Genomic DNA, 72,089 nt, shown 5'->3' with positions numbered 1-72,089 from the left:
CTCAGAAGTCGCCTCAACATCTGCAACATCAGCAACTAAGACAGAGTCTGGTGGGTGTTTAACACCGCCCCAGAACGTGGGAGTGAGTGATCAACTCAGTGGAACAATAAAGCACAGGTTAACATGTTATCAGTTCAATCAAGCAGTAATGATAAAGCAGAACAATTAAACATGTCCTAAGTACTCTTGTTAATGCAAGGATGTATGCAGAATGACGTGTGCCCTCACGCCTACACCCTCAGCGTCTTCATCTTACGTTACGCATGACACCACCTCAAAGTGCGCCACGTCTACAAAGCACATGCAAATGCGGTACATGAACATGATTACCAAGTTGTTATTAGCCCTTTTCATATAGCAGGATTGGGAAGCTAAGATACCTTCCTCATATCACCATCCAAACAGTGATCCATTCTAGGGTCGTCAGTCCTAGACATCTCATACGATCATATGGTTGTAGGTCGTTGCAAAGGGCTCGTCACCAATCAATGCACGCCTATCACACCTTCGTTACTACACTAAGGCTCGTCACCTCAATGCGGTATCCAGGTATGCTCGAGGTCACTACAAAGGGCTCGTCACTAATCAATGTAGGCTGACAGCATGAATATAGTGTCCCATACCACCATAATCGGCTCACGAGTTTGGTTGCTCACTGGTCACTACGGGGAGGCTTGTCACCCCAGCGTAGGCCGACAGCTCGACCACGGTGTCCCATACCACCATGTCCGGCTCATGAGTCTTAGCGGATCAAGGTACCATGGTTATTAGGATTTCTTGGTAACTTCGGTACCCTAGATTCAAGCAGTGGCGTCCATACATGGTGAACATACATCGGACAATCGGATTACTTGACGAACTCGACTAGCACGAGCGCACGTTGGGTTGAGCGACATAGAATGTACAAACACTCCGCGTGGCCAAACCACTGCCTACAACTCTAATATGACTCGAGTTCGTCTAATCACGTCCTACGTGGCGAAAGCAACCTCAGCCACGAACTTAAGGTCGATTACCGATTTCCTGGACTATTCATAGTCCCAAACACATTCCACTACAACAGATACTCAGATCTACAATTTAGAATAGTAAAGGAACAACAACTCAAATCATGTGGTACATAAGCATTTGAAGAATATCAACTTAATATGAATGTAAGCATAAGTAATACTTGAATTTAAACAACAAGGAATATAACTTAAATGAAGGAAATCATACACACTAATAGGAGAGTTGAGAATCACTTCTCAACGCCCATACTAGATCGATATATCACACTTCAGATCATTCAGGCATTTCTACAAACACTTAGAATACATAATGCAACATACATGACGTATGTTGAAATACACACATTTGGACAATTCCTTTTACCAAGGAGTTGCCGCACATACAATAAGCATAAGTACACGACAAATAATCATGGCAAACACAGGTTCATATTTTATACACATACGGTACTTTATACATACACATAGAATACACAAATCTCAATATAACATATGCATATCAGGAACGCAGAATAAACATAACATTTGGCATGTGAAATCTCATCCATAGCAAGAATAAACCATTCACTAACATTGAAAGCCTTGAAAACCATAACCTATACAATTAAAGTCCGCACCTTAATCCAGAAAAGAACACCGAACTGATTTCAGACGATATGTCTTCGTCAACAGCGACAAGACAACCTAAAGCAAGAATAGAAATGAGCTACAACAACACCAAGACTATTCTAAGCTCTAAAATAGATTAGGGTTAGGTTAACTTACCCAAAGATGAACTCAGAATCGCCGGAATAACGATTCAAAAGTGAAGGTTCAAGGAAGAAGAAGAACAGGAAAGAATCTAAGATGATTCACCAACTTCTCTCTCACTTTCTCTATCTTTTCCCTCTCTCTTCTAAGCTAGGGTTAGGAAATTCGTATGGAAAAGAGAACTAGGGTTTTAAGGAATATAAATAGGCTTAATATTGATGAAAATAACCCCAGGGCCAAGGTATACTTAGGGTATAACCAAAACTGGCCTCTCACAATCCAACGAAGCACTTCCGGTGGGCCTATTACCACGAAAGGTCGGACTTAAGCTCACTGACCATGGATCTAGGTCAAGCTGAGTTTTCGTACCGACCGGATCTTCAGATCAGCAATGGTGGACCACACTCAAATTAACGGTCACCGAATCTCGATCAGGTCCACAAGCACAAAGACATGCCTGGGCCACCTTCCCTGATCAAAGAGTGAAATTGGGTCAGAATCCAACGGTCAGATTGCTTAAAATCGTCGCGCAAGCAACACGACTCAGATTTCATAAAATCTTATTTAATTACCAACCGTTCTCACACTCTTCACTCCGAACTCAAACAAATCGACCCAGAACATCACATGGACTTGATTTTCGAGGTGATGGTCAAGCCCAACATGGTGACCGCAACAACCTAAGATCATCGCTATCGGACTTTCGACGCGCGGTCTAGGTCCGATCCAAAACTTCCAAAAAATCTCAAGAGCAATTGGCTTTAGCGATGAATCCCAGATTTCAGAGTAACATAGCGCTAACTAATCTATAGGTTTTGAGTCATGCAGATACAATTTAAAGTGATTGATGCAAATTTCACAAGCAATCAAGTTAAGCGCTAATTACCCCAAAAAGCTACTAAGGAAAGATTAGCACAAAATTTTCAGGGTCATTACAATTTCACAAGCAATCGAGGTTTGCGCTAATTAACACACAAATAACTTCTCAAGCATTTGAGGTAGTACTCGGGTCTTGGCACAAAATTTTTCGAGTCATTACATTACTCCACCTAGGATACACATTGTACGTGTGTATGTGGTGGAGTAGGCGAAAGTTTGTCGTCATCTTAGTCGATGCGAGGCTATTGTCACGCCTCCAATGAGCCAGTCGGCCACAAAGGAAATGTGTGGGGCTATCTTTCTCTTATCTACTAGTGAGATGAGTTGCACTTGCATGTACCACACCATGCTCAAATCCCATAATACAGGCCATCACATCCACATTGACTATGGCTTCCTGCCTCCCCAAAGGGATAGTAAACTAAAGAGGCTCCAGTAGTGGGTTTTGTATGTGGCCATAGAAGGCTCGTACGGTGCCTTCACTTGCATGAGCCTTCCCTTTAAACATGGGATCCCACCCGGTTTCTAACAAAAGGTCAATAATCGGATACAATCCAAACAGTTTCTCATCAATATGAGCTTCAAATACAACTTTGCGGTCATGAAACTTACTAAGTCCGGTGCCCACCGGTAGAGATCTTTCAAGCGGGATTTGAGAATCGAGATCCCATTTCGATCTTCATTCTCACTCGGCACTTGTACTAGCCTCGGCGCTCACCTTTTTCCTCGAGCAGGTTGGACAGCTTGGCCCAGTCTCATTTGGGGCTGCTCTTCTCTTTCCCATAAGGGAAAGGAGTGTTGAGATTGAGAAAATGGCAATGATAAGCTTGAAGAGAGCCATGGAGATGAAAAGTTTGAGAGTGAAGTGAATTTGAGGATATGGGAAGTATGAGGCACAAAAAGAGGAGTTTTGTCCTCAAATATATGGAAATAAGGAAGATGGAAAGGTGAAAATGGTAGTTTTGAGAGAATAGTGGAACATGGGTGTGAAATGTAGAAGAAAAGGGAGCTTTGAATGTATGGAATGGGGATTTGAGAGAGAAGATGGGGATTTAGAGGGTTTAGAGGGTTTAAAATAGGATGGAATGAATAAAGGGGGTAAGAGAGGGTTTATTTAGGTGGTCCCACACGTGGGTGTACCCCACACAAATAGTCGACGGTGGTGCCACCACAGCCCACTATGGAGCCAGGCGGTGCCCCGCCACCCGGGCATTGCCGCAGCGCCCCCCTGGGGTGTCCGGTGGTGGCTCCACCCTGGGGTAGTGGCCACCCCCTCCCAGGGTGCTGAAAATGTGTGGGGGAGCCCATGGGTCCCACGGTATTTCGCGGTTTGGGCCCCTATACCCGTAAGGTCCACTTTCAAAATTCAATACACACGTATTCGTTCCTTTTGGTTTGTTTCACATTTGGGATTCACCGACTTATAGTCCAAAATGTCGATTAACGGCCAAAAAGGGTCTGAGATCATTTCACATGATCTAGGATGCGTACGGGCTACACTACAATGGTCAATCAAGCCTGTTAGTGAAACTTTGGGATCCTACGATCATTTCTACATTTCATCACCCCCTTCCTAAGTCAGAGTGCATTTAGAGTACGTCAGGTTACCTATAACCCAGGTCCAGTTTAATTCAAATCATGCTCTAATACCAACTTGTAACGCCCCAAATTTCGAGGGTCGAGTAAAGCACTACTCCCGAGATCTAACGCACCACTTATACAATATGGATAATGATGTTTAGATGTTGTCCATATCAATGAGTTAAACATCAGTGGGATTAGACTAAAACAGCATATTATACTCTAGATATAATTAAATTGAGCAAGCAAAAGTCTGAAGTATATGTATTGGAATAAGTAAGCGATTCACAGCTTCTAGAGTATGATGATGTAACAGGGTTAAATATATACAAGGTTGGTTTCAAAATATACAAAATATCAAAAAGTAAGTGTCCAACTAATCCATGTGTCCCTGTAATCCCGTGGAATCAGAACAAGGTCTATGTAGACCCGCCTAATAGCTAAACATAGGAGAATTCCTCCTCCTCATCTACAAAGTCTAACTCAGTCGCATAGATTTCGTCATCACTTACATCTACAACAGAGTCTGGTTTGTGTTGTAAAACACCGTCCCAGGGTGGCAGTGAGTGATCAACTTAGTGGTACTATAAGGCAAAGGTTAACATATTATCAAGTCAATAAGTAGTAATGATAAAGCAGTACAACAAGCATTCCCTAACTACTCTTATTAATGCAGGGATGGAATGTAGTAATGATGCATGCCCTCGCATGAAGCCTCCTTACAAGCGCTCCGACAACCAAGTTCACATGTGACAACCTCCCTAAACTGCAACTTCCTCGCCAAAGCACATGCAATGCGGTGCATGGTCATATTAGCCGAGTACTTAATTAAGGTTATTCATATAGTAGGTTTAGGAAGCTAAGATACCTCCCTTTATATCATTGACCCAACCAAAGGATCCATATAGGGTTGTCAATCCTAGTTATTCACATACAATAGGCAAGTTGTAGGGCATCACCCCTAATGAAAAGCAGTGCATAGGCAAATTCAAGAATTTATACTCGCGATCAATATGGGGAGGCTCGTCACCTCAGCATAGGCCGATAGCTCGACACGGTGTCCCATACCACTATACCTGGCTCATGAGTTTGGGTTTCTCACTGGTCACTACGGGGAGGCTCGTTACCCCAGTGTAGGCCGACAGCTCGACTACAGTGTCCCATACCCCCATGGCCGGCTCATGAGTCTTAGCGGATCGTGGTACCATTGTTAAAATGGGTCTTTACATTGGTAAGTGGTACCTTAGATTCAAGCAGTGATGTCCATACATGGTAAATACATAATAAGCCAATCGGTTTGTTTGGTAAGTTTGATTGGTACTTACACACGTAGACTTGATCAACATGGAGCGCATGAGCACCCCTTGTGGCCTAACCACTGTCAACGATCGTCGTGTGACTTGAATTCGTAGAGTTACCCAATGTGGCGAGACTAATTTAGCCACCTAGACAGGAATCGTTACCAATTGCCTGGGATGGGTTGTAGCCCCAATCTTACTTAGATGCAACAGATAGATACATGTAATAATCATATCAGCATTTAACAAATAGTCCAAATAAATCTCTTGTTTATGCATTTCATCAAACAAATTGAACATGTCACCAAACACTTGCATTTTATACATAAATTGTGTAGCGGCAAATATGGTGACATGAAAGAAACTATGCATATGAACAATGTAATTAAGAATCCTATCTTAATATTATTAATAAATACAAATCATCAACATTTTCTCATTCAGATAATTTATCAAACACTTATGTTACACTTCACCAAATACATAGACTAGGTTAGTTACACCATATGTTTTAGCAAATCCTTATACAAAGAGGTCAACATACATATAATAACGATGAATCCTAGATCAATAGACATGGCAAACACAAATCATATTTTCATGTTCATTCAAACATTTCATCCAACACATGAGATGCATATTTTGTTCAACATAGTTCATACATGTATGTTGCTTCGAAAACAGCGTAACTAAGATTGTATGAAAGCAATCAAGTTAGACATAAATTATTGCTAACATTGAAAGCATTGAAATCCATAACCTAAACGTTTATAGTATGTACCTTTCGTCGGAATACTCATTTCAAACACTACGTTCCCGAGTCAATCCGAATTTCTAAATCAAGATAAGGTTTATGATTTCTTACCTAAATTGTAACCGAAACAGATCGGTTAGCTAGATAGAAAGGTGATTCAGTGCATGTAGTTGTGGGAGAGAAACACTACAACAATCTCCCAACCTTTCACTTCTCTCCTCACTCTTTTCTCTTCTTTTCTCTCTTCTCTCTCCTAGGGTTTGGAGAAAATTCGTATGCAATAGAAATGGGGTGGCTTTATATAGGCCCAAAACTGGTGCAAATGGCCCCAGGGCCATGGTATACTTAATTTATAACCTAAGGGTGCCTGTTTTTGACAAACTGGGCTCGTAGGAAGGCCATGGTATACTTAATTTATAACCAGTGTCAGATCAATGGTCGAACTTGCTCGATCGGGGCTATAAGTATATGGATATGAGCAGGGAAATTTCCTTTTCCCCTGGGTAAAGTTTGGTTAGAACTGACGGTCTGAAATCCTCAATTTCACGCGTAAGTGAATGGCCCAATTTACTTAAGTTTCAATACATTTTCTAAAGATATTTGTGCTTCTCACACACTTCGCTCAGTGCTCAAGTTGTGCGCTTCTGGATACTATTTGGGCTCGATTCCCGCGAAGGTCATTAAGCCCAGTAGGACGGTCATAACCCTATAATTTTGTGGTCATCGGACTTTCGACGTGTGGTCCAAGTCCAATACGGAGTTTCAATGTGCTCCTAAGAACAACAGGCTTTTGAGATTTTTCTTAGGTTTTAAAGCAGTGTTAAGTTAACGATTTTGATAGTTTTGGGTCTTGCCGTTTGTATAAATAGTGGTTTAAGTTAAATCCATCAATTAATTCAGTGAGTACATAATTAATTTTTGCCTAAATTTCTACAAAATACGGTCCTTACGGATTTATGCCCGAGGTGGTACTCGGGTCTTTGTATGGATTTTTCCGAGATGTTATAGTGATTGAGGGTTGCGAGTGTTACATGCCCAAGTGGGTCCGTGATAACACTCGACGTCTCTTGACTGAAGGATTGGTTGAGGGGTTGACTATCCATCGCAAGACTAGACACCGGTCGAGATCCCCTGAGTTAATTGAAGTTATGGCCGCAAATCAACCTGAAGTATTACCTCCACCTAGGGTTGGGGAAGTCCAGAATGAGAATGAGGTGCATCAAGCACCCCCGCCTCGCACTTTACGAGATTATTTACAACCGGCATGGGTGAGTATGCCCTCATGTATAGTTTTTCTAGAGAATACAGGACACATGGATATTAAGCCAGGGGTGATCCAACTCCTTCCTGAATTTCATGGGCTTGAGTTAGAAAATCTATATTTACACCTGAAGGAGTTTGATGAGATCATAGCCACTTTATATTTTCCAAAAGTGTCTGAGGACACGGTCAGGCTGAAACTCTTTCCCTTTTCTTTGAAAGAGAAATCTAAGACCTGGTTGCATTCACTACGTCCTAGATCTATTGGCACATGGAATGATATGCAAAGGGAGTTCATAAAGAAATTTGTTCCACATCATAAAACGAACACCCTTAGAAAATCAATCATGAACTTCGCCCAAAAGGAGGATGAAACATTCTTCCGATATTGGGAAAGGTTCAAGGATCTTGTCAGTTCATACCCATAACACGGTTTTGAAACATGGTGCATTACACACTTTTTCTATTATGGACTGACATCTTCCATGCGCCAATTGGTTGAGATAATGTGCAATGGGGAATTCATGAATAAAAATGTCGATGATATGTGGGACTATTTGGATAGACTTGTTGAAAACGCACAATCATGAGACACATACCCAAAATCAAGAACCATGTCTACGCCAACTCAATCTAAGAAAAGGGGTGGAATTTATCTCCTGAAAGAGGATGATGATATCAATTCTAAAGTGACTAATATCATAAGGAAATTCGAGGCCGTGGAATTAAAGAAGGATAAGGTTGATGAAACTGTTTGTAGTATCTGTGATTGCAACATTCACACAACTGAAAATTATCCAACAATATCTGCCTTTCAAGGGGTGTTAAATGAGCAATCCAATGCTGTGAACAATTATTAAAGACCTTTCAATGGACCTACCTCCAATACATATAATCCTGGTTGGAGAAATCATCCAAACTTCAGTTGGAGGAATGGACAAACTTCTACCCCTCAAGGTGTCTTCAATCAAAATCCAAATCAAGGGAAACCTCAAGAAGAACCGATTCAAAATTCCACACAAGAGCGTACTCAGCCAATACGAGAACTTACAAACTTTATGCAAAGGATGGATTCACATATGACGGTTATAAAAAAAAAAAAGGATGCTTCCTTCACAACCTCTCCCCAATCCTAAACCGCAATATGAGATAAGTGATCCAAGCTCTTCAAATCAGATGAAACAAGCTAAATCTATTACCACTCTTAGGAGCGGGAAGATGATAAATCTAGCATGCTCCATAAGAATTAGAACCGAAATTTCAGGGCAAGCCGATTGCTCCATTCCCCCAACGGTTGGTTGCACCAAAACCTCTCTCTAACTCTCAGGACATTCAAGAGGTGTTGAAATAAGTGAAGGATAATATTCCTCTACTTGATGCCGTAAAATAAATTCCTTCATATGTCAAATTCTTGAAAGACTTGTGCACGACCAAAAGATGGTAAAATATTCAAAAGAAAATCTTCTTGACTGAGAAAGTAAGTATCATCCTAAAGCAAGATGTGCCGCAAAAATTCAAAGATCCTGGTAGCCCAACCATATCATGTGTAATCGAGAACTATTGAATTGAGCACACACTTCTTGACTTAGGAGCGAACATAAATCTGATTCCCTACTCGGTGTACAAATAGTTAGGTTTAAATGAATTAAAACCTACCTTAACCACATTACAACTTGCTGACCGTTCTATTCATGTACCGAGAAGGATAATTGAGGATGTGTTGGTCCCGGTTGATAGATTCTACTACCCTGTAGATTTTAGTCCTGAATACCGAACCTATCAGTAACATGAGCACTCAAATTCCCATCATTCTTGGTCGCTCATTCCTTGTCACTTCAAACGTAATTATCAATTGCAGGAATGGTGCCATGTGTATGTCTTTCGAGAATATGACATTAGAGTCAAACATATTTTTCAATACAGGTAGACGGTTAGAGGATAATGACGATTTTCATGACATTAACATGATTGACTCTTTCGTGGAAGATAGGACACCTCTGACCTTATCCTCTGACCCTCTAAAGACGTGTCTGGCTCACTCCCATGATTTTGATGATTACATGATTAAGGAGACATGTGTCATGTTTAATGTTGGGCCAGTACTTGAAGTTAACTGGTGGAGGCCACAATTTGAAGAGTTACCCCAAACTGATGAAGTGCCTCTGCTATTTAACCTCAAGCCACCCAAGCTTGACCAAAAACTGTTACCCTCTAATTTAAAATATGTCTATTTAGGTTAAGATGAGACATATCCAGTGGTGATTTCTGCCCACCTAGAGAAAGAACAGGAGAGTATGCTCATATTCACTCTCATTGAGCATAAGGGAACCCTTAGATGGATGATTACGGACCTCAAAGGAATTGACCCTTCAGTTTGTACTCACCGCATTTATCTTAAGGATAATGCGAAGCCCTCTCGGAAATCACAACTTAGACTAAATCCAAACATGAAGGAAGTGGTTAAAGTTGAGGTTCTTAAACTATTGGATGTAGGTAACGTATACCCTATATCCGATACTTAATGGGTGAGTCCAACCTAAGTGGTTCCTAAGAAGTCCGGAATCACCATCGTAGCCAATGCCAATAATGAACTCATGCCAACTAGAGTTACTACTAGTTGGAGAATGCACATTGACTTCAGAAAGTTGAATACCGTCACAAGGAAGGACCACTTTTCTTTGCTCTTCATTGATCAGATCTTGGAAAGGTTAACTCTTCATTCCTATTATTGTTTCCTTGATGGGTATTTAGGCTCTAATCAAATAGAGATAGCCAATGAAGATCAGGAAAAGACTACATTTACATATCCATATAGCACCTTTGCTGACCAAAGGTGCCATTCGGATTATGTAATGCCCCTGGCACTTTTCAGCGATGTATTATAAGTATCTTTTCTGATATGGTGGGGCAATATCTAGTGGTCCTCATAGATGATTTCTCTGTCTTCAGTCCATCTTTCAGTGAGTACCTAGAGAGTCTTAAATGTGTGCTAAAAAGATGTGAATAAAAGAATTTGGTGTTTAATTAGGAGAAGTGTCATTTCATGGTTCATAAGGGAATTATCCTTGAACATATCATCTCGTCCAAAGGAATCGAGATTGATAAGGCTAAAATCGATCTTATCTCTAACCTACCTCCACTCAAGAACATAAGGGACGTGCGATCCTTCTTAGGATACACCGAGTTTTACAGACAATTCAAAAAGGACTTTAATCTCATCTCTCGTCCTCTATATAATCTACTTCAAAAGGATGCACCATATGAGTGGACTAAGTCATGCCAGGAAGCTTTCACTAATCTTAAGGGCATATTAACTACAGCACCTATCATACAACCACCCGACTAGAGTCTTCCTTTTGAACTTATGTGCGACATGTCTGATTATGCACTTCGGGCAATATTAGGCCAGAGAAAAGATAAGAAGCCCTACATTATTTATTACATAAGTAAGACTCTAAATCCTACCCAAGTGAACTACTCGACTACGAAAAAGAAACTCTTAGCCGTAGTGTTCGCTTTAGACAAATTTAGGTCCTACTTGATCGGATCCAAGATCATCATTTACACAGATCATGCGGCGTTCAAGTATCTTCTTACTAAGAATGATGTTAAGCCCCACCTAATAAGATGGATCCTTCTACTCCAAGAATTTGATTTAGAAATTAAGGATAAAAAGGGAGTAGAGAATGTAGTGGCTGACCATCTTTCCCGCCTTAATCCCTCTGATTCCCTTGAGATGGCATGTATGAATGACATGTTCCCTGACAAATAATTGTTCAGAGTCTCCCATTCACCTTGGCTCACTGATATTGCAATTTATCATGCCACAGGTGTCATACTGACATATTGGACTACGCAAGAAAAGAAGAAATATTTTACCCAGGTATGCAACTTTTTCTGAGATGATCCATAATTGTTTAAATATTGTCTAGACCAAATCTTAAGGAGAAGTGTGCTAGAAAATGAGCATTAGAGTGTCATCTTCTTCTGTCACTCATAGGCCTGTGGTGGTAACTTTTCTGCTAAAAAAATTACGGCCAAGATTCTACAGCGTGGTTTTTACTGGCCCACTATGTTCAGGGACACTCTTGAGTTTTGCAAGTTTTGTGAGCGTTGTCAGAAATTGGGAGCGTTGTCCCGTCGAAGTATGATGCCCTTGAATCTCATCCTTATCATTGAAGCATTTAATTGTTGGGCATCGATTTCATGGGACCATTCCCCCAATCCTTTAGAAATCTATACACTTTGCTTGTCGTAAACTATGTCACTAAATAGGTTGAAGCAATTTCGGGCTGAAACAATGACCATCGCACAGTCATTAAATTCTTAAAAGAGAACATCCTTTCCCGGTTCGGAATGTCTCGAGCCATCAATAGTGGGCTCATATTTTTGTAATAAACCATTCAACAGTTTAATGAAGAAATATGGTATCTCTCATAAGGTGAGCACCCCATACCACCCACAAATAAGTGGGCAAGCTGAGATTTTCAATAGGGAGATCAAACACATCTTGGAGAAAACAGTTAACCCTGACCATAAGGATTGGTCAATCTGATTGATCGATGCTTTATGGGCTTACCATATTGCATTTAAGACCCCTATTGGAATGTCTCCCTTTAAACTTGTCTATGTGAAGGCTTGTTACATGCCTGTGGAGTTGGAACAAAGAGCCTACTGGGGGATCAAAAATCTGAATTTCAATTTGGACAACGTTGGCTCGCTGTGCAAACTTCAATTGAATGAACTTGAAGAAATCCGGAACGATGCGTATGAGAACTCGATAATTTACAAGGACAAGATGAAGGAATTTCATGACTAACATATTCATCAAAAATCATTCACGCCAGGTCAAAAAGTCTTTTTGTACGATTCTCGGTTACATCTCTTTCCGGATAAGCTTCGATCTCGTTGGACTGGCCCTTTCATTGTCATCAATGTTTATCCTCATAGGGCTATCGAGATTCAGAATCCAAATAATGGCAATGAGTTTAAAGTAAATGGACATCGATTAAAGCCATTAGTTGAGAATTTTAATTCAGAGGACATGTCCATGCCTCTGAATGATCATGTTTACCTGGATTGATCTCCTAGTCTGATGGAGGTATAGGTAGGTTTATTGCTTTCATAGGACTAGGTTAGTTTGTCTTTTGTCATTCTAGGTTAGTTGGCTTTATGTCGTTAGGTTAGTTTGTTTTCCAGTTGTTTTAGGATTGTTTTCTTTTCCTAGATTAACTCTCGTGCCGAGCCGCCTTCATACTGAAATCTCTTTGGGAAAAAGACGCTTAACTCCATCATCAGGTACTATCTTTCCATCACTTCTCCTTTACTTTCATTGTCTCTTATGCACTACATGCATATATCTTTTACATTGAGGACAATGTATATTTTAGGTTGGGGATGAGAAATTAGGTTACCTAATCAGTGTTTTCTCAGTCTTAAGCAAAATTTGTGAAAATTTTTAAACTTTTTCTGAAAATTTCTGTGAATTCAAAGTGATTTTGATGGCCATCTGTGATTTAGATGTATAAGATATGCAATGTTGGATTCAGTTATCTGTTAGATTTCACAGTTAAGTCGAATTGTTAATCCATGATTAGAAGTTTTAAACATTGATTGAGTCATGATTTCACATGTCACACCTAGCTTACACATTAAGGCTTTAGTTCGATATTGAATTGTTAACCTGGTAGTCACTAAACATAGAAGGAGCCAACCTAGGGAATTTGTCCATCATGTTCAAAGAAAAAAAATAATACCTAGTTAAAAAATAGTTGTCTTCGAAAAGGGTTGGGCAAATGATCTTCTCCATGGGTTTGCTCCCTATAGGTGAGGGTTTGACTCCCCTCCTTGGCTTTACCTTTAAAAGGTTGACATAGTGTGACAGCCATCAATGGAAAAATCAAAAGCTGGAAGAATGAAAAATTGAACTGTAAGGTAAGTTTTGATTTAGGTTATGATTATCCTGAATGCTCTTATGATTGTCAATGTTATCTTAAAAATAAAGAATTGAACCTTTGATTGTGATAAGTTTAGGTTTCACTATACACCCATGGCACTCAACGTTTAGAATTTTTCTAATCAATGGATTAATACTTTAAACTTGACTATGAAGTTTACAGTGTGCTTGAGTCTAGGAGAAAGTAATGCCCAACATTCATGAATATTAGAATTCTGGTATCTGGATTGTTTTTCAAAAATCACTCGAGTTTATAGAATTTGTCCCGTAATTCTTAAAATATTTTTTGCATACTTTGCTTGGGACTAGAAAAATACTGGTTGGGGATTGTGTTGAGAGTCAAATATTGCATATTAGACCCCAATTATTACCTAATTTTGCATACATAATAATGTTTAATGCTCTATTTTAATCGTGTTTGTGCTGCAAGGTGAATTTAGAAGCGTGGATAAAAAAAAGGTCTTAAATGCATGGATTTGATGCTCCAAAATTACCAAGGCAAGGGACGGACCCCAGGGGACCGAGATCGAAGAATTTACACGTCAGAGATCTGAGAAAATCAAGTAATTGAAGTTCGAGAGGCCTGAAAGTCATCCTAAATGTAAGATCACATGGTTCCCACCATCCGTCGGTGTGAAACTTTATATCTGACCTGAGGACCATAAATTAATCATACACATCGAATTTTAGCCATTGGATCCTTGTGGAAGTGGCCCAATGGATAGATCATCCCATAAATCTCTGATTTTAGGGCCCACCTGATATCTGGATATGCTTCAATTTTTGTCTAAATCCCTTAAATGAGGTGCTAAAATGGATGGACGGAGCGGATTTCCTACACACATCACAATGGACCCCACTGGAAGTACTAGTGCACGAGTGCACTGGACCAAGATGGTCAGTCAAAGATGGTTGAGCCATCTCCTTCTACATAGGAGACCTAGTGTGTAAGGCCTGTATCTTAGACCGTACCATTTCATAGACTCCCACAATCCTCCCTGTCGAATTTCGTCAACCCGCGACCTGTAATCGGCATTTGTGCGTAACCCTAAGTCGCACCCTATATATCTATGTCAACTTGACTTGAAACTTGTACCCTAGCGACCGTGTCGTCGCCTTAATTCTAATGCCGCGTCTTGCGCACCGATGCGAACCCAGGCCAAGAGTTGTGGGTCCGTGTATATTTCGAAGAAACGCCACGCGTTGCGGATTCTAAGAGAATCTCTACCCTAAACATTACATCAATCAATCACCTCAAGTAAGTACCTAGCCCAACTGTAAGACCCGTATCCTAACCCGTACTGTTCCGTAGGCTTCTGCGGTCCTCCCGGTCGAATTTCGATGACCCACAATCTGTTATCGGCGGTTGCATGCAACCTTGAGTTGTGACCAGTATTCCAGAGTCGACTTAACCCGAGACTTATACCCTAGTGACCGCGCCATTGCCACGGTTCCGATGCCGCGTATTACGTGCCGAGGCGATACCCAGGCCAAGAGATGTGGGCCTGCATTCAGTTCGAGGAAAACACCGCGCATCACAATCCCCAAGAGAATCTCTACCCTAAACATCACATCAATCCATCAATAAAAGTCAAGTACACAACCTTACCTATCCATCCCTTTTTCACCAACAAGGAATGACACCCATTCCTCTTTCCACCCAAAAGTTAACAAAAACCATCACCTATCACTCTCTCACCCATCCCTCTCTCTCTCTCTCTTTACATCACATCTCTCATTTATCTCTCATTTTCCTACTAAGCTCCATGAGAACAACCCACGTCCAAGCTCCATGGGAGAGAGAGCTAGTGTGGCCCACCTTCCTACCACCCGATCCCACCATCATAAGTCCATCTTAACCGTTGAAATTGTCCCTTTGGGATTTTATCATGCATTGGCGAAAGAAGGAAGAAGAAATCTCGAGGTGGGTGATTTTTATTTGGATTTGATGAATTGAGGGCCCATTTATGATGGGACCCATTTTGATGTATGTGTATGATGAAGGAGGGGCCCATAGTGGCAGGGTCCCTCCGCTACATCTCTCTCTCTCTCTATCCTCCCCCTAGAATGAAGTGGGCCCCACCTATTTGTGTTAAACCTACTCCATCCATCAGACGGTGTGGCCCACCGCATTTCAGGCGAGATCCGTCATCCATTGTTGGGACGGTGGGAGGTCTCACTTCCTGGACTAAATATCATATAATATATTGATATTATATTAATATATATATACATGGTGGGCCACGTTCATGTGGGACTCACCTTGATGAAATGTGGTCCACTTCTGTGTGGGACCCACCACAATGCCTTTATTTATCCATACCGTCTAGCGTTCAGGGACACTGGACATGTTGATAGCTAACATGGAGTGCCTGTACTGGCATGGGCGTGTACTAACAGCTAACAAAATGTATATATATAGGCTTTTAAATTTTGGGGTGGGCCACTCATGCAAGCCCCACCTTGATGTATAAAACTAATTCACACCGTCCATCCCATTCCTTAGCCCATTTTAGGCGTTGAGCCGAAAAATGATGCTAATCCATATCTCTTATGAGCCACATCATGAAAAGCAGCGGTCTTGGTGATATAAACTGTTGGGGGCCGCTATGATGTTTATATGCATCAAATATACTTAAGATTGAGCTTGTTAGGCCTATCTCGAGCCTAGGAACCCAACCGACGGGGTGGATTCTACTAATGTGGGCCCCACTTATGATAACCTGCAAAAAAAAGATAAAAAAGAAAAAGGGGTGGTTGACACGACTGCTGTTAGCGTCCAGAGGACGCTGCAGCATGCAGCGTCCTTTGCTTGGAACGATAGGGTAGGCCCCACCACTGGTCTCACATTAATGTATGTGGAACATCTACACTGTGCATTTGATGGGTACCCTTAAAAAATGGGATGTCCCCAAAGGTCAGCCGTACATGGAACTCAGGTGGCCCACACCGTCCAAAATCATGTGGAAACAAGCCTAAAACATATATATACACTTGCTGGGGTCCATCTGAAATTTGGATGCTTCCGAAACTCAGTCTGACCCCTTAACTAGGTGGGACACACTTATTGAATGGGCTGGATTTGTGAACCACGGCTTGGTGGGCCCTACCTTGATGATGTGTTGCATCCGCCGTCCATTGCTTGGACGGTGGGTCACTTTACAAACGCATTTCAGCCAGCCGTCCATTCCTCTGGACATTGGATGTTGAGTTTAAAATAATAATAATAATAATAATAATAATAATAATAATAATAATAATATATTTATACCGTATGTATATATATGGTGGGCCCCACGTGAGACCCACCTGCTTGCAACAGATTAGCTGATGCATTTCACACCAGCTATGTATAGCTGCTGTATTTATGTTAGCTAGTGGGGGTCCCACTTGGGATATATGTTATACCCCAACTGTGCATATGTGGGGTCCCCTTCGCGATATATACATACATATATATATATATATATATATATATATATATATATATATATATATATATATATATATATATGTTTTATCCCTGCATTCAGATGGGCTGAGCGGTGGGGCCCACCAAATATATGTATTATATATCTACACCGTCCATCTATCAAGTGGACCACACTGCATAAACAGTGGAAGATTGAACGTCTATCATTGAACTCGTTTGGGTTTTCAGAAGTTCAGGATCAATATGAAATTGTTTTTTTTCTAATTCATGTCTATGTAACCTTATGATCAGATTGGACGGAAAATAACATAATGGTGGCCCCGTAGATTTTAAACGGTGAAAATCATTATCTCCACTGTTATTTGTGGTATGGTCCATATGATTTTCCAATCATCATCTCCACCGCTATTTGGGGTGCGATCCAGCTGATCTTTTGATATGATTCATTTTTGGGTAATATTCTAAAATGATCTCTTACAATAGATGAATGATGTAAATGGTGTGGCCCACTCGAGGTTTATGAGGCCAATTGGCGCGACCCGTTGAGCCGACCCACTTGACATTTATGAGGGCCATTGGTGCGACCCATTGGTGCAGCCCACTTGTCGTATATGAGGCCCAATGGTGCAACCCAATGACGCAACTCATCGTGATGTGTTTGTTATCCGGGTTGTTCTTTGGCTGGGCCACTGGTAGGACCAACTGTGATGAGTAGGCCCACTTGCTGCTTATGCAGGGCCCACCTATTGTGTCTGTAGCCCTTGTATGAGGCCCATTGTGATGTATTCGAGGCCTATGGACAATGCCCATTGTGATGTATTCGTGGCCTAAGGGCAAGACCCATCGTGATATGTATTAGGCCCATGATGTGTAGTCCACTTGATGTATTCAAGGCCAAGGTGCGTGGCCCATTAGATGTATATGAGACCCATGTGTAAGGTCCGCATGCTATATGTTTGAGGCCCATGTGCAGGGCCCACCTGTCATGTATATGAGACCCATTAATGTGATCCACTTGATGTATATTGATGTCTATGGGTCATCATCCACTATCATGTTCGGAGGACCATGGCTTATGGCCCATGGTGATGTACATTAAGCCCATGTATTCGACCCATGGTGATGTATATCAAACCCTTGTATGAGGTTGTGGGCCCACTACATGTTTGGCCCTATGTGGGCCACTCGTTGGGAGCAATGTTGGTTAGATGTCCACATTGATGGGTAATGACGGTTAGATGTCCTCATTGTGACCTTCCCATAGGCCTTGTTAAGCCATTCTCATCGATGTCGATTGCCGATTCCGATCATTAAGGCCGATTATTGAGCGATCCCAATTGTTGTGGCCGATTGCCGATTCTGATTATCGATCAATTCCGACTGTTGTGACCGATTACCGATTCTGATTATCATGACCAATTGTCGATTCTAATTGACGAGACCAATTTGCCGATTTTGATTATCGATCGATTCCGATTTGTCGAGGCAAATTGTATAAGCCGATTCCGATTTCTAGAAGCCAATTATATAGGCCAATTCTGATTGTCGAGGCTGAGTATCAAGGCCGATTTCGAGTGTCGATTCCGATTGTTAAGGCCGATTTTGATTGTCGAGGCCAATTTTGATTTACCGAGGCCGATTGTTGAGGCTAAATGCGATGTATATGCGCCCCGTATTTGAGGACAGTTGTGATGTGCATTTAGGCCGTGTTTAAGGCTTAATATGATGTATATGAGGCCTATGCGATGAGGCCCATTGGGATGCATTTGAGGACCAGGCTATGGAGCCCATTATGATGTAGGTTAGGCCCATGAGAAAGGCCCATAACGATGTATGTTAGGCCCATGAGAAAGGCCCATTACGATGTATGTTAAGCCCATGAGAAAGGCCCATTGTGATGTATTCATGGCCCATTTGATGTATTCAAGGCCCATGTATAGGGCCCACGTCGTTTACTTGAGGCCTATGAGCAGGGCCCGCCTGTTGTGTATATGTGCCCCTTAAGTAAGGCCCACTGTGTTGTATATTAAGCCTTTGTGTGAGGCCATGGGCCCATTATATGTTTGGCTCTATGTGGGCCATTCCTTGGGGGCAATGTTGGTTAAATGTCTACATTTTCGAGGTCGATTGTCGATGCCGGTTGTTGATACCGATTATGAGTATGTGACAGCATAGCATCATGATACATGCCCATACGCATCATCTGCATGTTTGTTATGAGATGTGGTTAATCATTGCATATGTCATTGAGCATATTGTTATGAGACTCCCTGATAGGCGGAGGTTATCTCACATGAACATGAGGTATGCGTAGGATTGATGTATAACTGGATTGTATGACTCATGCATCTCACATTATGATTACTGTATGCCCTAGCGACATCAGGGTCTTAGCCTCCGTAGGCATATCGTGGATGGCCAAATGGGACACCGAAAATGTTTGGTTCTAGCATATGGGTGTCATAGATGTCCCTGGGTGAAAATCACTAAACCTCCGTGGTTAGGAGACACCCCGACGTCGAGACCGAGTGGATACATGAGCGCCCGAGTGTCGAATACCCGGAGGCCACGTCTCCCACTGTGTCATGGTCGGTTCGGAGGGGGTGTGGCCTTACCCGCCCGAGGGTAAGAGGTAATAATAGGTCGAGTTTGACCAGCTCGTGAATGGGTCTGCTATCGACGTGACGGATAGGTATTGACAGGCTATTGGCCAGGCGGATAGTGAGGTTTCCTACGCTCACTTGGACTGTGCGGCTGGGAGAGCGGCAGTGCCATTTAGAGTGTACTAAACCCCGGTGATGATCCCAGAGATGAATTGTACTGATATGTGGATTTATTAAGCAGGAGTTACATACTCATTCATGCATTCATTCATTCACTATCCACTCGGGTTGGTGGTGCGCAACTATTTGTTACGTATGCCTTCGCAATAGTCAGGATTTCAGTTGGGGCGTGCGACTAGCCTGAGATCAGGAGTTTACCACATCGACTCTGACTATCCAAATTTAGGTATGGGACTGGTTTGGATAGAAGTCCCTTGTGATGGATTCCATAGGCTGCAATATTACGTACTATCATCCCGACTTCACACTCTAGCATGATCATTCCATTCGCACCGCATATTGCATTACATCCACGGCATATGACATTTTGGGTTATTGTGTTTCTGTATTTATATGGTATAGATGCGACTGACGTTATTTGTGAACTCATCAGGAATTGCATATTGCATCGCATCCTCGGTAGTTGGTATTTGGCTCTTTATGACTCCTCATTTGCATAGCTATTCTATATTGCGTATTTTGATATTGTTTGACTTGTGGACTTGTCTGTATTTTTGCTTACTCTGTTAGCATATGATTTATGATCTTATCAGTATTTCTGCTTACTTTGATAATTCATGATCTTGTCAGCATTTCTACTTATTCCGATATTGTACGATTTATGGAATTACCAGTGTTTCCAGTATTATATATGATGACATTGTATTGAATACTTGACACTTACCTTGTGCACACACTTACACCACCCTCTAAGCTTTCTATAAGTTTATGCACGATAGATGCGTGCAGGTGATGTTTAGATTGCAGCAGTGTTGAGCTTGGAGCATGCAGCAGTCTTCCGGAGCTTAATTTTCAATTTACGTATTTCCCTTTCAGCATTATACTCAAATGATTATATTAGTGGATATGTGTTAATGATGTTGCCCTTGTGAATTGGGTAATCTTGTGGTTATGCTTATTACGAGTTAAACGTATATTAAAAAAAATCCTCCTTGTAGGATCCCATGATCGGAATCTGACATATGAATGCTAGGAGCCGAGAATGGGGTACTAAGAAGGCTATCGGCACCTGATTCAGCGATCGGGATTCCCGTGAATCCGATTTTCGGGTTTGGGGCGTGACACCATCCCTCTCTCATTCCCAAAGTCAACCTCTCTCTCTCCACCTATACCTCTCCATCCCATCTCTTACACAAACCACTCCACCCATCACTCACTCTTATATCTCCTCTCTCTCTCTCTCTCTCTCTCTCTCTCTCAAATCATTTTCCCAAGTAACCAAGGGAGTAATCGTCCAAGCCTCCTAAGGAAAAGCTAGGTGTGGCCCACTTCCCTACCCCAAAAACTCTCATCTCCACTATCCAAACTTCATCATCCACCATCAAAGGTTGAGCATAGGAGTTAAGGAAGTCAATGGACCAAGAAGAAGGCCGATCGGTGGGTGATCGTAACATAGGATCTTGATTTTTTATGTAGGGCCCACTTATGATGGGACCCACTTTGATCTATGTGTTATGATCAAGAGGAGCCCATAGTGGCGGGGTCCCTCCTCTACACCGATCTCTCTCTCTTTCTCTCTATCTCTCTTTCTTTCCCATGCGTTGTGGACCCCACGTGGTGTGCATTCTATATTCATGTCGGCCACCCGTGCAATCCACCTTGCTAATGTCTAGGGCAGCGGCCCACCATGATGATTTTATCCACACTACTTGTAAGGCCCGTATCCTAGACCGTACCGTTCTATAGGCTTTCGTGATCCTCCCGATCGAATTTCGGCAACCGGCAACCTGTTATCAGTGTTTACGCGCGATCCTAAGTCATGCTCCATATATCAGAGTCGGCTCGACCCGAGACTTGTATCCTTGCAACTGCGCCATCGCTGCGGTTCCAATGCAGCGTCTCGCACACTGAGGCGATACCCGGGCCAAGAGATGTGGGGTCGCGTTCAGTTCGAGGAAAAAGCCGCATGTTGCAAATACCGAGGGAATCTCTACGACATATCACATTAATCCATCAATCAAGTACAAGCAACCCAACCCATCCCTGTCTTACACAACCTTACCTAAAGTCAACTCTCTCTTACAACCAAGTACACATCCATCACCCATCACCCATCTGTCACCCATCACACCCCATCACTCACCCATCCCTCTCTCTCTTACAACTTCTCTCTCTCTCTCTCATTCTCCCAAGAAACCTAAGCACCCAACGTCCATGGCTTCCATAGAGAAGCTAGGTATGGCCCACTCCCTACCACCCAATCCAACCCTTTAAAACCGATCTCAACCATTAAATCGACCCCCTTGGAGCTCTAGAACCTATAGGCGGAAGGAGGAACGAAGGAATTCAAGGTGGGTGATTTTTATGTGATTTTGATGATTAGAGGGCCCACAAATGGTGGGACCCATCTTGATGTATGTGATTGTAAGCTAGAGGGACCCATAGTGGCGAGGTCCCTTCCATCTCCACCATACTCTCTTTCTCCCTCTCTCTTTCTCTCTCTCTCTTTTATTTTTTTGTTGTTAATGATGAGGTGTGTGGCCCACCTGGCATTTGTGTGTGTGTGGCCCACCATGATGTTTGTATATACATGTCGTCCATGAAACGGGCCCACCCTGCCGGACTGCCCAGCAAATGAGATTGCTACCCGTCCGTTTGGACAGACCTAGATAAAGGAAAGCACAAACGTCAGCTTGAGCTAGAACGGGTGGGCCACACCACACGGACCCACCAGATGTAACGTGTTATCCAGGACGTCCAGTTCTTGGACGTGGGGTCCCCACATAGTGTATGTGTGGTATACTCACCGTCCAGATCTTGGACGGTGGGACCGACCAAATGTATGTACCTTATCACCGTCTAGGGACGTGGATTGGCTGGTACACCTCACACGTGGGATTCCACCTTAATGTATATGATTTATATCCCAGCCATCCAACTATGCTAGACGTGAGACCCCTGGTACGTGTGGTGTCTACACCGTCCAGCAGATGGGACGGTGGGACCCACACGTGATGTATGTGTTTTCAATCCACACCGTCCAGTGGTCTGGACGGTGGTGACCACCGAATGTATATGTTTTATACCTCACACCTGCTATATGAATATATAATATTATAATATAATAATATATTATGGTGGGCCCCATGTGGGACCCACTTATATAGTTGTTTATTGCCATGGGCTATGTGGCCAGCGTGGCATGATCCACACTGTCCCCACCTTAGGACAGTGGGACCCTTGACGTACAGCTGTTGTACATGCAGCAGTGGATGGTGGGCCATGCGTGATGTGTGTGGAGTTTATCCACACCGTCCAGTAAATCTGGACGGGTGGGACCCCACCCATGATCTATGTACTAGATCCAAACCATCCACCATCTGGCTGGATGATTTGTGTGGATCCTCCACATGTGGGATTTGGGACCCATCTCCCATGTCATACACGGCCCCACTATTGATACATGTGCTGCATCTATACCGCCCATCAATGGGCCCCACGACACCAGTAGCAATTTTATGGGGCCCGCTGGTGTATGTGTTACATTTAAACCGTCCATTCTTATGGTGAGCTCGTCTCAGGGCTTGAGACTAAAAATAAGATAGATCCAGTTATCAGGTGGACCACACTATAGGAAACAGTGGGTTTGAACGTCCACCATTAAAACCCTTGGGTTAGAGAGTTTGGACCATTTGTTTTTCCTCTAAATCCAGGTCTTTGTGACCTTATGAATAGACTGGATGGAAAATAAAACCTATGTGGGGCCCACTGGAATTTAATTGTGGAAATCATTATCACCGTTGTTAGATGCGGTATGGTCCAGTTGATCTTTTGATATGATTCATAATGCTCTAAAATGACCTCTAAAGTTAGATGAATGGTGTAGTTGGTGTGAACCATTTGATATGGCCCATTTGATGTATTCGAGGTCCATATATTGTGGCCCATTGTGATGTATATTGGGCCCATGAGTGAGGCTCGATGTGATGTATATTAGGCCCAGATGTGAGGCCCAAAATAATGTATTTATGGCCCATGGGTTGGGGCCCATTGTGATGTATTTGAGGCCCATATGATGAGGCCCGTTGTGACATATTTGAGGTCCATTGTGATGTGTACAAGGCCCATTTGATGCGGCCCACTTGATGTATATGAGGCCCATTTGATGATGCCCAAGTGATGTATTTGTGACTTATTTGGTAGGGCCCGATATGATGCATTTGGGGCCCTTGAGTGAGGCCCAATGTGATGTATTTATGGCACATATGCCAAGTTCCATTGTGATGTATATGTAGCCCTTGAGTGAGGCCCGATGTGATGTATTTATGGCCCACATGGTAAGGCTCATTATGTTGTGTATTAGGCCATTGTGTGAGGCCATGAGCCCACTATACATTTGGCTCTATGTGGGTCACTCCTTGGGAGCAATGTTAGTTAAATGGCCACATTGATGGGCAATGATGGTTTAATATCCACATTTTGACCTTCCCTTAGGCCTTGTTTGACCGATTGTTGAGGCCGATTCTGATTTCGATTATCAAGGCTAATTATCGAGGCTGATTTTAATTGTCGTAGCGATTGTTGAGGCTGATTTCGATTCCAATTATCGAGGCCGATTCTGATTTCGATACCGAATCCGATTCTCGAGGTCGATTCCAATTATCGAGGCTGATTCTAATTGTCGAGGCTGATTGATGAGGCTGATTCCCATTGTCGAGGCTGATTGTTAAGGCCGATTCCAATTCCGATTGTCAAGGCCGATTTTTCTTGTCAAGGCCGATTTCGATTGTCGAGGCTGATTTCAATTGTTGAGGCCGATTGTTGAAGCCGATTCCAATTCTGATTGTCGAGATCAATTTCAATTGTTGAGGCCAATTGTTGAGGCTGATTTCGATTCTAATTGTCGAGACCGATTGATGAGGCCGATTCTGATTTCGATTATCAAGGCCGATTCTAATTGTTGAGGCTGATTATCAAGGTCGATTTTAATTGTCGAGGCCTATTGTTGAGGCCGATTCCGATTCTGATTGTCGAGGCCGATTTTAATTGTCGAGGCCAATTATTGAAGTCGATTCCGATTCTGATTGTCGAGGCCGATTCCGATTTCAATTATCGAGGCCGATTCTGATTGTTGAGGCCGATTGTTGAGGCCGATTCCGATTCTGATTGTTGATACTGATTCTAATTGTCGAGGCTGATTCTGATTCCAATTGTCGAGGCTATTGATGAGGCCGATTTTGATTTTGATTATTGTGGCCGATTATCGAGGCCGATTTTGATTGTTGATACCGATTCCGATTGTCGAGGCCGATTCCAATTGTCGAGGCCAATTGTCGAGGTCAATTATCGAGGCTGATTCTAATTGTTGAGGCCAATTATCAAGGCCAATTGTCAAGGCCCAATGTGATGTATATGTGGCCCGTATTTAAGGCCCATTGTGATGTGCATTCGGGCCGTGTTTGAGGCCCAATGTGATGTATTTGCGGCCCGTATTTGAGGCCCATTGTGATGTATATTCAACCCGTGTTTAAGGCCTAATGTGATGTATATGAGGCCCATTGTGATGCATTTAAGGGCTAGGCGATGGAGCCCATGTGAAAGGCCTATCGTGATGTGTATTAAGCTCTTAAGTGAGGCCCATGGTCTTATATATTTGGCCCTTGTGTGAGGCCATGGGTCCACCATATGTTAGGCTCTATGTGGGCCATTCCTTAGGGGCAATGTTGGTTAAATGTCCACATTGTCGAGGTTGATTGTCAATGTCGGTTATTGATACCAATTATGAGTATGTGACAGCATAGCATTATGATACATGCCCATACGCATCATCTGCATGTTTGTTATGAGATGTGGTTGACCATTGCATATATCATTGGGCAGGTGGTTTATGTGACTTCCTGATAAGCAGAGTTATCCCACATGAGCGCACGGTATGTGCGGGATTGATGCATGGTTGGACTACATGACTCATGCATCTTGCATTGTGTGATTGTGATTATTATACCCCCTAGCAACATCAGGGTTATGACCTCCATAGGCATGTTGTGGATGGCCAGATGGGACATTAAAAATGTTTGGTTTGAGCATCTGGGCACTTTAGATGTTCATGGGTGAAAGTCTCTAAACCTTCGATGCCAGGAGACACCCCAATGTCTACACCGAGTGAATACATGAGCGCCCAAGTGCCGAATACTAGTAGGCCGTGTCTCCCACTGTTCGTGGTAAGTTGGGACGGGGTGTGGCCTTATCCTTCCAAGTGAGTAGGTTATAAGCTGGGCTAAGTTTGACCAGCTCCCAAATAGGTCCGCTATCAACGAGTCGGGTAGGCATTGGTATACTACTAGCAGGCGGGTAGTGAGGTCTTTTCCACTCGCTGGGCTCGTGGCCGGCTGAGGCGGTAGCTAGCTTGGAGTGTACTAGACCCCGATGATGATCCCAGAGATGTACAATATTGATTTGTGGAGCAGGAGTTGCATACTCAACATTATATTTACTCATTCATTCACTATCCACTCGGGCTGGTAGTGCGTAACTAATCGTTATGTGTACTTTCGCAATGGTCAGGATTTCAATTGGGGTGCACGACTAACCTGAGATCAGGAGCTTACCACATTGAGTATATCTATCCAAATTTAGGTATGAGACTGGTTTGGATAGAAATCCTTTGTGATAGGCCTCATAGCCTGCGATACCACGTACTACCATCCCGAATTCACACTGCAGCTTGGTCATTTCACTTGCACCACATATTACATATTGCATTACATCCTCGGCATATGGCATTCTGGGTTACAATGTTTCTGCATTTATATGACCTATATGAGGTTGATGGTATTCGTAGTTCTTCCAAACTACATATTGTATTGCATCCTCGATATCTGATATTTGGTTCATTATGTTTCCGCATTACATAGCCAATTTACATTACTTTCTCAGTATATGACATTGGCTTGATATGTCTTTTCATCGCATATCCTGGATGAGGTTGATGATATCTTTATGGATTTGTCAGTATTTCCACTTACTCTAATATCGTATAATTCATGATCTTACCAGTATTTTCCAATATTGTATGATTATGGCATTATATTAAATACTTAACACTTGCCTTATGCACACACTTACACCACCCTCTAAGCTTTTTATAAGCTTATGCACGATAGATGCGTGCAGGTGATGTTAAGTTGCAGCAGCATGGAGCTTGGAGCATGTAGCTAACTTCTGGGCTTTGATTTTGACATATGTATTTCCCTTTTAGCATTGTATTCAAATGTTTATATTAGTGGATATGTGATGATGATGTTGCCTTTGTGATTTGGGTAAACTTGTGGTTATGCTTCTTGCGAGATAAATGTATGTTGGAAAATCCTCCTTGTGGGATCCCAGGATCGGAACCTGGCATATGGGCACTAGGAGCCGAGAATGGGGTACTACGGAGGCTATCGGCATCAGATTCGGTGATCGGGATTCCTGTGAATCCAATTTTTGAGTTTTACGGCGTGACACTACCCGTTCAGCAGGGCCACCTTGCCTGTCTATTTGGACAGGCCTGGATGAGAGGAAAATACAAATGTTAGCTTGCATGCAAGCTGGTGGGCCACACATGTGGTCCCACCTGATGAAATCCACACCGTCCAGACTTTAGATGGTGGGCCCCATTGCAGCCATAGCTTCAGCTGCTGCATTAGCGCCAGCAGTTGAGGGTCCCATCATGAGGTTGTGTTATATCCTGACCGTCCGTCTGTTTGGACACGTGGGGCCCACACCACACGTGTGACACGTGTGGGCAGGTGGGACCCCACCTTGATGTATCTGTCCTAAATCCACACTGTCCGTCCAGCATCCAAGGTCTAGACGCTAGACCTTTTCAAACAAAAAAAATATAATATTATATTATATTATATATATTTGATATATGTGTGTGTGTGTACGTAAGTGGTGGGCCCCACGTGGGACCCACCTGATGGACAGATCGGCTAGTGTACCTCACACCATCTATATAGCTAAGGTATTGATGTCAAAAAGTTCTATGGGCCCTGATCAAGGGGTATGTTTTATATCGAAACCGTTCATCCATGTGGGGCCCACACGTGATACATATGTTTTATATCCACACCGTCCATTGCTTGGACGGTGGGAACCCATCCCACATGTGGGGCTTACTTTGAATGGAAGTGGATTGGCTGGACTACCATACACTAGCTATATAGCTATTGTAGTGACGTCACCAAATTCTGTGGGTCCCGCATGTATGCACACCGTCAATCCACACCAGCAACATAGCTACTGATGACGTCAGTAAGTTCCATGGACCCCACATTAATGTATGTATTTTGTGTACACATCGTCCATCGCTGTGTGGGCCGGATCATGAGGTTTGTGTTAGATCCAAATCATCAATCCACTTTCTGAGATCGTCTTAAGGCTTGAGATGAGTAATGAGGCAGATCTGCCTATCACGTGGACCACACTGCAAAAATCAATGGAAGATGATCGTCCACCATTGAAACCGTCTAGGGTCACAGAAGTTCTGGATCAATATGAAATTTGTTTCTCCCCTTAATTCAAGCCTTTATGACCTTATGAACAGATTGGATGGAAAATGAATATTATGGTAGGCCTTGGGAATTATTATCTCCACTGCTATTTGTGGTATGGTCCAAATGATCTTCCGATAAGATTCATTTTTGTGGGTAATTCTCTAAAATGATCTCCAATAATAGATAAATGGTGTAGATAGTCCCGTTAGGCGATGGGCCTACCTTGATGTATATGAGGCCCGTTGTTGCGGCCTACCTTGATGTATATGAGGCCTATGTATTGCGGCCCACCTGAGGTATAAGGGGCCCATTGTTATGGCCCATTGTGATATATATAAGGCCCATGAGATGTGGCCCATTTTGACGTATATGCAGCTCATATTTGAGGCCCATTATGATGCATATACGGCCCGTGTAATGAGGCCTAGTGTGATGTATTCGAGGCCCATGGGATGTGGCCCAATGCGATCTATATAAGGCCCATGAGTGTGGTCCAATGCAATATATATGAGGTCCTTGTATGAGGCCCATTGTAATATGTACTAGGCCCATGTGATGCGGCCCATTGTGATTTGAGGCCCATGTGAGGCCCATTATGATGTTTATTAGGCCCTTATATGAGGTCATGGACCCATTATATGTTAGGCTCCATGTGGGCCACTCCTTAGGAGAAATGTTGGTTAAATGTCCACATTAATGGGCAATGATGGTTAAATGTCCACATTGTGACCTTCTCTTATGCCTTTGTTAGGCCTATTCTCATCATTCTCTAAGTGGGTTGACTCTAATCATTGGGCCCCATTAATGTTTGCATGACCCACCTATTTTATTAGGTTAACCCATAACGTTGGGCCCCCATTGGTTGCTCATAGGATTATTTCCTTTTAATCTTAGAGTCCATCTAGGACTTATTTGAGCCCTAGGCCATATGATATTATGGCGAAAGAAGCTCGCTCCGGATCCTTAGGAATATAGGTAGGCCACCTCGTCCCAACCTTGATATGAGGAGAGTACAATATCACCGTAGACGGAGGGATCGATGTTATCTGATTTGGTATATTCACTATCGAGGACCTATCCTCATATTATGGATTAGATCTGCTATCCTTCTATGGACCCCGCCATATATATAGGCTAATCATCGATTACGATTATGTTGATATATGCACTGAGTATGTGTTAGCATAACACTATGATTATATGAGGCCCATTGTGTCCATGTAAGACCTATTGTGATGGTATGAGGCCTGTTATGTATGTATAAGGCCCATTGCAATATGTGAGGACCATTGTGTTGTGATGGTATGAGGCCTATTGTGTATGTATGCCCATTGCGATATGTGAGGACCATTGTGTTGTGATGGTATGAGGCCCATTATGATTGTATGAGACCCGTTGTGACTAGATGAGGCCCATTGCGATGTGAGAGGCCCATTGTGATTGTGTGAGATCAATCATTATTATGTTTGATAATCATGCATAGCATCATGTTACATGCCCATACACATCATCTGCATGTTTGATATGAGATGCGGTTGACCATTGTATATGTCATTGGGCAGGTTGTTTATGGGACTCCCTGATAGGCGGAGTTGGCCCATATGAGCGCCCAGTACGTGTAGGTTTGATGCATGACTAAATGATATAACTCATACATCTCACATTTTGTGATATGACCACTGTACGCCCTAGCGACATCAGGGCTATAGCCTCCATAGGCATATCGTGGATGGTCAGATGGAACACCAAAAATCTTTTCTACATGGGGTGTCATAGATGTCCCTAGGTGAAAGTACCTAAACCGTCCTGGTACCAGAGGTCGCCCCAACGTCTAGAGTGAGTGAATATATATGAGCGCATGAAGGTTGTATACTAGTAGGCCGCATCTCCCACTGTGTCGTGATCAGTTGGGAGGAGGTGTGGCCTTACCCGCCTAAGGGAGTAGGCAATGTTAGGCTAAGTCTGACCAGCTCATAAATGGGTTCGCTATCGACGAGCTAGGCCTAATATTGGTAATCGGATAATGAGGTCTCTTCCACTTACCCAGTTGTGCGCTTGATGGGGCGGCATATGGCGTAGAGTGTACTAGACCCCGGTAATGATCCTAGAGATGTACGGTGCTGATATGTGGACTTATTGAGCAAGAGTTGCATACTCAGCATTTTACTCATTCATTCATTCACTATCCACTCAGGTTAGTGGTGTGCAACTAATTTGATATATGTACCTTCGAGATGGCCAGGATTTTGGTTAAGCGCGTAACTAACCTGAGATCAGGAGTTTAACACATTGAGTCTAGCTATCCAAATATAGGTATGGGACTGGTTTGGATAGAAGTCCCTTGTGATGGACCCACAGCTTCCGCTACTACGTATTATCATCCCGACTTCACGCTCTAGCTTAATCATTTCATTCGCACCGCATATTGCATTGCATTCTCATCACATAGCATTTAGCTTACTATGCTCATGTATTACATATTCTGAATGAGGTTGATGGTTTTATGGACTCGCCAAGATCTGCATATCGTATTACATCTGCGGTATATGGCATTTAGGTCACTATGTTTCTGCATTTATATGGCCTAGATGAGACTAGTAGTATTCGTGGACTCGTCAGGATTTACATATTATATTGCTTCCTCAGTATATGATAATGGCTTATTATGTTTTTGCAACACATAGCCTGGATAAGGCTGATAGTACTTATGGACTTACCGGCATATTTTCGCATTACTCTGATATTGAATGACTTACATCCTTGTTAGTATTCCACTTACGCTGATATTTGTATGCTTGACACTTATCTTGCGCACACACGTACACCTTCTTCTAAGCTTTCTATAAGCTTATGCATGATAGATGCGTGCAGGTGACGATAGGACGCGATCGAGCTGAGGCAGGAGCATGCAACTGAGCTTCTGGAGCTTTTGACATTTACCTTGTATTTACGTTTTAGTACTGTATTCAATTGTTTATATTAGTGGATATGTGATAATGATGTTGCCTTTGTGATTTGAGTAAACCTGTAGTTATGCTTCTTACGAGATAAATGTATGTTGGGAAATCCTCCTTGTAGGATCCCAGGATCGGAATCTGGCGTATAAGCGCTGGGAGGCGAAAATGGGGTACTACGGAGGCTGTTGGCAGTGGATTCGGTGATTGGAAATTTTGTGAGCTCTATTTCTGAGTTTGGGGCGGGACACAGCGGCCGGTCGCTGTCCGGCTGAGTTTGCTTAGTGGGCCCTACCCATCATCCGGATCACTGATCTAGACCTCCCATCTACTCCGGAGGGTGGCTAAGACCCTGACCATGATTTCCTTTTAGTCCCTTGCGCACGTACACATGTGGATCGCCAGAAAGCGCAGGATGGACGACAAGTTGATTTGATACAGTAGACCACACTAAGACTCGACTAAAACTATTCCTTTTTAATTGAAATTTCGCCAGGAATCCAATGAATGGGGTGCATTTCTCTAAAAACATCACTGTAGGGCCCACCGAGCATTGCAGCGCAGGCAGATTCGCACCTTACACATGTCCGATTTTCCTGTACATTGCGGGACGTTGTACGGCCTATGTGATGGTCAGATCTCTGATCCGAACCGTCCAAAAGATCTAGCAGGGGTCTTTACCCCAACCATGGAGTCCAAATTGGTTTCTTAGGCGTCTTTCGGCCAGAAAGTCTTTCCCAACGCAAGTGGAGTTACGTTTTCTGCTGCTGCGCACGTGAAACTCCACTGACCGACTTCATCGACCGCCCTATTCTCTCTATAAGAGAGAGAGAGATCTGGACGAGAAAATTCATCTTTTGACGGGGGAAGCCAAGAAGAAAGAGAGAGATCATGTGGAGGGTAGCTTTTGGAGGAGTTTTCTTCCCCATCTTCTTCCTTTTTTTTTTCTTTTTTTTTTCGATTTTTCTATTCCTGATTAGCTTTGTTGATGTTTTTTCTTTAAGAGCTTAGCATGACTATGTCAGGCTAAACCTCTTAGTTAGGGCTAAGAGGTGAAGCTTGTAGCGTGATGGGACAGTTTCTACAGCTTTGATTCATGTTTTATAAACTCTCTTTGATTATAGTTTGATTATATGGAATATTCGTAGTTTTTAATGGTTTATTGTGACTTAAATTACAATGGATGTGCGATAGCTATGGGTATGTTCATTGCATTATAGGGATTGTGAATATGGGAGCCCTATTTTCACTATTGTCTCACGGGCATGGTTGGATGACGGAACCCTTCATAACGCTCATAACTCTCTTAGATTGGTTATGAATTGGTTAAATTATGTTGTTTTCTTTGTCTCATGAGCATGATTTTGTGATGGAATCAAGTGTAATTCTCATACATCTCATCTCTTGAAAACTAGATCAAAGGAAGTTAAGATTTGATTTTTATAGTTATATCTTCCAATTGGATGAAGATGGAACTCTAAATCCAGTTGTGTTTTTGAATCAAACATAGATCTCCCTAATCTCTACAAGTGAATCCTTGAAAACCTTAGTTTCCCACCTTTGAATTTTACAAGTTTTAGTTTAATCATTCATCATTATTCTCTTAAATTCTTCTGATTTAGATATATCTTCTCCTAGCTCTAATTCAAGTTACTTTCAGATTACGTACAAGGTTCAGTCCCTGTGGATTCGACCTCGGTCTTACCGAGATTATTACTACATCACGACCCTATACTTGGGGTGGTGAACAATGGTGTCGGACAATACCAAATCTAAGTTATATTAAACTTTGAACTTGTGTTGGCAAGGGCTCAACAAAAGTGGAGGACGTAAGGCTAAAATTAAATAAAATAGTGTTGCATTATGAGAGAGATTGCATGTGATGGTTTGTTTGGTGCCTTGAGCTCTTTGTTAGGTGCTTCTTGTATAAACTGGGAACAATGATGGTTGTATCCGAGTTTCCTTCGTGGTCCACATTTTATCCCTGAAGATTATGAGGCTGACTCAGATTCCTCATTGCATCCCTTGTTTTCCTTATATTTTAGGAAGAATCCACTTATCAAACCTTTGTAGTTGGTGTGAAATCATCGATTCTCTCTGGAAAGTTCTTTTTAGGCATGATTGTATGAGATGGCATTCTTGCACATTTCTAAATTACAAAAGATCTAACATTGGCAAGGCCTTTATAAGCTTGTTAAGTATACTGTTCAACCGCATATGCTACTTGTACAAGTACCACATGTCATTCTCGTAGTGTCTTGCTTTCCTCAACCTTAGTTTACGTCTTACAGCCTTGGTCTATTTTTTTTGCCACACAGGACATTTCATTAGTGGACATGGATTGTGCCGGGATAAACAGGTGTACACGTAATCATGCCCTTAAAATCACCCAACAATCTCCCGAATTAGATAAATGAACAGAATATAAGCAAAAGATTGAAAACACTTGGACTTATTTCCACTAGATTTATTTCCTTTCAAGTTGTCGGGTTGAACATCAGAATAATGGGTCAATCTCAAATTTTTTGTTATTATTGCGGTCCGCTTGGGGTGCCACAACCGACCTCAGTGGTCCAGTGATGTGGCAAAGTTCTATGGCCTATCATGATGCATGCGTCCATCCATTTTGTGAGATCATTTTAGGGTAAAAGTGAGCTAGAACCAAACCTCAAGTGAACCAAAATCCGTGCAGATTGACATCCTACCATTGAAAACTTTTGGGCCCATAGAAGCTTTCGATCAAGTGGAAGTGGATTGGTTGGTGTACCACACAACCGACTTGGCTGGTGTGGGTACGTGTCATGCGAAAACAAGCGTCGACGTTCCTCGAGCTCCTATTTATACAAACAGTTTAAAGGAGATCAAAGTTACATGGGCCCCACAATAATGTATTTATTATATCCACATCGTCCATCCATTTGGCGAGATCATTTTAGGGCATGACCCCAAAAATGAGTCATATCCAAAGCTCAAGTGGGCCACACCACAAATGATTCTCACCATTAAATCATTTATAAGGCCCATAATGTTTATTTTCTGTCCAATCTATTCATAAGGTCACACAAACCTAGATAAAGAGGAAAAACAAATATCACATTAATCCAAAACTTATGTGACCCCCAAAACTTATCAAGTGGGCCCCACAATAACAATGGAACAATGATTTTCACCATTAAAACATTTATAAGGCCAATATCGTTTACTTTCAGTCGAATCTATTCATAAGGTTACACAAACCTAGATGAAGAGGAAAAACAAATATCACATTAATCCAAAACTTATGTGACCCCCAAAACTTATCAAGTGGGCCCCACAATAACAATGGAACAATGATTTTCACCATTAAAACATTTATAAGGCCAATAACGTTTACTTTCGGTCGAATCTATTCATAAGGTTACACAAACCTAGATGAAGAGGAAAAACAAATATCACATTAATCCAAAACTTATGTGACCCCCAAAGGGTTTCAACGGTAGATGTTCAATCCCTCACTGCTTTTTGCAGTGTAGTCCACTTATCTTTGTATCTATCTTAGTTTTGGGATCAAGCCGTATGATGAGCTTACCAACAGGATAGATGGTTTGGATATAACACATGCCTGATCATGACAGGACCCACAAAACTTAGTGATGTCTGGTGTGTGGTACACTGACATGGCTAGTGTGTGACATCACCAGGTTTGGTGGGTTCCATCATGAGATATGTGTTATGTCCATGTTGTCCGCGAGCTTGTCATAATGTTTGAGTCGGAATAATAAGAAAGATTCAAAGATCAAGTGGTCCACATTGCAAAGAGGAAAAGCAAATATCTTGTTGATGAGTCCGGATCCTCTGTTTTCCGGTCAACAGAGATTTCCTGATACCGTAATCCTCATTGGTCCACGTCAACACTCACTGAAGAAAAAAAAAAAAAAAGCTACGGACGCCGAACCATTAGGGTACCAGGAAATCCCTGTTGACCAGATAACAGAGGATCCCGACTCTGATCCAAAACTTCTGTGTGACCCAATAGAGGTTTGAATGGTAGAAGTTCAATACCCTACTACTTTTTTTGCAGTGTGGTCCACTTATTCCTTGAATCTGTTTTAGTTTCTGCATCAAGCATAACGACAATCTCGCCAAATGAGTGGGCGGTTTGGATATAACGCAAACTTATGATGGATCCATAGAACTCGGTGATGTCAACACAGCAGCCACATCGGTGGTGTGTGGTAGACCTGCCAATCCGCCTCCCACCAAACAGGGGGCGCGGATTGGATACTGACAAGGTCAGTAGCCAAATCGCTACTGAAGTGACGTCACCTAGCTCTGTGGACCCCACCATGATACACGTGTTGTATCCATACCGTCCAACCATTTTTAGAGATTTTTTTATGTTATTACAAAGATAATGATATAGATCTAAAGTTCAAGTGGACTCCACCATAGAAAATAGTGGGGACAGTGACATCCACCGTTCAAAACTTCTTAGGGGCCACAGTAGTTTCCGATGAAGCTGATATTTTTTTTTTCACTTCATCTATCTATATGTTAACTTATGAAAATGATGGATCTCCAAAATACATCACTGTGGGCCCTATAAATATTTCAACGGTCGGTGTGATAGCTCCCATGGTTTTCTGTGGTGGGTCCACTTGAACTTTAAATTATCTCATTCTATCTTTAATGTCATAAAATGATCTCTAAAAATGGTTGGACGGTATGGATACAACACATGCATCATGGTGGGGTTCACAGAGCTTGGTGACGTCACTTCAGTAGCCATTTGGATACTGACCTTGTCAGTATCCAATCCGCGCCCCCAAACAGGTCGGTGGTGTGGTACACCAGCCAATCCGCTTACGTTTCAAGGTCGCCTGTTCAAATTGGGCCCCATCCCAAAAAGTTATGAAAGCTGATGCACGGTAATAATTGTGTTATCCGACACCTAGACCCCTGAATTTGAGATGGAGAGCCCTCCTTAACTTTGGATTGATGGGTACGCCAATGAGTTCGTTATCGCAGTTTGTCTAGAGGGGGATGTAAATGCAAAAACTACGGCTGTTAATATCACTTTTTCTTCTTTTTCTTTCTTTTTTTTCTTTTAGTAACCCCCGTCTCTCTCCTACCTGCCACTGAAGACTCTAGAGCCTCTTTCCTCCACCTGCCATTGAAAACTACGGAGTATTTCGTCATTTGGGTGTTCTTTAAAATCCTATAAGAAGCTCTCCAGACATGGCGAGAGCAAACAGGAAGGTCTCAGCTGCATCTGCGAGAGCTCACACCAGGAAATCAAAGCAGAGAAGCAGCAGCTACAGCTCCTTCCTTTCTTCTTCAGGTGACTCTCCTTCTTATCCTTTTTATGTTCTTTTCTCTATGTATTATATGTTATTGTGTTCTCATCCTTTTCATGTTCTTTTCTCTGAATTATTTGTTATTGTCGCAAAACCCAGCTCTCATTTCTTGTTTGATCCTTCCGGGTTTGTTTTTGATGTGAATTTAAACTTTTCTCAACTGGGTAAAAGAAATAACACGTCTTTGACTTTTGGTGTTTGTTAGACGTTTAAAAAATACAGTACAACATTAGCAATCTTTTCTTGCTTTCTTTTCTTTTGTTTTCTTATTTTCTTTTCTTTCATAAGCTTACTGGGAATGTAATTTTGATGAACTTGTAGTCAATATTATCTAATTTCAGGTTTTCATTCATATGCTTGTTGTGTACTTGTTTAGTTTTCTAATTTTTATGTGATGCAAAGTAAATAAGCTATTATTATCATTTAACATGTTTGTTTAAATAAAAAAATTATAGCTCATGAATTGATAGTCAAATATACTTTTAAAACAAAAAGAATATTACAGTTATTATATTCTTACATTATAAAATTATAATTGCGGAGTGAAACAAATAATTGTAGCAAACGTATCATTACATTTAAATGTAAGTGTTCACCAGGCAATTACAAAATAAGTATATATATATATATATATATATATATATATATATAGAGATATATATATATATATATATATATATATATAGAGAGAGAGAGAGAGAGATTTAGGACTGTGGACCCCACCTTTTAGCCAGCTGTGATTTCCATACTCTATAATTGGGTGATCCATATAATGACCAATATTAGGGAACGTAATTTCCATACTCTGAAAGTGGGTGATCCTTATAATGACCAAATTAACCCTGACTGTTACAGGGGCCAGGTTGGAAGTCATTGTGTCAAACTCAGACTTGGCTTGGTAGACCAAAGAGTCAACAGCCGGCTATGTTGACACCGTGAAGAAATAATAAAGTATTTAAAAATTAGTAAAAGAAAAACAATCTTTTAAACAGGAAATAGTAAAACTTTGTTATAGTATTTTAAACTTAGACTTATAATATTAGAAGGTTTAACAGTTTTAAAAATATTAAAATGCTATGAAAGATACGGTGGATTAGAGAGGATGAAGGATGTGACGTAATTAGTTGAGAAATTGTCATCGTCGATTTTCGCTGGCTGCCAGATGTGTTAATGATCACTATCGGTCTTCAAATGCTTCACATGTACCAAATTTGCTATTGTCCATCTTCAAGCACCTTGCATGTGTCCCACTGGCCGACAAGGGCAGCCCAAGCCCAATCGGTTGAAAGCCCTATTTAGATAATAATACACACACACACGGAAACACTCGCCTGCGAACCAGTTCATACGGACTACATACGAACTTTTTTGAGAACTCATCATATGTGATGAGTCTCGAAAATCTGAACGGTCCACATCAAGCAGAACCTCATGAAACCCCCTGGTACGAATTTTTACTTTGAACCAAAACTTCGATGGGCCATGAAAAATGCAAACAGTTTCTTCCCTTGATTTGAATTTCTCTTTGCTATAGCCCACCAAAATCTTAGATCATGATGAAAATTCACCCCCTAAGGTTTCATGGGATTCCACATCTTATGGACCGTTCGGATTTGACACCCATGACACGTGTGCAAAGGTGCGTAGGTGAGCATGCCTCTCTCTCTCTCTCTCTCTCTCTCTCTCTCTCTCTCTCTCTCTCTCTCTCTATATATATATATATATATATATATATATATATATATATATATATATATATATATATATATATATGAAATTGATGTAGAGTGGGTCGTGGACACTTTCATGTCTAAGATGGACTAAAGAAGGCCTGATCAGAGGCAGAAGCCATCAAGACCGTCAGAACCTTAAAACATGTATATCTCGCAAACCGGAATGAGTTACTCGACGTACCATATATGATTTTGAGATAGAAAGAGCTATTTTAGCCAACCAACCCGGCTATGCCGGGTTACCCGCGCCGAATTTGCAAGATTTCATCATATCAATGGCTGAATTCCATGTTTAGTTCCGTTTTTACCATAATAGTAAGTTTTAGTTTGATTATAACTCTTCATCCGTTGGGCTTTAGGAGTTGCGTCCAACATGAAAAGTGCTTAAAATGATTAGGAGAATAATGTGGTTAAGCCACATAGGACACTTACTATAAAAAGTAAATTTACTATTTATAGTAAGTTATGAATTTCTAGGAGTTTTACTTATAGTTTTCTTCTGATTTCTCTCTCATTGCTTGATATCCCTACTTAAAGGGTTGTGAACTCGTTTATTTGATTAATTAATAAGTCAAATTTCGAATTTATTAGAATTTATTTCTATTTTCTTACTTTATTTCCTCGTGGATTCGAGAAGTCTCTGTGAGGAGTCCAGAGAAGCTTCGTGGATTCGGAGTAGTTATCCTTGAGGAAGACGGTGATCAACCTCATCATGTTCATCCCTATGTCAATTGGTATCAAAGCGAGGACTCCCCTCAGGCCGATGGTAAACAACGAAAGTATGAACAAAAATCCTGTGGATGGTGATTTAGGGATTCATTATCTTTCGGAAAGAATGAAAGCTTTCCACCGGGAGAGTCAGTTGACCATGCAAGGGCTTCAGGCAACCCTCAACTGCATTGCGGATGTGCTAATTCCGCCACGAGCCCTATGTGATGCTCAATCGCCCGTGGTTACTATACGGCACAATGTAATGACATCTAATCCGTATCCTTGTGACTCCATCGACGCAACTCCAGGTCTACATAAACCCACCAGAGATTTGCATATAGGAGAACTCATCATCATAGAAGTCAGGCTCCGCCTCGTAAGCATCGCCATCACCTGAAGCTACAACAGAGTCTGGTTGGTGTTTTAAAACACCGTCTCAGAGTGGGAGTGAGTGATCAAATCAGTAGACCTATAAGGCAAAGGTTAACATGTTATTAATTCAATCAAGCAACAATGATAAAGCAGTACAACAATCATGTCCTAAATACTCTTGTTAATGCAGGAATGATATGTTGTAATGATGCATGCCCTCGCCTGCACTCCTTCAACGACATCATCTCACGATCGCGGCATGCACCACTCCGGGCACGTGCACTTCCTCACCAAAGCACATGCAATGCGGTGCATGATCGTGTTAGCTAATACTTAATTAGGCTTACTCATACAGCCGGTTCGGGAAGCTGAGGTACCTCTCTTTATATCATTTACCCAAACAATGATCCATCTAGAGTTGTCAATCCCAGTTAATCGCATACGATAGGCAAGTTATAGGGCAACGTCACCCCTGATTTAAAAACGGTGGATAGGCAAGTTCAGGTCACTATGGAAGGCTCGTCACCTTGGCGTAGGCCTAGTTTATACTCGAGGTCACTACGGGAAAGGCTCATCACCTTAGCGTAGGTCGACAGCTCGAATACAGTGTCCCATACCACCGTATTCGGCTCACAAGTTTGGGTTGCTCAATGGACACTACGGGGAGGCTCGTCACCCCAGCGTAGACCAACAGCTCGACCACGATGTCCCATACCACCATGCTCGGCTCATGAGTATTAGCGGATCGTGGTACCATGGTTAAACGGGCTTTTCACTAGTAAGTGGTACCTTAGATTCAAGCAGTAGCGTCCATACATGGTAAACATACATTAGGCCAATCGGGTTACTTGATAAGCTCGACTGGTACGAGCGCACGTTGAATTAATCGACATAGAGCACATACGCACTCCTCGTGGCCTACCCACTATCGATAATCACTGTATGACTCGGATTCATCGAACGTATCCGTTGTGGCGAAATTAGTTCGGCCACTCGATCGGAAACCGTTACCAATTGCCTGGATTACGTCATAGTCCCAATCACACTCCAATGCAATAGCATTCACATATGGTATTCATAACAGTATTGAACAAACAATTCAATCATTGCAATTATTTGAGCATTTTATAAAATACATAGTGAACATAACATCATACATATGCATTTCATAACATTAATCACATAGCCGAATTTAAATTACATGAAGGAATCTATTCATATAGCTAAGGTAATTGAGAATCTCACCTCAACCCCTTTAATAAATACATTTCATCAAACAATTGTCCATTTAGACATTTTATCAAACACTTAGACTACACATATCAACATACACGTAATAAATTAGTTATAACATATATTCTGGTAATTCCTTTCGCAAAGGAGTTGTCACACATACAACAATCATGTATCCTCAATTAACAATCATGGCAAGCACAAATCATAATTCCATATTCATTCAAATATTTCAACAAACACATGAAATGCATTATATTCAACATAGTTCATATATATCTGTAATACACGGAAAACATTGCATCTAAGCACATGTGACAGCAATCAAGTCAGTCATAAATCATTAACTGACATTGAAAGCCTTGAAAACCATAACCTAAATGTTTATAGTCTACACTTTTCATCGGTACGCTGATTACGAACTCGACTCGTACACTACGCCTTTGTTTACGGCACAACGGCTACCTATAGCATAAAATAGGTTAGCTATTTCACCGATCTACCTATTTGGATACCTAAAACAGATTAGGGTTAGGATTCCTTACCTAAAAATGGAGTCAAAACTGCTTGTATAACGACATGGAATAGGGGATCCAGCACGTGGAATGGCGGGAATGAATCCCAGCAACAAACCACAACTCTCTTTCACTTCTCCTCACCTTCTCCTTCTCTTTTCTCTCTTCTCTCTCCTAGGGTTTAGGAAATTCGTATGGAATGAGAGAGGGGTGGGTTAAGGGTCTTATATAGGCCCAGAAGTGAAGTCAATGGCCCCAGGGCCATGGTATACTTAGGTTATAGCCAAAGAGTGGTTGTTTCAGGGCAACGGAGCTCATCTGGAGGTCTCTTTCCTGCATACGGTCCGGAGAAAGTTCCTTGACAATGGATCTATGTCAGGTTAAAGTTTCAGTCTGATTGGACTTGTAGATCGACCGTGGAGGACCAGTTTCAGTTCAACGGCCATCGTCACTTGATGAGGGCCACAAGTACACTGACATGTGTTGAGAAATTTTCTTGATTCAAGGGTGTAGTTGGGTCAGAATCTGACGGTCTAAAACCTTAAATTTGGCTTGCAAGCGAACGACCCAATTCACTTAAGTTTGAGTTCATTTCCTAATGATATTCGCATTTCTCACACACTTCGCTCCAGGCTCAAGTTGTGCATTTCCGGATACTATTTGGGCTTAATTCTCGAAATGGTTGTCAAGCCCGGTAAGGCGGTCATAACTGTATAGCTTCGCGTTAATCGGACTTTCGACGCGCGGTCCAGGTCCGATACGGAGTTTCAAGATGCTCCCGAGAGCAACTGGGTTTTGAGATTGATCCTAGGTTTTTAAGTAACGTAGAGCTAGCGATTCTGCTGGTTTTGGGTCTTGTAGTTCGTATAGAAAGTGATTCGAACTAACTCGCCGATTAATTCAGTTTAGTACTTAATTAATTTTTGTCTAATTTCTAAAGGATTCAGTCCTTAGCGATTTCTGTCTGAGGTGGTACTCGGGTCATTGTACGGATTTTTCTGAGACGTTACACACATTCTACATCAGACCCCTTCGCTTGGAAAAAAAACTCGTCCTCGAGTTACTCAAGGGACTTGGTTCATGATTCTGAGATAACTTTTGATGCCAATGCTTATTAGCCATTTTCTTGTACTTGACATTAGGCTCTTGAGCTGTCGCAATACATGTACTCATGCTCGCCTTGACTTGACTAGTATCGATCAAATCCTTCACTCTTGCTTTCAAGATCTGACATTCTTTCTGACTCACCTGACAGTGAAGGCGGTTGGGCAGGTTAGCCCCAGGAACAAGGCCTATGTGATGTTGGATGTCCCTCATGGGGGGCAATCCATTGAGTAAATCTTCTATACATAATAATCCATTAAAACTAAAAAGTTCGGCATTACCTCGATGGCATCTTTCAATATGATCTAGACGATCTCCTCCATGGACTGGTCGTCGGGCAAAGCTGTCATCGAGGGCCTCGTCGTTAGAACTCGCATTATCTGGTATAGCCCTATGAATCACCACTAGTAGTGCTGTATGAAAACCGAGGTTGTGCCGTATAGCAACCACGGGCGGTTGAGCATCATATTAGGCTCGTGGAGGAATTAACGCATCCACAATACGGTTGAGGGTTGCCTTCATCCCTTGCATGGTTAACTGACTCTCCCGGTGGAAAGCTTCCATTTTTTCCGAAAGATAATGAATCCCTATACCACCATCCACAAGATTTTTGTTCATACCTTCGTTGTTTGCCATCGACTCGAGGGGAGTCCTCGCTTTGATACCAATTGATGTAGGGATGAACATGATATGGTCGAGCACCGTTTTCCTCAAGAGGATAACTATTCCGAATTGACAGAACTTCTCTGGACTCCTCACAGAGACTTCTCGAATCCATGAGGAAAGAAAGCAAGAAAATAGAAATGAATTCTAATAAACTTGAAATTGATTAATTGATTGATTTAAATAAACGAGTTCACAACCCTTTAAATAGGGATACGAAGCAATAGGAGAGAAATCATAAGCAAACTAAAACTAAAACTCCTAGAAATTTGTAACTTACTATAAATAGTAAATTTACTTTTTATAGTAAGTTTCCTATATGGCTTAACCATGTTATTCTCCTAATTATTCTAAGCACTTTTCATGTTGGACACAACTCCTAAAGCCCAACGGATGATGAGTTATAATCAAACTAAAACTTATTATTTATAGTAAAAACCGAAATAAACATGGAATTTGACCATCAATATGATAGAATCTTACAAATTCGGCGTGGGAAACCTGGCATAGTCGGATTGGTTGGCTAAAGTAGCTCGTCCTACCCCAAAATCATATATTGGACATTGAGTAATTCATTCCGGTTTGCAAGATATACCTGTTTTAAGGTTCTGACGGTCTTGATGACTTCTGTCTTTGATCGTGCCTTCTCTGATCCATCTTATACATGAAAGTGTCTGCGACCCGCTCTACATCAGAAATCCAGTATGTTATCTTTCTTTTTTCTTGTTTGCAACACTGTTCTATTGTCTTCTTCTCTTGTTAATTCGTTTCTAGATTTATTTGTTTATTTATTTTAACCCCTTTTTTAGGATTGGTTTTGACCAGTATTCACTTTGTCTGTACATGTTTGAGAAAGCAATTATTTAGATTTACATTTGCAGTTTTTTATCCACATCATCGTTTTAGAAAACCTTTCACATTTTATTTTATTTTTTTAAAATTTTCTGGAGCTGATTTTGATGCACTCTTGATTATTTCTTAGCCATGTTGTGAATAGGACTGATTTTGGGTCTGCATTGTATGCTTGGGGAGACATGGGTGTACCTACTCATATGCTCGAGTGTTTTCCTTTTGCTCATGATTTTAATCTAGTTTGGGCAATTGTACGAAGATTGATTTTGATCTCCATCTCTTAGTTCGCAGGCTAATTGAGAATCTAATTTGTGTTTTCGGTTGGTTCTGCTGAACCTTAATTCAATTGATTTTGATGCTGACTTCAACAAAAATTTTATTCTCAGAGAGGAAACCTTTTTAGTCTAAGTAATATTCTCATACAACTTAGTTTCCAATATCCAGGATACGTACGAATTTATAACATGCTATTTATTTTTAATTTTTCTATTTATGTTTAATTTTAAAATTTTCACTTGCAACAGTTTTCCCAAGTCATTAATTTTTAATTTTGTTGAATGAAATATTGTTTCCGTGCTTTCTAGAATAACTATTACTATTTACAGAATTCTTTCACAGTAGAAGGTTCTACTGTGATGGGGAGCATCTTGGCTTGAATTCCGTTTATGTGCTTGTTTGGTTTGTTGGGACAGTTGCATATTGTGGGTGTTTTAGACTAAGACCTTTAACTTACTGTTTTATGACATATCACATTTGTTAAATATACTAAGACTTTTGAAAATAATAAACAGAACACAATCCAATTGGTTAGAGGCATTTCCTACGAGTATCCATTACCAATATCAGTTCCTCTTGGGTCCGTACTCGTAAATTGAGCGTATACAACTATATATGGGTATCTTTGTCTTAATGTAATATTTAGAATTCTCATTCATGGTACAAAGAAATGAATATTCTGATGGAGTGGCATTTTGCCTACTTTCATGTTATCTAACTCATTCAAAGACGATTTTGATGCAATTTTGGACATTTTCAGGGATGCTGCGAAAAGTATCTTTAGTTTTATTGGCGGGTTTAATAGCATGGGTTTATCAGGCTATTCAACCACCACCTCCCAAGATTTGTGGATCTTCAGATGGCCCGTCAATCACCTCACCTAGGATTAAGCTTAGTGATGGAAGACATCTTGCCTATAAAGAACATGGTGTCCCAAAAGAAGAGGCCAAATATAAGATTGTTTATGTTCATGGCTTTGACTCTTGCAGACACGATGCATTGCCAATGTCTCTGGTATTACATGCATCCTCTTTCGTAGTTTTCTGATTTCTACCTATTTTTTAGCTCACATTGTACTCCCAGCCATTCATCAGGTGGACCCGCACTATAATTTCTGATTTTGAACATTGAGGCTGGTCTAGTAATCTTGTGGGTCATACATGCATATCAAATATGAACTGTTAATCACTCGCATGTTCCATTTCTTCATGCATGTGCAGCCCAGCTTATGACTATTTTCCAGTCAGTTGACATTCAGTGGGATCAGCCTTGTGAAGATTCTGGATTTTACATGCAAATGCCACATTTGCATATGTAGGGAGTGAGTGTAGGCAATTGCATTTCTCCTGGTGGTATAGCTGGCTGATTTTGTTGTGAATTTTCAGGAACTCGCCGAAGAATTAGGAGTCTATTTGGTGTCTTTCGATAGGCCCGGGTATGGAGAGAGTGACCCGAATCCTAGAAGGACACCAAAGAGCACAGCTTTAGATATTGAAGAACTTGCTGACCAGCTCAAGTTGGGGTCTAAATTCTATGTAATTGGGTTTTCTATGGGAGGACAGGTTATTTGGGGCTGCCTCAAATACATTCCTCACCGGTATGTTGCATCTGATTTTTTCTCTCTCCTCCCTTTTAACATTTTCTGTCCAAAATATTATGATGCTTGATCTAATTATACAACATTTGTTTGGAACCATCTACAATTTGGTAACCTCAACTGTCCATCTGTTGGCTATAAAATAGGATAGCCATTAGCTAATATCTCCCCCATCTAAATATTCCTCCACCTTGTTCATCTCTATTGTTGTCAATTCCTACAAAAGTCAATTAAAGTGAGTTACATGCGAGCTTGAAGGATTTATGTGGTGTATTTGAATATCTGCGGGGTATACGAAAAAGATTCTATGATAATATAGTTGGAGCATATCAAACAACGCCACGATATTACTTAAGCAGCTGATGGAAGAACAATCATATAGAAGCAGTTACAGGATAAATGGCAAAAGTTGGAGTAAAGAAAGCTAAGTGGTTATAGTAACCGTTAGAACATGGGAAGAATATAGATGGCCGTGTTAAGTTTATAAATAGCAAAAGAATTTAGCAAAGAAAGGATTCTCATACCAACCCAATCAAACCCAAACATATCTTTCAATTATCCTTCATTTACATTCCTTAGTGTAATCACTCTGCTTTTCTGCCAAGTAAATTACATTTCCTAGTGTAATCCTTAAGTTTTTCGCTTACTATTTACATTCCATAGTGTGATCCATAGCGTTAATCAAGTAGCTGGTAATCTTAGTTGTAATTTGGGTCTACACTCATACGATGGATTCAGTTCCTCATCCAAGAAGGTGCTTCACAGCCGTTTTCCATGACTGATAGTAAGAGTTCCTTTCTCATTTCTCTTTTACCTGTACTAAAAAGTCATTTCGTACGGAAGGCAAAGGTGTAACCTATCATCAGAGGACGAACCCTACCTTTGAATATCGCCTGATCCTATTTACACGTTGAGTGAGTGGGTGATTAGGCAGCCGATCTCATTCGATCTCAGTCATATACTACGTATATGCCTATCTCAACGCTTGGGGTCATAGTTGTTTGGTTTGAATTGAGCTGCAAATTCAATTATGGCATGCCCACACTTATCACATGATCAAATTGCCAAAAACAACGAGCAACAATTTTTAGGACACCTAATGTGACCCTGATTCCATAAACCGGTGTTATAGTGCCAATTGAAATTATGAATAGAAGGATCAATTGAATTGCCGGGGTTGAATCCTCCATACCAACTGCACCACCTCCAACTGAGGACGTGCCAGTTCAAGTGGCCCTCGAAGCATTAAATCAAATAATAACCCAATATTCAATGTCGGGAATCAAGGAGTATCGACCTTTCGGACTATTTCTCCGGAAGATATAACAGTCGCACTCTGGGATGTACAATTGAGTATACAACATATTCAAGAATACGGAAGAGCCAGAGTCAAGTAATTCCATATTCAAACCGAGAACACTAACCGATACATGGCCAGCCGGGACGAGGCCATGCATCGATTAATGGCTACGATGGTCGAAAGGGGCCTACGACAACACAATATAATGCTGAAGAAAGTTCTATTGGCAATGCGGTTCAATCGCTACCTATGCCTCCTCCACAGAGGAATCCACCATCAGTTCCAATTCAGGAGATACGGAATCCTTCGCATGCCGCTGAATTTAGACGACCAGAGCAAGAGGCAAGGAATTTTGTCATTGAAATATGGAATCAGGGTATAACAGGAGGATATAATCCCCAGCCATTCCCTAGGAATACACTGTTCCAAGAGGGACCAAACCAATTAAAACCCGATCCACCATCGATAGTTGAACCTCGACAAATGGATCGTGATCAAATCATGCAAATGGTTCAAGAAGTTGTGGGCCAAGTATTTAGCCGCAATACTATTCCAGTCTACCACAAGCCTTATCCTGAGTGGATTAATCGGCAACACCCATTGCCATGGAATTATCGGTCGGACTGCACCTTATTTTCAATTGATCCTGGCCAAGTCCTTTGGGGAGGGAGATAAAGTTTAGATAATTGTGTTGCCAAGGGCACACAGACCACGCTTTGTGTAAGAAATAGTTTCCCACATGGGATGGACCGTATATTGTCGTTCAAGTCTTTAAGGACAGAGCCTATATTTCGAAGGATATGAATAGGAAAGTCATAAAGGCTCCAATTAACGGTCGATTCTTAAAAACATATTATCCCTCTTTATGGCAAATAGCGCAAGGACATACTAAATAAATACAAAACCAAGAGTTAAAACATTCTAAAAGAAGACAGATTTGTATTGCAGGAAAATGTTCTTAAATTACTGGCCGTTTAAATACAAAAAAGAAAAAACAACAACAAAAGAAACAAGAAAAGGGAAGGTATAATCGGCCAGTTTAAATATAAGCCGCCTTGAGCTCTTCAAATTTCTTAGTGGCTGATTCCTTTGCTTTTTGAACCTGTGTGTGCTTGCTCCTACATGATTGGTTATCGGTTGTGGTTTAGCAAAGAAAGCCTCACCGGTTGATTGCTATAATCTCTTGGTCGACCTTCAGCTCCTCAGACCTGCTAGATTCTTCATGAGTCCGATAAAACTCTATCTGGGACTCAGTGAGGGACAAGAGCTCCTAGGAGCCTGGCTGATCCCGTTCTGGATAGAGGCATGCAGCCTTTGAGAGGTCGACGGCTAGATCATGGCATTGAGCCTCCAACGATTCCAACATTGCCTTATCGAAGCAATGTTGACGAACCCAGTGCAAACAATCCTTCCATGCTGCGTCATAGCAGGCCGAGAGTGAATTGGATTCGGCATGGATAGCCACTTGTTTCTTCAAAAGGCCAACACACCGTTGCAAGTCCAAATCGACCTTGAAATAGGTATCCCCAAGGCATGGTAGGGTTGAAAGAACCTTTAGGGTTTCCAAGAGAGGTTCATTCATTTTTACTGCCTCAGCGGCATCCCTGGCAAAGGGATAGATGTTGTGAAGGAGAGGAGAATGAGAGAAGTATTCGAACCTCTCTTCAAGGATTTTTTTCAGAATGATTAGCGACTGGGAGAGGAACATTGTAGAAGTTCTGGAAATCTAGGGCTGTTGTTGAGCGAAAGTTGGATGTAGATGTAAAGTTGAATTGAATGGTACTTTTATAAGCAGTATTTGGAGCAATAAATGTTCGCATTTGAGGGGGCATGATGGTTGAGATTCTCGAGTTAAGCGATGCGGCGTCAGTTCGGTTCCTTAAGAGTTAGAATACGTAACAGAAATAAATATGGTTTCCTTGGAAAGTGGCTCACAAATCCCCATTCATCGTGGTCCAGTCAGCAAACGACTATAAAAAAATCAAGTTTTGGATGGTCGAGCTTTAAAGAAAAATCAGATCGACAAGGAGCATTGACAAGTCAGACGACATCATGATTTGCTATTGGTCAAAAACAACCATTCAACAAGCTCTCTGCCATAGTTGCAAGAAGTTTTAATCAGTCAATCGCTCTGAATACTTTGAGCCATCACCAATCGAGGTAGTAAGGCAGATGTGAGATGTCCTAGAAGGACAATTCAAGGAAGAATGTCTTTTTACAACATAAAGCGAACTAAATGTTGTCAAGCACATGAAAACACAAAAAAATGATAAAGAGGCAGTTTATTTGAGAGTAGGTTGTCCATTGTCCGCATTTCAAAAAAAAAAAGAAAAAGAAAAAGAAAAAGAAACAACAGTCTTGTAGTTCTGGCACTTTTTGTTTTTATTCCTTCGAACTCCTCGAGGAGTTACTTTGTCTCAGTTTTGACCTATTTTTGTTTCAATTTCCAATTAGCACCTTTCTTGATAAGGATCGGCAGAAGGTGTAGGAGCTAGTTGACACGGTTGCCATGTTAGAGACTCGATGCTCGGACTCTCTTTTCCCAGCTAGGCCGACTTTGACTGAGTTTGGTAAGTGGCAATTTGTGAATCGAGGAAAGAGAAGAGATCCTCATGAACAACATGATCCCTGGGAGTGAAGGAACACTCTTTCTCCTTCATATCTTCAACAACAGAGTGTGTTGAGTCTATAACACACAGAGCATAGTATGGTTGAATTAATGAATTCAGCTCCACCGCAATCAGTCGGTCCAGGCCAACTCATAGGCTTCATTAACCACCAGGGAATCCTGTTTGGCCACAACATGTTGTCATAGGTATCGAGCAAGTTGTTCGGACTCGAAGATGAGTTAGAAATAGCGATTTCCAATAAAATATAGATGTTTCAATGTTTGCAAAAGGTCTTCTAACTTAGCATCTGATTCGGCCGCTTTTGAGGCCTCCCTTATGAAATGATTGATGTCAAAGATTAGTGAAGATTAATTGAAGTCGATGAGACCCCAATTGAAAATCTCCTTCAGATAGCTAGTCACGCCATTTAGGAGAGAGGAAGAGCTAGAGTTGGAAGCCATGGTTATAAGAGTAGGGAGTTAGAAAGTGTATTCGGATGTTAATGTTAGTTTCAGATGGGGTCTAAGGCAGTTTAAATAGGTAATCATGGAGCCAACATTTGATGCAGTTATGTCACGAAAGGGCGTTTCATGTTCCATGAAGATAAGAATGTGCAACTGTTTAGGCTTTTATTTCGGAGGATTATGCATGACCCCTCGAATTATGGATTCCACATCATTCGTTGGTTATGAAGAATAAAAAAGAAGAAGATACTAAGTAAAGACGAACAATGATAATAATAAAAATAAAAATAAATGAGGGCTCCATAGTTGATTTTATTTATAATGGTCATAGTACAAAAGATTGATAATTACAAGTCAAAGGAAGAAAATTGTTGAATCGATGCTTTGACCTCTTCCAATCGACCTTTTTTTATGTGTAGAGCATCCACATGCTTGACGACCGCTTGACGAACTTGGCCAATGGTTGCTGTTTGAGCCTTGGCAGATACAACCAAGTCCTCAACCATTTTCTTTTGTTGATTGTGTTCAACGCTCTTCTCCTCAAAATTTCTCCTTGGAGTTATCGGCTCTGCCTATATAGTAATGATCTGAATGCTCATTTCCTCCAATTCGGCATCAAATGCCTTTAGTTTCTTGTGGATGGCCAATAGTTTACTAACGATATCCTTGGCCGTAGCCATTTGGGATTCTGTTGTTATGTGCTTTGTCTCGAAGTGACTAATGATGGTGTAGATCTCGTGCTTCTCTTTAATGTATCCCAAGAAATCCTTCATGGCTGGTAGTTTGGCCATAAGCCTCACGTTTGTATAGGAGAAGGCCCGATATTGATCGATTAGCTAGGTGAGCCTATCAATCATTTCGACCGATGTAGTCCTAAATAATCCTGAATGAATAAGGGTTCAGAGTTCTTTGAGACTTTGCAGCTCAGTCGAGAAAGAAGGGGTCTTGGTCACACTGATATCGTCAGTGGGAGCTTGTTGGAGGGAGGCAAGGATGTCTTCGACTGGAAGTGAATCTTCACTAGTTGTAGAAGAGGTTAAGGCATCATCCAAAATTATCGACACCGGTACAGGGATAGGAGATGAAATAGCCAGATGGATATCGGCCATGGAGTTCTACTCTCTCATCTGATCATAGATGATCACCTCGGGTGCTGCATCCAGTTGAAGAGGTTCTTTAGTGGTTGAAGGAAGAGATTCAATGGTTAGAGGAAGCTATTGAACAGAAGGAGGAATAAGTCGAGGGGATGATCCTTTATTCGAGTTTTGAGGAGTGGCACTCAAGGGAAGCTCATCTTCTCAGTCGACAGTGGTAGGCGGTGTCTGGGGAAGATCGAGCATATATTCAGACTCAATGACAAGAGTCATAACTTCGGGAGAAGCATGAGAAGGAAGAGCTTCAGTGTTAATCGTGCCCTTAGAGTCGACAGTTTGCACATTAGGAATCTGAAGAGTATCGATCGTTGGTTGGCGTTGTTGCAGTGGTTGTGCCACAATGATCTGTTTCTCCATGGCCAGTAGCTCTCCAGTAACTACAAAGGAAGACGGAGTTAGTAGAAAAATGAGATAAAAGACTTGGAGCGGTTATACAGGTAAAGATAACTTCTACCTAAATCAGAACAAACAGTGTAGGTAATGAATTGCATGTCCACAGTTTGATGATTTTTTATTACCATCGCCATTGCTCAAGTAGAAGTGCAGAATGGTGGCAGACTAGGGTGATAAGGAGTAATATATTTTTCATCGAATAAAAGATCGGGATTGTTTAATCTTTTCCTATCCCGCCATCATTTATTCCATCATTTATTATAGTGAGCTTCTTGGCTACGTTTCAGACTTTCCTCGATTTATTTACAATAGTCTTTCAATGGAGAGCCTTGACTAATGTTTGGTTTTGAAGTATTTTTCAAATGAAGACAGCCTTGGCTGATGAAGTACTTGATTACCGTTGTCCCTTCGATGAGATCAGCAATAGCCGATTCTCTACGATCAGCTGAAGAGGTGGGTCAGAGTGCTTAAAGACTTAAAGTGGAGGGTTTAGGAGGCAGACTGAGAGGAGTTCCTAAGTTAAGGATCCTCTTTGGAGCCGATGGAGGCGGTCGAGCTGGTGGAGATGTGGGCGCGACAGGTGCGTTCACCATAGCTTTTTGGCGCTTGGGTTGAGGAGTTGTCTCGGTCGGTGAAGTTTGTGGAGGAGGGATAGTGGTCAATTTGGTCTTCGGCTAGGAGTTGCAATTGATTGGGGTGATGCTCCTTTCTTTCCTCGAAGATTTATTGTAGAAGAAAGTTGGGTTATAATAGCTTGGGGAGATTTATTGATCAATTTTTTATAATGATGCTCCCACCAAAAGATGAAAGTGTCCATTACTTGATGATGGTTCGAAAAGAAGGGAAGGTTGAGAGTTAGACTAGCCGACAGAAAAGTGGAGTTGAGAGAGTGATAGAGATCAATCCGATCGGCGATCGATCGAGTGAAGGGAGGTTGGTTACAGGGCGTTTGAATGAATGGGCAAGGGATGCACTCGACCAGACCAAATTAAAGGACGAGCAAGTTTGGACAGCACTGCTCAATTCCAACTTTGGCATTCTTGCCAATATCAATTGTACCTTCGTAGGGGAGATCCCTACATATGAGGTAACTCTTCCACGCAAGATGAATCGAAGATGCCTCATGATTATTTTCATTCTCATAGTGGCCAATGAACCAATTGGGGCAGAATTCTCTGTTATGAAAGGGAGTGAATGATAGACTCTGCTTACCTCTATTCAGAGAAAAGAATAAAGAGTCCATATGAACAAAAAATGTATGGATCTCTTGGGGGAATTGATGACATGTTCACCATATGAAGCGTAAACAGCATCAGAATATAGAGGAGCATGTACAAGGGAGGGACGAAAGTATTCATAAATCCACATCTGAAGAAGCCATAGTGGGCCTCCTCCTAGATATAGACCTTTGGTGGTGATCTTGAAGATGCCTCTGTACAAGTGGCCAAGAACAAAAGGTGTCAGAGCGAGTTTCTGACCTCATACGAGCAACTTGGCCAGTTGAACGTACTCATTTGTGATATGCAGAGCATTCATGCAGAGTAGATATCAATAGATCTAGAGCAACGGGAAGGCCGTATGTTCTTCATAATCGAACGAGCCTCCATATTTGCGTTATGTTTGCATAAAGTGGGAATAGGCCTTGCCGGCCTTATTGGTGAAGCGTTTGGGTTCTTTTTGGACAAAACCAGGGAAGATGGCCTTGTTGAAGGGTAGGAGTTGGGTTAGAGCGGCAACGTTCATAATCATTGAACTCATAGGGCCACATCCGAAAAAGAATGTGTTGGTGGATGGGCTCCAAAATGTCGAAGCTGCTGTGAGAAGGGCATGATCTGATGGAGAGTTTAATGCACTTGTAAATGCCAGAATTCCTCCATGTCACCTCGTATTGAGATGAGACGTGAGTGAACCAGGCATCTCATTCTGCCAATGGTCTCACCAGGAGTGGGGATTCTTTAGAGCATTGGAAGGTTCGAGGATTGTTTCGGATTGGATCAACAAAGTCTCATCTGGAAAAATAGGAAACAAAGGATCCATCATGCTAACTTAGTCAGCATCGACCGTAGGAGAGAATTCTGGTCCCGTGCAATAATTGTCTCTGATAGGTGATTTGAAGACTATATTATTGGAATATTTTTCAAAAAGGGCATCTATTAAAATAACCAAGTCATCTTGATGAAAAGATGGAGAAAAAGATGATGAGGCAACCATTGTTAGGGTATGTGAACGAGAGAAGAATTAGACTATTATGAGGAAGAAAGAAGCATGGGAAGCAAGAATGGTGAAACAACACTTATATCGGCTGAAGCAATGGAGCATTTATTAGGGCATAATTAAAACGTGGCTTAGTACGATGCGGATACACGCGTAACAATGGGTTTATCTCGTATTTCAAAAAAGGGTGGTTGTGGCTGACGTGTAGGGATATATCGGCCAGAGGCAGTTATCACAGCACTGCCACGTGTATGAAAGGACTGCCATATTAATGAAGGGTCACACGTCGCTTTCACCTTTTTCCGAAGGCGAAGCGACGTGGGGGGCAATGTTTATCCCCATTGTCGCCAATTCATGTGAAAGCTAATCAGAGCGAGTTAGGTGCGAGCTGGAAGGATTTGCATGGTGTATTTGAAGATTTACGGGGGTATACGAAGATGATTCTATGATAATACATCTAGAGCATATTAAACGACGTTATGATATTGCTTAAGCGGCCAATGGAAGAGCAATCTTGTAGAAGCAGTTACAGGACAGGTGGCAAAAGCAGGAGCAAAGAAAGCTAAGTGGCTATAGTAACCATCAGAACATGGGAAGGATCTAGATGGCTGGGTCAAGGATATAAATAACAGAGGAATTCAACAAAGAAAGGCATCTCATACTAACCCAATCCAATCCAAACATATCTTTCAATTATCCGTCATTTACATTCCTTATTGTAATCACACTACTTTTTTACCAAGTAAATTACATTTCCTATTGTAATCCTCAAGTAGCTGGTAATCTTAGCTATAATTTGGGTTTATGCTCATGTGTTGGATTTAATTCATCATCCAGGAAGGTGCTTCACAGTCATTCTCCACGATTAACTGTAAGAGTTCCTTTCCTGTTTCTCTTTTACCTCTACTGAAAAGTCATTTCATACAGAAGGTAATAGTGTAATCCATCATCAGAGGATGAACCCTACCCTCTGAATATCGCATGATCCTATTTACACATTGAGTGAGAAGCTAAATAGGTGGCCGATCTCATTTAATCTCAGTCATATATTGCGTATTTGTCAATCTCGCTTAGGGTCATAGTTGTTGAATTTGAATTGAGCCGCAAATTCAATTCTGGCATGCCAACACTTATTACCTGACAAAATTGCCAAAAACAACAAGCAACACACCTAATAAAAATAGACAGTTATAATCAGTGGCCTGTACCGGTACATGCAGGAAAACGCTACCATAGTACCAGTGCCACCACTTTTACTGGTGGTACTTAATGGGGGTTTCCTCTTCAGTTTAGAGGAGAGGAAGTGTATCCCATTGAAAAATGGATGTTTTACCGCGCTGCTCGACCAGTCGAGTGGGCTGCTTGACCAGTCGAGTGGTCTGCTCGACTGGTCGAGGGTTCGCTCGACTCAAAGTCCAACGAGCAAATTGGTTTGGGGCTCCGTGATGCTCGACCAGTCAAGGGAGGTGCTCGACCGATCGAGGACCCTGCTTGACCAATCGAGGTTACGCGGATTCATGTCTGGATTTTGTGCGGACTGCGTAAATTTGAGGCAGTTTCGCAAGAGGTGTGAAAAGGAGTTGCCTAAACTATAAATATGCATCCCTAAGGCTGTTCTAGGGAATGCAAGAGAGTTTCCTCAAGCTTTGCAAGGGTTTACTAAAGGTTTTAGGGCTATCAAAGGTGGGTGTGTGTGTGTGTGTGTGTGTGTGTGTGAGAGAGAGAGAGAGAGAGAGAGAGAGAGAGGAAGCTTGTGGAAGGGATGTTCTGCTTATAAAGGTGATCTACTGTGCACTCTACATCTCAGCGCTTTTACATCCTCGTAATCGGTGAGATCTCTCCGTTTTTTTATTCTCTTATTTTTTATCCACTCTTGCATGAGTGAAGAAGGTTTGATCCAAGCGGTGTGTGCTTATGATTGGTTGTAATGTTCTACTTCATATGGGATTGTTGATCTGGACGATGTCCCGTAGTTTTTACCTCTTTGAAGGTTTTTCATGTAAAATCTCTTGTGTTGTGTGGTTTGTGCTTTGATTTATTTCATTGCTTTGTGATCCCATAATTCTGGTGTTTTTTGTGCAACGGCCCCTAACAAAGTGGGTATAAGAGTGTTCAGGTTGGTTGAACAACGTGGGATCGGTTCTGAATTATGGAAGGTGACTCATCAAGGATGATTAGTCTCAATGGTTCTAACTGGACCATATGGAAGGCTAAGATGGAAGACTTATTTTATTGCAAGGACTTGTATGCTCCAATCTTAGGCATATCAGCAAAAACAAAGGATATGACAGATGATGATTGGAAGAAATTGGACCGGAAGGTGGTGGGGTTTATTAGATAATGGTTAGACGATTCCGTATTCCACCATGTGTCTATGAAGACCTCAGCTGTTAGCCTATGGCTGAAATTGCAAGGGTTGTATTAGAGGAAGACAGCCGGCAATAAAATTTTTCTGATAAGATGACTTGTGAATCTCAATTTCAAAGATGGTGGTTCTATGGCTGAGCACATGAATGAGGTCAACAATATATTGAACCAGCTCTCTGCTATGAAGATGGTCTTGGACGATGAACTACAGGCTTTACTATTACTTAGCTTATTGTCTGATAGTTGGGAGACATTGGTGGTGTTTCTGAGTAACTCCATGCCAGACGGAAAGGTGTCCATGGAATAGGTAACTAGTTGTCTCTTCAATGAGGAGACAAGGAGAAAGTCTCAGGAGTCTACTCAGCAAGAGGCCCTTGTAACACAAGAACGGGGGAGAGGAAAGAACAAAAAGGGCGGAAAGGTCCAAGATAAATCAAGAGACAAGTTGAGTACCAGGAAGGATGTTGAATGCTAGAATTGTGGCAAAAAGGGCCATTATAAGTATAAATGTCATAAGAAGAAAAATGACAAGAAAGGAAAAGGAAAGGAGAAGGAAGATGAATCAGATTCCACTACGGTCACTTTAGATGGCAAAGTAGTAATTATTCTTTCAGCAGATCATGATGTTTGTCTCACGACTACGAGTTAGGACACCGACTGGGTGGGATAGACTCAGGAGCTTCGTTTCATGCGACTCCACGCAGGAATTTCTTCACAAGTTACAAGTTAGGTCACTTTGGAACCGTGAACATGGAAAATTCTGGTAGATTGAAGATCGTAGGGGTCGGTGATATTTGTGTGAAGACCGATGTGGGCTGCACATTAGTTCTTAGGGATGTGAGGCATATCCCAGACATTCGCCTTAACTTGATGTCGACGGGAAGGTTGGATGATGATGGCTATGAAAGCCAATTTGTTGGTGGACGCTGGAAGCTCATCAAGGGTTCGTTGATCGCAGCCAGAGGGAAGAAGTGTTGTACCCTATACAAGGCAAGTGTCAGTGTGTGCAAGGGTGGGTTGACATGTGGCACAGGCATCTACGCCACATGAGTGAAAAGGGCTTTAACTACTAGCGAGGAAGCGGCTCCTTCCAGAAATGACAGGTATACCTCTCAAAACTTGTATTGACTGTTTATCAGTGAAACAACATAGAGTTTCATTTGTTAAAACTGCTTCTCATGTTAATAAAGTGCATGCATTAGATTTAGTTTATTCTGATGTTTGTGGTCCTATAAGGATAAAAAACTTGGGTGACGCATTGTATTTTGTCACTTTTATAGATGATGCATATAGGAGGGTTTGGGTTTATGCTTTGAAATCCAAGGACGAGGTCTTTAGTGTGTTTAAATTATTTCATGCTATGGTCGAGAGAGAGACAGGTAGATCATTAAAGTGCATCCACACTGACAATGGTGGTGAATACGTTGGTGACTTCCATGAGTATTGTAAGTCCCTAGGTATACGGCATGAATAGACGGTTCCCTAGACCCCCAACATAATAGTGTGGCTGAGCAAATGAATCGCACAATTGTAGAGAGAATTAAATGTATGTTATCCCATGTAAAGTTGCTAAAGACGTTCTGGGGAGAAGCAATGTACACAGCAGTGTATTTGATAAATAGGTCTCCATCAATCCCGTTGAATGGAAAAGTACTTAACAAGGTGTGGAGTAGACAGGATCCATCATACAGTCATCTCAGGGTGTTTGGATGCAGGGCATCCGTTCACGTATCAAAGGACGAGAGGTCCAAGCTCGATATGAAGATCAAGCAGTGTGTGTTCTTGGGGTACGGTGATAAAAAGTTTGGTTACAGATTGTGGGATCCAACCGAGAAGAAGCTCATCAGGAGTAGAGATGTGTTATTCTTTGAAGATCAATGTATAGAAAACATTTGTAAGCCAGATAAGAACTAGCCTAGTTCAGGTAAGCTAGAGGATATGAATCCGGTTATTCCTCCCGTGGTGCTTGATGACGGGGGAGTATAACAAGGTGCAGAGGACGAGGGAGTTCCTACAGAAGATGAACCGGGGAGCAGCCCCTACCTGATCCACCTGTTGAGCCATAGGTGAGGAGGTCATCCAGGGACAGACAACTGTCTAAGAGGTACTCGCCGCATGAGTACATTATGCTTACTGATGGGGGAGAGCCAGAAGATTATTCTAAGGCCTTAGCCGAAGAGCATAAGGGGGAGTGGTTGAAAGCTATATAAGATGAGATGAAATCCTTCCATAAGAACCACGCCTATGATATGGTAAAATTACCTAAGGTCAAGAAAGCTCTGAGCAACAAGTGGGTGTTCAGAAAGAAGATTGAGCAAAAAAAATTCACAAACGAGGTTCAAGGCCAGACTTGTGGTGAAAGGGTTTGGTCAGAGGAAAGGCATAGACTTCGAGGAGATATTCTCACCAGTGGTGAAGATAACATTCATATGGGTGTTGCTTGGGTTGGTGGCTAGCATGGATCTGGAGATAGAGCAGTTAGATGTTAAAACTGCCTCTCTCCACGGTGACCTGGAAGAAGAGATCTACATGCATCAACCAGAGGGTTCGAAGTCAAAGGCAAAAAGCATATGGTGTGTAGGCTAAAGAGGAGCTTGTATGGGCTGAAACAAGCTCCAAAGCAATGGTACAAGAAGTTTGATTCGTTCATGTTAAAGCATGGGTATGACAGAACTGAGTCGGACCACTGTGTGTTCACACACAAGTTCTCAGATGATGATTTCTTAGTTATGCTGTTATACATTGATGACATGCTCATCATGGGAAAAGACATCAAGAAAATTGACAGGCTGAAACAGGAGTTGGGCAAGTCGTTTGTGATAAAAGACCTGGGTTCAACTAAACAGATCATAGGAATGGAGATAACCAGTGATAGAAGCAGCAGAAAGCTTTGGCTGTCATAAGAGCGATAAATTGAGAAAATCTTAGAGCGGTTCAATATGAATGCAGAAAGCTGGTCAGTACTCCACTGGATGGTCACTTTAGATTGAGCGACAGATAGTGTCCCAAAACGAAGGCAGAGGTAGATGAGATGATGAAGATACCCTACACGTCAGTAGTAAAAATTTTGATGTATGTTATGGTGTGTACGCGTGCAAACATAGCATATGCGGTTGGTGTTGTCAGCCGGCATCTTGCCAATCCTGGCAAAGAGCATTAGGCAGCAGTGAAATGGATACTGCGGTATCTAAGAGGCTCATCCTGGTTGAGCCTATGCTATGGTGATGGAAAACCTATGTTCGAGGGCTACACAGATGCAGATATGGTAGGTGACATAGACTCCAAGAAGTTTACATCGGAGTTCATGTTCACGTTTACAGGGGGAGCGGTTTCTTGGCAGAGCAAGCTAGAAAAGGTCGTAGCATTGTCGACGACAGAGGCCGAGTACATTGTAGTCACAGAGGCATGTAAAGAGATGCTTTGGATGAAGAGGTTCCTATAGGAACTTAGCTTGAAGCAGGAGCAACACGTGGTCTATTGTTCACACCCCAAGTATAGGGTTGTGATGTAGTAATAAACTCAGTAAGACCGAGGTCAAATCCATAGGGACTGAAACCTGTACGTAATCTGAAAATAACCAGAACTAGAACTAGAATAAGATGAAATCTAAATCAAGTGAATATGAGGGAATAATGGTGAAATAGGAAACTAAAATTTGTAGAAATCAAAGGTGAGAAACTATGGATTCAGAGGATCAACTTGTAGAGATCAGGGAGATCTACGCTTGATTCATGAACACAACTGGATTTAGAGTCCTATCTTTAACCAGTTGGAAGATATATCATTAAAAACCAAATATGAACTTCCTTTGATCTAGTTTTCAAGAGATGAGAAAGATGTAAATTAGTTTCGATTCCATCACAAAACTATGCCCATGAGACAAAGCAAACAACAGAATTTAACCAATCCACAGCCAATCTAAGAGATGTATGAATGTTAGTAAGGATTCCGTCATCCAACCATGTCCAAGGGGCGATGGTGAACAACAGGGATTCCTAACTTTATAATCATAATAATGAAAAGGAATTACTCAAAGCCATTGCAAATCTATTGTAATTTAAGTCACAACAAACCATTAAAAACTGAAAGCATTCCTATTAATCAAACCAGAATCAACATCAGTTCAGTCATGAATCCAGGCCGTAGAACTTACCCATCACGCTACAAGCTTCACCTCTTAGCCCTAGCTAAGAGGTTTAGCCCAACATGATTGGACTAGAACTCTCAAAAATCATAATAAAACCAAACCAATAAATAAACAAAAACAAATAAAAATTCTAAAATACTCTGAAACAAACTCTCTCTCTCTCTCTCTCTCTCTCTCTCTCTCTCTCTCACTGACGTCCCAGCTTGAATGCCATTACACTTTCTCTCTCCCTCTTTTTATAGAAACTGTAGTCGGTCGACTGGAGTCATGGAACCGACTCAATTTACATAGCTCAATGCGTAAAAGAACCGAAGAACCGGACGCATACCCTATTTTTACGTATCAAGAAAACACTAAAAAATCCTGTGTTTAGCCTGAGTTTGGGAGGCTAACCATCCAGATTTATCAAAACTGACTTCTTGGACAAAGTTAGGACCATCATCACAAGAGTTTTGACGGTCTGGATCATCGATTCGATCCCGATCTTAATCATGAATCGGCCCGCAGCGTTCGGATTTCACGGACGCAGGGCGTGCGGAAATCGGGTTGCGCTGATGCTTGGTGGGTCCCACTGTGTCTGTCATATGAGAAATCCACACCGTCTATCAGCTTAGTGACGAAATTTTAGCTGGAGAGGGCTGGTTTTGGATTGCTTCTGACACGGCCCACTTGATTTTCGAATTTGCCGTCCATCCTACGTTTTGACGGTTGAAATCTGATACATACTGCTTCTTGGAAAATTTCCACCCAGGTGAGGGTCATAGCCCCCCTCCGGACATGATGAACGGCTCCAATCATCTAGTTGCACGATGATGGTGGGCCATTGATGGATCAGCGGACGGACAAGTGGACGTCCAGCGACAAGGAAGGAAGAAGGAAATTCCTTCTTTCGGTTTTGGCGGGTCAAAGGCGGTTTGACCGTCTTGTATGGCACGGTATACATCGGGTACGTGTGCACTGTGTACGCACACGTGCACATGCAGGGCCCACTGTTATGTGTATGAAAAATCTACTCCGTCCATCCATTTTTTCACCTAAATTAAGATGTGGAGACCAATTTTGAAGCATATCCACATAGCAGGTGGGCCACAAATTGACAATTTGTGAGCTGATTTGACTGTTGGGCCATTTCCATAAGGATCCAATGACTGAATTTTGACGTGTACGGTTAATGTATGGTCCTCAGTTTATGTATGAAGTTTCGAGTCGAACGGATAGTGGGAACCCTATGATCTTGCATTCTGGACACTTTTCATGTCTCTTTAACGTGAATGACTTGATTTTCTCGTATCTCTGGCGTGTAAATTCCTCAATCTTGGTCCCCTAGGGTCCGTCCATTGCCTTGGTGAGTTCAAAGCGTTAAATCCATGCTTTAAGTACCCTTTTGCAGTCCACACTCATTAATACACCTTGCATCACAAACACGATTAAAATAGGGTGTTAAATGGTATCATGCTCGTAAAATCAAGTAATAAATGGGGTCTAACATACAATATTTGACCTTTAATATCTATTGCACTAGCCAAAGTGTTATACACTTGAGAAAGAATCCAAGTCAGCAATTCAAGTTGAAGCACATAGAGATTCGATATCACTAGATTAGGTATACTTTGGAACAGAAGGTGTTACAACTTGAGAAGATCCACACGGACGATAATAGGTCAGACATGTTGACCAAGGCATTGCTCAAGGGCAAGTCTGAGGTTTGTAGAAACCTGGCTGGCTTGAATAAAACGAATTCTTCCTGAGTTGGAAAGGGGGAGATTTGATAGGGTTTTCCTCCTCAGTTCAGAGGAGAGGAAGTGTATCCCATTGAAAAACGGATGTTTTACCACGCTGCTCGACTAGTTGAGGGTTCGCTTGACTCAAAGTCCAGTGAGCAAATTGGTTTGGGGCTCCGTGATGCTCGACCAGTCGAGGGAGGTGCTCGACCGGTCGAGGACCCTGCTCAACCAGTCGAGGTTACGCAGATTCATGTCCGAATTTTGTGCGGACTGCGTAAATTTGAGGCGGTTTCGCAAGAGGTGCGAAAGGGAGTTGCCTAAACTATAAATAAGGGTCCCTAGGGCTGTTATAGGGAATGTAAGAGTGTTTCTTAAAGCTTTGCAAGGGTTTGCTAAAGGGTTTAGAGCTATCAAAGGTGTGAGAGAGAGAGAAAGAGAAAGAGAGAGAGGAAGCTTGTTGAGGGGAGGTTCTGCTCGTAGAGGTGATATACTGTGCACTCGACATCTCAGCACTTCTATGTCCTTGTAATCGTTAAGATCTCTCCATTTTTCTTTATTCTCTCATTGTTTATCCACTCCTGCGTGAGTGAAGAAGGTTTGATCAAGCGGTGTATGTTTGTGACCAGTTATAACGTTCTACTTCATAGTAGATTGTTGATTTAGATGAGGTCCCGTGGTTTTTACCTCTTTGAGGGTTTTCCACGTAAAATCTCTTGTATTATGTGGTTTGTGCTTTGATTTATTTCATTATTTTATGATCCCATAATTCTGATGTTTTTTGAGAGGCTAGATCCTAAGGTTTTGTGCAACGGCCCCTAACAGTACCTAGTTATTCTAGGGCCCTTGTTATGTGTGCATTTGACCCACCTGTCCATCACGGTCGCCCTTCAAGGTTCTAACACGGGGCCACACCATAAGTGACAGTTGGGAGGGGATGCCCATCTAATAAAACCTACTGAAGTTTTTTCCGGGGGTCAATGATGTTGTGTATTTGTCATTTAAGCCATGCATTATGTGTGATCTAAACCATTCATTCGAAGCATCTGCCCGGGATGAAGGAAAGCTACAGAAATCAGTCCATTCTAAAATATCGATGGACTCCTTCGGCAATCAACGGTGGGTGTCCTCCTATTCACTATTCCATGTTGTGTGGCCTACCTGAGTGTTGGATCCTGCTAATTTTTGGGCCAAGGCCAAAGGAGGGGCGGGTGATGCATTTGATGGTAGGAATGGATCTGATCAATGCATTATGGTGGGGACATAGCAAAAAAGTTTCAGTGAATAATTTCCTATAGCTATTCCATGAGAAAGTATTTAGCGGTACAGGATCTAAGTTAATTACGAATCAGCAAGTCCATGTGACACACATGTATGAGCTCCATATGTTCATCTAAAAGCAGTTTTCTGCCTACTGTGGATTTTAGGTACAGCAAGAAGAAAACAAGCATGGCAAGCCTTCAAGTTTTGTGGGGAATATTCGAGCAGTGTAATGGATTTCTTTTTTTTTTGGCTTCTTTTGAGGGCGTGCCCGAATGTATTTTCTCTGTTCAGCTCCCTGTTAATAAATTAGCTTCTTTTATAAAAATAAAATAAAATAAAATAATAATAATAAAATGGCAATCCTATTCACGGGATGGCTTTGATGAATTGAATTGAATGGATTTATTTATTTATTTATTATTTTTATTATTTTTTAACACTTTTGTGAATTGAAATTAAGCAAAAAGTCTTCTCTTCGCGGTTGCACGCCATGGCCAATCCACGTTAGGGACCAGAAAATGAACAGTCCAATTCTCATACATGTTTACCACGATTGAGTTGTTGATAAATTAAAAACGTAACTAAATTAGATATTTGCATTTATTACTGGAACCTTTTCCTATTTTTCGCATACGAAATGGTTTTCTTCCCAATCTTCTTCTCCTCTATGGTATTTTTCGAAATTAATGTTTTTATTATTTATGAATGTTTAGAAATTCGAAATTTTGAATACTGAGCAGGCTAGCAGGAGCGACACTTCTCACTCCAGTCGTAAACTACTGGTGGCCTGGTCTTCCTGCTAATGTATCAAGAGTAGGCTACAAGCAACAACTTGTTCAGGACAAATGGGCAGTTGGGGTTGCTCACTACTTCCCATGGCTAACGTACTGGTGGAATACTCAGAATTGGTTTCCAGGTTCCAGCGTCATAGCTCAAAGCCTTGATATCTTCTCACCACAGGATAGAGACCTACTTCCCAAGTTCCAAGCAAGAGAACACTACGTGGTAATTTTTCTCCCACAACCCCACATATATCTCTTTCTGCATTTTCTGAATTTGTTTTTGCCCAAGCAAAATAGTTTATCACTGTCATATAATATTATGCGTGATCAATTTTTATTTTATTTTATTTTCTCTTTCTAACCAACGATAGAATGTGTTCTGCATCTGGTCATGTCATCATTTGATGGGTCTCCCCCAAATTCTCCCTCACATCATATGACCCTAACCATCTGATGAAAATGGTTCACACTTAATGGAGACTTAATTGAGAATTTCGAGCATCTTCCCCACACCATGGAGCCCACCCTGTGGTTACTTTATATCAAGCATTGTATATTTCCTCCTCAGGAAGTAACAACCTTTTACATAAATGACCAATGAAAATCAGTAATACAAGCATGGTTTTAAGACTTGAAAGAGACCTGGACTCAATAGGACATGGTCCAGTTTGATACTGTGTCACCTCAGCTCTGGCGGGTCGAGCCAATTCAGCCTGATTCGACTCAGGACAGAATGAGTCAGTCCGAGTCACCGATTATTTTAAGCATGAATACAAGTTGTAGACTTCCATCAAAGGATTGAAACTCAGTTCCAGAATTTATTTCCAGCTTGGACAGGGCTCTAAATTATGGCTAATCTTTTTGCCTGTGCTTGTTAATGCATAGAGAAGTTCTTTTGCAGAAATTATTCTAAATGATGCACTGGTAAATTGTTTCTGACATGTAACTTAGGGTTGATTAGTTTGCAGTATTCTCATGTCTATGTACTTATGTACAAAGAAATGATATATACACTCAACCCTTCTTCATTATGACACCCCATTTTCTGTTTTGGAATTCAACCATTCCCAGAGTACTATTTATCCTAAGTGGAAAAACTGTCTAAAGAGACAAAATGGCATGTTTGTGTGGATTGAGGTACAAGCCCCTGCACACATGTGTATGATGGTCCAAACCTTTCATTCGTTATCAAGTTCCCTAAATGGATCATATATACCCAAATGCAGAGTATCTATAGTTCCAAGTAACTTCCCAGATTAATTATGAGCCATTAAGTTCTTCCCATGTTTCATACATAAAGGCTTTCATCACCTTGTCTTTACAGGAATCTATGACAATGTAATTTTGTATCATCATCGTCATATAAGCCATATCCCAACTAATTGCACCATTCAGGATTCATGATAGAAGTTGTGGCAGAAGTTTCATTCTGGCTGGCAACCTGACGCAACCCTCTATCCTGGCTTGGGAATGTTGGAATAGAAAAATAACTGCTTCAAAGTCTTGCACGCAGCAGATGCAAAATCATATTAAAATAAATAAGAAGAGATAAGAGTCTTTGGTAATGTACTTCCCTGAAAGGTCGCACAAAGCTCCACAAGTTACCAAGTGTTGGACCCCCTTTTTTTTTTTTATTTTCTTTTCCTTCTTTTTTGTTTTTTGTTTTTTTTTTTTGTTTTTTTTTTCAGGTTCACAAAAGCCAAAGATTACAACATGAAATGATATACATGTCTGTGTACAAGTATGATGGCCTAAGCACACATAAAAACCCATATGAACAAAAAGAGCAACTGTTTGCAGCATAGGAGGAACGCTAGTAACATCGTCCCAAGTAGGACGATTGACAAGTAGTAGTGGTAGTAATAGCGGTGGTGGGGGAGGCTTGGTTGGGTGGACAAAATGGTTGGCGTATGTAAGTTTGAGAGTTCGTAGTCATCAAAGGCGATTTTCCTTTTCATTCACGACTGATTCAGGGGATGATGCAATGTATATTAAACTTCTCTTGATCAGACCATAATCCAATAGAGCTGCAACCAACTGCACTCATCGTTCTCCTCAATGGTTGACCTTATCAAACAAATATTATATTGTTTCAAGTAAATACAGGCTCTTCAATATGTCACCCTCTCTCTAAGCTTCTATGCTTCTCTCCTTCATTTCACATGCCATAATTCTTTATGCTTCATCTGCATCCTTTACATAGAGCTTTTCAAGCACATCTTCATTAAATGCAAGTATATGAATATTCTCTAGTTTTTAGCATTATGCTCTAAAGCAATCAAATTAATAAACTCTTGCATCATGCAAAATCTACGAACAGCCTGATAAAAGCATGCACAAATAAACAAAGAGCGACATACTTATTCTAGAGACTTATGAGTCACAGGACAAAGAGAGACATACTTATTCTAGAGACTTATGAGTTACATTTCTGCTTTCAAAATTAAGTCCAGTAATTTTAATTTATTTTTCCAAATTTAACTCTTATCTAATAGTGTATTTCATAGTTTGATTAAAATCAACAATGGTAATATTACTAGGTTGCATGCTAGAAAATATCATGTACATTAGTCAGTCAAAATCAAACTCTTCAAAATATACATCTTTCACTCTCTCCATGCACTTGCACGCTGCACCCTTTGGGAATAAAATGAAGTATCATTAAACATCTGCTCCTGTCATTTGCATTCTCAGGCACAGATAAGGCAACAAGGCAATTTTGAGAGCCTCCATCGCGACATGATTGTTGGATTTGGGACTTGGGAATTTGCACCCATGGATCTTGATAACCCATTTCCTAAGAATGAAGGTTCTGTCCACCTATGGCAAGGTGATCAGGATTGGATTGTGCCTGTGGGCCCACAGCGTTACATCGCCAAACAGCTCCCGTGGATTCACTATCATGAGTTAGCCGGTGCTGGTCACATGTTCCCAATAGCTGATGGTTTTGGTGATTCTATTGTCAAGGCGCTTCTACTCGGAGAGTAGTATCATCCTAGCAGTTGCCAACTTGCTAGGGATGTGCTCAACATACTGCTGTTTCTTCTTTCCTTTTTCTCACCGTCCGTTTGGATTTTGACAACGTGGTTGTTTTTGTCTATGATCATTCTATAGATTAGTTTAATGAATGATAGGATCAAAATATAGTGAGGGAAGCTGTAAGTTTTGGATTGAAATTGTGTACTAGAGAAATATAGGAATCAAATAATCAATGGTGGTATGAGATGTTATGTTTTCTCTTTGAACGTCCTTGGTCTGAGCCCTAGAGTAATGCTAATAGTAGAGTTAAATATTACCTCCATGTACAGCCGGGCAATCTTGACCCGATCCGATGGATCCGACCCGATCCGAACTGATCTGACAGCCTGGATCGGTGCGGATCGAGTAGGGCAATCCAGATCCGAAAGATTTTCGGGTTGAGTTCGGATCCATACCAATCCGAGCCGAGCCGATCCGGAATTCAATCCAATTGGATCCGATCCGGACCGGGTTTGGTTACATAGCATTTCTGCATTCAATACAAGGTAGGAGATTTGGATGCTTGGGGAATACCCACTTCCTCAAATCGGCAAATCTACACCAACTGGTCCAAGAAACACAACTTCTAGATTGGAGACTCTCTCAATAAGTTTCTCTCTCAACCTTTCCATAATGCAAAAGAAAACAAAGATACAAAAGATCCATTTCCTATCTTGATATATATGGTTTTATAGTGCTTCTTTTCCTACCAATTATAAAAAGGAATGCCCATTTCTCTCCTCTATTGATGCCTTTGTTTTCTAATTGCATCAGTGCTTCATATTGCTGTTTATGCCTCCTTTTTTCTTCCAAAACTGAAAATCCAAAAGATCCTTTCCATAACTTGATAAATCTCATCTTCTTTTTTTCTTTTTCTTTTTCCTTTCTTTTTTCCTTTTTTTTTTTTTTTTTTGCAGTGATTCTGTAATTCAAGTGATAGAGCAAGCTTTCAGTGCTTGCAACATCTCAGATCCCATTCTGCACATGGATGATGGCAATTCGGTTTTTAATATTACTTCATTAAGGAAGTTTTATTTCACCAGTGGAGCACCTGGGCATTGCGAAAAGTGACAAAAGCTTGAAGTTTCTGTGTTTCCCACAAATGGTTCTTTCCCTCCCTCATATGCACCCACCAAGTTGCCTTCAACTTCACCTTCTTACTCTAACGTCTTCGGCTCATTCCCGTCATCTTCCGCGATGTTACGTAGCAATTCGGGTTTGGTTACAATTGCTATTGGATCAACAATGATTATACTAATCTTCCGTAGAGAGTACTTGCCTTTTGAGGTAGATCAGATTTGAGGATTTCTCAGATCCATCTCAATGGACGATAAAGCTACCCTCCATTGACTGCAAATAGCCAACATGTCATCTATATAAATCATCTGATCCGTTGAAACGATTGGTCCCACAATGATGATCACTAGGAAAAAATTTAAATCTGGATCGATCCGAATAGTGCCCAATCCGTCGGATCGGATTAGGCCATGTACATTTCGGATCGGTTCGAGTTAGATGACCCGGACTCAGTCCGGAATTGGATCGAGGTTGAGTCAGGCCATTGAGATTTCGAATCGGATCGAGTTGGGCCCAATTCGATCCGACTCGAACCGATGCCCAGCTCTACCTCCATGGGACACATTATGTATATATAGTGTTGGAGTTGTGCACGGGAAGACCAATGTTATGCTATTTACACCTCAGTATATTACATGTGTTCACCCTTGTGATCCACATGATGTATTCGAAGATCTACATATATGTATGGAGAAGGTTTCTTGATAATAAAAACTGGAGCATATCAAATGGTGCTGTGTCATTGTTCAAGTGACCGATAAAGAAGCAATCGTGTGAAATGGTTATAGGACTGATGGTAAAGAGAGAAATAGATGAAGCCAAGTAGTAGTGAACGGTTATGGTAACTGTCAGGATGTGGGAAGGATCTAGATGGTCAGATTAAGGTTATAAATAGCAAAGGAATTCAACAAGAAGATTTGGTCTCATACCAACTTAAATAAACCAAATCTATCTTTCAATTTACCAGTCAATTTACATTCCATAGTGTAATCCTTTACTTTTTTCCTGTTGAGCAAATTATATTTCTTAGTGTAATCTTTTACTTTTCAGCCTACTGTTTACATTTCGTAGTATAATTTGTAGCATATAGTACGTAGCGTTAAGCAAGTAGTTGGTAACTTTTAGCTATAATTTGAGTCTACGCTTGCACACTACATTCAGTTCTTCAATCGGAAAGGTGTTTTCAGCTATTCTTGGCAACCGACTATAAGAATCCCATCATCATTTTATTTTATCTTTATCGAATAGTCCTTTTGTGCAAAAGGCAACGATGCAACCCATCATCAGAGGTTGATCCTGTTTATGCATTTAGTGAGTGACTAATCTCCTCATATCTTGGTCACACACCATGTATCTTTCTATCTTGGAGCTTAGCGTCATTGTTATTTGTTTTGAATTAAAGCCGCAATTTTAATTCTTACACGCCCGCACAAGAACGACTGAAAACAACAACAACAAGTTTTTGACACGCTTGGTGGGGCCTTGTCCCTAACTTATTGGTTTAATATTGCCGATTATGAATAGGAGAAGTGCTCATATTGTTAGGATCGATCCCTCTACACCAACCACACCACCTCTAGTTGAGCACGTGCTGGTTCCAGCAGCCCGTAAGGCATTGAATTTAAACAATAGTCCAACACCTGGTGCTATGGATCAGAGAAGAGTATTGACTTCCCGGATTATTCTCCCAAACGAGTTAGTTGTCGTGCTCTGACATATAAAGCTGAGAATTCAGCTTGTACAAGAATATGGAAGGGCCCAAGGGGAGCAATTTCGTATTCAAGCTGAAAATATCAATTGATATATGGCTAGTGTAACACCCCGTACTTTCCAGTACTCTAGTGTTACCATGTAATCTAATTTAATGTAAATACAAGCATAGCTTAAGTGAACATTCATATTCATTCTAGCCTAAATCCAATCACTGAAAACAATCCTCATCTGTATATCAAGCTATCCATCCGTTGTCATTCGAGAAGGGCCATCATATCGTTAGAGGGACTTTTAGGATTCTAATCTCATCAACAGAAAAATATGACTGACCATGATCATCGTGACCATCTGAATTTAGGCTAGAACAACCTATGACAAAACTGTAAGGTTGTAACGCCTTGAAAATCGGGGGTCTAGCAAAGCTCAACTCCCAAGTTCCAACGCATCACTTATGCAATATAGATAACGATGTTTAGATGTTGTCCATATTGTGCATTAAATATGAGTGGGATTACATTAAATCAGTATATCATACTCCAGAGTTAATGTAAATAAGCAAGCGGAAGACTGAACTAAATATATATAAAGTATATACGTGTTTCATAACCTCCAGAGTATAAACGTGCCATCGGACTGAATATATACATATTTGTTTCAAAATATAAAAAATATCAAAATGTAAAGGTTCAACTAATCCAATATCTTTGTAATCCCTGCGATGCAGCTCTAGGTCTACATAGACCCACCTGAGAGCTGAATGTAGGAGAACTCTTCCTCCTCGTCGAAGAAGTCCCACTCCGTCACGTAAGCCTCATCACAACTTACATCTAAATCAGAGTCTGGTTGGTATTTTAAAACACCGTCCTAGAGTGGGAGTGAGTGATTAACTCAGTGGTATTATAATACAAATGTTAACATGTTATCAATTCAGTCAAGCAGTAATGATAAGGTAATACAACAAACATTTCCTAACTACTCTGGTTAATGCAAGGATGATATGTGTAATGATGCATGCCCTCGCCTGCACTCCCTTAGCAGCATCATCTTACGATCGCACATGGCAAACTCCCTAAACGTGCGCTTCCTAGCCAAAGCACATGTAATACGGTGCATGAACGTGTTAGCCAAGTAATTTATTAGGCTTATTCATACAGTAGATTTGAGAAGCTAAGGTACCTACCTTTATATCACTTACCCAAATAATGATCCATCTAGGGTCGTCAATCCTAGTTAATCACATACGATAGGCAAGTTATAGCGCATCACCCCTGATGAAAAGTATGGATAGGTAAGTTCACAAGTTTACACTAGAGGTCACTACGGAGAGGCTTATCACCTCAGCGTAGGCCTAGCTTATACTCGAGGTCACTACGGGAAGGCTCGTCACCTTAGCGTAGGCCGACAGCTCGAATACGGTGTCCCATACACCACCATATTCAGCTCACGAGTTTTGGGTTGCTCACTGGTCACTACGGGGAGGCTCGTCACCCCAGCGTAAGCCGACAACTTGACTACGGTATCCCATACACGACCATGCCTGGCTCATGAGTCTTAGCGGATCTTATTACCAAGGTTAAATGGGCTTTACATTGGTAAGTGGTACCTTAGATTCAAGCAGTAGCGTCCATACATGGTAAACTCACAATAGGCCAATTGGGTTAATTGACAAGTGCGATTGGTATGAGCGCACATTGAATTAATCGACAGGGAATGCATAAACACACAATGTGGCCTAACTACTGTCCAGAATCAGCGTACGACTCGGATTCATTGAACGTATCTACCATGGCGAAACTAGTTCAGCCACCCCATTGGGAACCGTTACTGATTGCCTGGACTACGTAGTAGTCCCAATCATACTCAAATGCAATAAGTAGTCACATGTGATAATCATAATAACATTTAACAAACGATTCAAACATAGTTCTCATTTGAGCATTTTATCAAACACATTGAACATGTTACTATACCTATGCATTTCACCTATGAATCATATTGTGGCAATTTATATTACATAGAGAAAATTTTAGATATGGATACGGTAGTTGAGAATCCTATCTCAACACCCTCATTAGAAACGATCCAATAAACACTTTCTCATTCAGAAATTTTATCAAACACTTAAATTAGACATTACTATATATATGATCTAATTTAGTTATAGCATATATTATGGCAAATCCTTTCATAAAGGAGTTATCGTTCATACAACAAACATATTTTCGAGCTTAATATTCATAGGAGGCACAAATCAAAATGTCAATTTCATTCAAACAT

General features: G+C 41.4%; 1 protein-coding gene across 1 annotated transcript; it reads left to right on the top strand.

Moving 5' to 3' along the window:
• The first annotated feature begins 36,211 nt into the window (after window positions 1-36,211).
• Window positions 36,212-67,241, top strand: LOC131250833 (uncharacterized). Its single transcript, XM_058251182.1, has 5 exons — window positions 36,212-36,518; window positions 44,754-45,007; window positions 45,379-45,590; window positions 63,963-64,227; window positions 66,699-67,241. The coding sequence occupies exons 1-5, from the start codon at window positions 36,416-36,418 to the stop codon at window positions 66,990-66,992; spliced, it is 1,128 nt and encodes a 375-aa protein (XP_058107165.1). The 5' UTR covers window positions 36,212-36,415; the 3' UTR covers window positions 66,993-67,241.
• The last annotated feature ends 4,848 nt before the right edge of the window (window positions 67,242-72,089 follow it).

Source organism: Magnolia sinica, chromosome 1, assembly GCF_029962835.1.
Source record: "Magnolia sinica isolate HGM2019 chromosome 1, MsV1, whole genome shotgun sequence".
Taxonomy (NCBI): Eukaryota; Viridiplantae; Streptophyta; class Magnoliopsida; order Magnoliales; family Magnoliaceae; genus Magnolia; species Magnolia sinica.
The sequence above is the reverse complement of the archived record's forward strand: the minus strand, read 5'-3'. Positions and strand labels throughout refer to the sequence as shown.

Excerpts from the sequence above, each read along its gene's own strand:
- LOC131250833 (XM_058251182.1), top strand. The coding sequence starts at position 36,416 with ATGGCGAGAGCAAACAGGAAGGTCTCAGCTGCATCTGCGAGAGCTCAC. Across the intron at positions 36,519-44,753 it reads CTCCTTCCTTTCTTCTTCAG|GGATGCTGCGAAAAGTATCT; the intron begins GTGACTCTCCTT and ends GGACATTTTCAG. Across the intron at positions 45,008-45,378 it reads ATGCATTGCCAATGTCTCTG|GAACTCGCCGAAGAATTAGG; the intron begins GTATTACATGCA and ends GTGAATTTTCAG.